Source organism: Podarcis gaigeae, assembly GCF_964106915.1.
Source record: "Podarcis gaigeae genome assembly, chromosome: 6".
NCBI classification, from domain to species: Eukaryota; Metazoa; Chordata; class Lepidosauria; order Squamata; family Lacertidae; genus Podarcis; species Podarcis gaigeae.
The window spans coordinates 29,281,117-29,339,227 of NC_139682.1; the positions used below are offsets into that span (position 1 = coordinate 29,281,117).

At 43.8% G+C, this 58,111-nt stretch overlaps 3 protein-coding genes across 7 annotated transcripts; 1 reads left to right on the plus strand and 2 right to left on the minus strand.

Annotated features, from left to right (window-relative positions):
• Positions 1 to 2,574: 2,574 nt before the first annotated feature.
• CHMP4B (charged multivesicular body protein 4B) lies at positions 2,575 to 13,652 on the minus strand. The gene is made up of 5 exons (XM_083746352.1): positions 12,956 to 13,652; positions 5,729 to 5,906; positions 5,012 to 5,126; positions 4,543 to 4,669; positions 2,575 to 3,383 (listed from the first exon to the last, which is right to left on the minus strand). The coding sequence occupies exons 1-5, from the start codon at positions 13,143 to 13,145 to the stop codon at positions 3,316 to 3,318; spliced, it is 678 nt and encodes a 225-aa protein (XP_083602478.1). The 5' UTR covers positions 13,146 to 13,652; the 3' UTR covers positions 2,575 to 3,315.
• Positions 13,653 to 15,443: 1,791 nt separating this feature from the next.
• Positions 15,444 to 42,815, minus strand: ZNF341 (zinc finger protein 341). Of its 3 annotated transcripts, XM_083746201.1 has the most exons (16): positions 42,663 to 42,815; positions 32,793 to 32,903; positions 30,841 to 31,028; positions 29,044 to 29,193; positions 28,012 to 28,248; positions 26,153 to 26,348; positions 25,011 to 25,095; positions 23,892 to 24,082; positions 22,112 to 22,305; positions 20,900 to 21,108; positions 19,730 to 19,826; positions 19,080 to 19,212; positions 18,161 to 18,272; positions 17,118 to 17,188; positions 16,939 to 17,006; positions 15,444 to 16,479 (listed from the first exon to the last, which is right to left on the minus strand). In XM_083746201.1, exons 1-16 carry the CDS (start codon positions 42,691 to 42,693, stop codon positions 16,474 to 16,476), a joined length of 2,079 nt encoding a protein of 692 aa, XP_083602327.1. In that variant the 5' UTR covers positions 42,694 to 42,815; the 3' UTR covers positions 15,444 to 16,473. The 3 variants fall into 3 exon arrangements, with proteins under 3 accessions (XP_083602327.1, XP_083602326.1, XP_083602328.1); XM_083746200.1 differs by lacking the exon at positions 16,939 to 17,006; XM_083746202.1 differs by lacking the exon at positions 16,939 to 17,006 and having other exon boundaries at positions 28,012 to 28,243; positions 42,663 to 42,739.
• Positions 42,816 to 44,397: 1,582 nt separating this feature from the next.
• PXMP4 (peroxisomal membrane protein 4) lies at positions 44,398 to 55,538 on the plus strand. 3 transcript variants are annotated; one of them, XR_014566086.1, is made up of 6 exons: positions 44,565 to 44,867; positions 46,533 to 46,595; positions 47,317 to 47,515; positions 48,305 to 48,495; positions 53,488 to 53,606; positions 55,336 to 55,538. XR_014566086.1 is itself a non-coding variant. In XM_083746354.1 (5 exons), exons 1-5 carry the CDS (start codon positions 44,755 to 44,757, stop codon positions 53,507 to 53,509), a joined length of 588 nt encoding a protein of 195 aa, XP_083602480.1. In that variant the 5' UTR covers positions 44,565 to 44,754; the 3' UTR covers positions 53,510 to 53,833. The 3 variants fall into 3 exon arrangements, 2 of the variants coding, with proteins under 2 accessions (XP_083602479.1, XP_083602480.1); XM_083746354.1 differs by lacking the exon at positions 55,336 to 55,538 and having other exon boundaries at positions 53,488 to 53,833; XM_083746353.1 differs by lacking the exons at positions 53,488 to 53,606; positions 55,336 to 55,538 and having other exon boundaries at positions 44,398 to 44,867; positions 48,305 to 51,281.
• Positions 55,539 to 58,111: the final 2,573 nt, after the last annotated feature.

Genomic DNA, 58,111 nt, shown 5'->3' on the forward strand with positions numbered 1-58,111 from the left:
TATCTAATTATTATTATTAATTAAATTTCTATACTGCCTTCATTCAAGGATCAAAGGGCGGTTTACAATATAAAACACAAAAATACATAACAAAGTAACAAACAAAAACAATAACCACCCCACACATTTTAAAAGGCCATAGATTGTTTAAATAGCCAAAGGCCTGGGAGAAGAGGAATGTTTTTGCCAGGCGCCTAAAGATATGTAACAAAGGCACCTTAAGATTAGACTACATGCACCTAAACTGTATGATTTGTTTCATACAGCTCTAGATGAAGCTGTTAACAGGATGGATCTATATTTGAGAAGTACAAAGTCACTGATGTTATAGAGATGTACATTCTAGAAATGTGAAGTTGATTTTATTAAACTGTCTTACATTTGTAATCCAGAGGGAAGAGGACATGGGACAATTTAATACATTGTGCCATTTGTTTTTACTGATGTTTCTCAGGAAAATCAATAAAGTTATAAATTCTAAAAAAATTGTTCATATCATGTACTAGGATGAGGAATATAATCATAATGGTTGCCCTTCTACAGTCAGACCTCGGTTGTCGAACACAATGTGTTCCAGAAGCCCGTTCGGATTTCGAAACACTTGACAACCAGGGCACAGCTTCCAATTGGCTGCAAGAGCTTCCTGCACTCAAGCGGAAGCTGCTTTGGACATTCAGCTTCCAAAAAACGTTTGAAAACCAGAACATTTACTTCCGGGTTTTTGGCATTCAGGAGACGAAACGTTCCAAAACGGAGCTGTTTGGGAACCGAGGTTTGACTGTAATAAGTTGTCTGCAAGATAATATATGAAGGGAGCTTGTAAACAAGACTTAATTTGAGAAGCCCTCCCAGCCTTTGATTGTACTTTTCCTCATAATTTTTATAATGAATTTTGTATTATTTGTAATTAAAGAGAGAATTCCAGGTGAATACAATAGTTTAAGCAGGAAAAAGGGGAAAGGAAAAGGTAGAACAACTGTGAAAGCCATATACAGATGTGACTCTGGGACTTAGTCCACGGAAGCAGAAATAAGGGGTTTAACATATTCATTATATTGATTAGACTTATTACAGCTCTCGGGTTCAGAAGAATCTCATTTAGGCACTCTGGCTAATTTTCTAAACCCTTGCAATCACAGTCCTCAATAGGATGATCAGCTTTAATAACAGAGTGGGGATTACTGCAAGTACAAATCTACAAAAGGGACCGGCAATGTAGCGTGTATCACTGTATTCCAGCCATCTTTGAAAGAGACAAAATTAGGCAATTTCCACTGGAAGCCACGTGACAGGGGTTCGAGATGACCAGACAAAATTGTAGCTACTTCAGAACTACATGGAAGGAATATATTTCACATTAAATCATACTGAGATAGACTAATTAAAATCAATGGACTTCAAAGCCCATTCATTTTAGTGGGGCTACTCTGATCATAACTAGCATTGGAGATCAGCCCTTGACTTTTGGGGGGTTTTTTGCACATCCCCTATGGTGCATGGGGGCAGAGGAATGCATGAGAACATTAATTACAATTGCATAATTTACCATTCTTGAGAAAATGAGCACACAATCCTGAGGAGAACATCCACGGATATAAGAAACACAAGGACACCATTAATAGGAAACAAGGGTATGCTGAAAGCAGCAGCAACCATAATGCATATCAGACTATAATCTTCAGCTATACCCCAGGGAAATTTTCAAATGAGATTTTTACCATATTATGGAGCAGAGAAACTGCCAAGACAGCTGCCTCAGCCAGCACTTGGACTAAGCCTTTCCAAAACCAATACTAAGATAGTTACTGTGGGATGTTGTGTATTTTCAGTAGCGGTTGTCTGTTTTCTTCCTTTTATACAAATACTTGGCGGCAGAGTTCCATATAGAATGCTGAAAGACGTATGATGTACTTATGCAGAATGAAGAGCAAAGGCCCTTCTATTATTAACCAAGGCAATGCTTCTGGCTCTGGCACAGAGTTGTTGTTTGTAGCAAATTAATGAACACCATGTGGCAAATGGATTCAACATCAGATGGGCTGACACAGCAGTAAGCTTTCAAAAATAGGCACGGCTTAGCACTATTCAAATTCTGTTCATTTGGAGGGAGGGGAGAATGTATTAGTATTTCTAGCAGATACTATTCTGAATACAGTGGCACCTCGCAAGACGAATGCCTCGCAAGACGAAAAACGTGCAAGACGAAAGTGTTTTTCGTTTTTTGAGTTGCTTCGCAAGACGATTTTCCCTATGGGCTTGCTTCGCAAGACGAAACGTCTTGCGAGTTTGTTTCCGTTTTCTTAAAACCGTTAATACCAGGGTGCATCCGTGCTTCGCAAGACGAAAAATCCGCAAGACGAAGAAACTCGCAGAATGAATTAATTTTGTCTTGCGAGGCACCACTGTATTCAACTTAAGAACCAAAGTGGCACATATGGCACTACTTGGATATCTACACTTCTGCCTCGAAGGAAGACCGAAGTACCAGAGAATGTACAAAATGGGGTGGGGGAAATCCCAACAAGGTTCTCCAAGTTTCTGTTACATACATGCATAGTGAAGACATCAGGCAGGTACGAAAATCAATCAAGGTATTTAATACAGTGCAAACCATAGATCCTTATTTAAAATAAATGTATGTTTGTGTCTGAATGGGAATTGGATATCACAGATAGCAATCAACATTCCAGGTGCTATGTAGAAAAATGTACAGCTAGTGTCAATTTCACCTATTTCCATCATAGAATTACTTCAACATTCCAAATCCACCTCACCAAATCCAACTGGGAACAGCGACCAAGTGAGTGTAATGCGGAGAGAGGAGTGTCAATGCCACCAATGGATATAAATAGAGACTTTAAAGAACTAAAAGCCTAAGTGATGCATTTGTACATCTAAACATAATAAGCCAATAACGGCTTATGACTTTTCCTTTTGAAATACTTTACAAGACTTCTAAAAGCGTTTCCATCAAATTAAGTTACAGGCTTCGTATCCCGAGTCAGATTTAGCATGGCCAGAACTCTGAAAGATGGTGATCCAGCAGTGGCATTAGCATAGTCCAGAAGCTGAATGTTGGAATTTTGCCAATAAGGTTTATTATTTAAAGTAAGTCAACACCCTAAACTGCAGGCAACTTTCTTTGGAAACTTTGTTTCCCTTGCTCAGACCATGCTATGCAGAATGCAATTCCCACAGCTGTGGGATTAAAGAAATAAAGGCGTTGCGCTTAATGATGTCTCCCACCCATACATGCACCTGTAGCAACAGGTGAGCAGAGTCTCAATTGTTTCTCCAGCTGGGCAGCTGGTGTAGCTATATGTTTTCAGCCCAGGCTTCTAGCTCTTTCATGTCATCATCCTCTTCTTCTTCTTTCTTCTTAGCTAGAAAAAGACACACCACCACAAGATTAAGCACTGTGTTGTGATTGTCTGCAGTTGCTCAATGTATTTATTTTAGTTTAGGTATTTTACCCATTCTTCATCTGGCCAATACAAGAGCAGTTCATGACATGTAAACATAATACAATAAAATAAAATAAAACAAAAACTATCATCATCAAATATTTAAAATCACAACAAAATTATGTCACACAAATACACCCCCCCAAGAAATTATTTTAGCAACCAACAAATACCTGAGTGAACAAGTGCTAAGCATGTTCTGAAAATTCAAGAGTTGCTTGCCTTATTTCAGAAAATAGGAAGCTCTACAAGGCAGGGGCCACCAAAAACCCTCTCCCAGATTGCTGCATAATGTACATCTGTGACAGTGGCACAACCAGTGACAGCCTCTTCCAATGATCTCAAGAAATGGAGAGGCCTAGATGGGAGCCTAAAAGGGATACTTTCAGGTATCCAAGCCCTAGTTCTCTAGGGATTATGTCAATAGAAGCTCCTTAAATATGGCTTAGTAGCCAAATGGCAGGCAGTGTTTTAAAGTGGTGCTTGCTTCCCTGGGGTGGTACGCCAGGTTATATGGAAAAATGGAGGGCATGTTTAAAAAGCTCCTTGCTGTGTTGTCCACACATGGGCAACATCTGCATGCTGCCATCAGAACTGTGCAATGCTACAACACTATGGGAAAGAGATTTTAACCAGAACCACATCCATTTATTCTCATACCCAAGACAGTGATTCTCAAACTAAAGGTATGGGGGAAGAATTTTGTCACCCAAGTTCCTTTTTTTCAAGAGACAATTGTTCTCATCCCTGGGGGAATAAAAGCAAATGAAATATTCCAACCTGGAAACCATTGATTAGTTGGAATAGGCGATCAGAAAACTGCTTATGGGGTCTAAGGTGTCAGAGATAGACCCTGAGGAAGCCCCCCCTCCCCAGCTTTGAGAACCATGACTTTAGATCTGTAGATAAAGATAACTAGGGAACTTAACTGGCTTTCCTTCTGTGAAACAGATTAGTATGTGTAAATTGTGCACAGTAGTTGAGAAATAAAATCACAAGATTGGCATATTACAATGCTTTTTTGACAAATGCACTTGTTATAAGATGCTCATGTCTTTAGCATTTGCAAGGCACTCACCTGGTTTTGAAGGTATAGATATTGAGGGCACATTGGGAAGTGGAACTGTTTCAGGACCACTGATCTCCAGCAAGTTTTTATCCAATTCTTCCTGTTCGAGTTCCTCTAGTTCAGCCATCAGTTCATCCTATTATTGAAGGAGAGAGACGCTGCAGTTACAGGTGCTAGCACCAGAAATCACTGTTGCCAATTTTGTAACATCATATAATTGTAAGAAACCTTCATGTCCAACTCAACACAACTGGGCATTCTAGGTGTCTCAAAACGTTTACATATCCAAATTATTCTGTTGTTCCTAAGAGCAAGCCAGAGTACTAAACTCACATTTCTGTTGTTATTTAAGATGGAAAATTCATGAGTTTGTTCTCATTACATAATATTTTGAGTCACAAGAAGTAAGTATGTTTCGATATCCTTAAGTTTGTATGTGTACAAATGTCATACTTGTCTTAAACTGTTTGGTACTTACCTCATCAAATTCTTCACCGATTCCCACAGGCTTGGAGATAGCTGTTGAAATTTCTTCTGCTAACTCCTGCTGTTCTGCAATGTCTTGCATTAGTTCATCTACTTTGTCAATATCCCTGTAGGAAAAGGATTTAAGTTATTTGAACCATTCACCTGTTTAGTCTTGCAGATCATTACACGTCTCAATAGCTTCAAGGAAATAATCAGCTAACCACCAGGGCAAACTGATTCAAATCATCAAGAAAACAATAATACTGATTTAAAACACACTTCTTCCATTGAAATCATTATTTCCTGAGCAAGAATTCAGACTAATTTAAATAAAAATTCTAACAGTAATAACTGGTTGCTCTAATAATTATAACGTGTTTGCATCTATTCAGTTGCATAATCTGGAAGTAAAATCCAAAGACTTTAACCATGAAAGCCACATGCTTTTCAAACTATATGCTGCTTACAGATAAAGCATGTCTACATGTAAAGATACTTGGCATGAGCAGTTACTTGAAAGCTTATACCATGTCTGTGCATACTTTTATAGAAACATGTCCCGCTGCACAATGCAGAATTTGAGTTACTGTGTACAGACTGGTTTATAATAACTGTCCAGAACTATCCAAAAAAGAGGGAATATGGGCAAAGATTGAATGTGTCCCTTTGTACTGCACTCAATGAAAAATTGGCCCATTCAATGAACCAATGATGAAGAGCATCTTACATGTTATCGTGAGCAGCTTTCATTGCTTTGGCAGCAAATCCCATATTCTTGAGCACTTCAGTGTTGGTGTTGGCATTTTCCAGGGCTTCCCTCTGGAATTCGATTGTTGATAATGTGCCATCGATTTGTGCAAGCTGCTTCTCATACCTCTTCTTTCGTTTTAGGGCTTGAAGTGCAGCTGGACAAAAACAAGACAAATGATGATTGATATACAATGTGCATCTAAAACTGTTTCTACAAGCATGATGTTCAGAACATAAAAAACCACTTAAAATTTATGCTACCAATTATGCCTCTCACATCTTTTGTGTTCCCAGTTTAATTAACTTTTGTTACCAATAGGTGTCTTTCTCTAAGCAAATCAATTTTGTTGTTGAGTTGTTTGTCTTCTCAGTATCAAATTGCAGGATCTACAGCCAACAGCCAAGTACTAGAAGCTTAGATGCTTAGCACACAAGGCATGACAGGCTTGTTGACAAATAAACCTTCATTCAATCTTTCTAATATGGTAGACTAGCAGGTAATGAGAGAGAAGGCTCAAAGAATTATTCAAACTACACAAGAATGTAAAGTAAAATGGACACAAGAAATGCATAAAATCTGGATGTTTTGTCTTAGTCACTATGTAAGAAATGGAAACATTTTATATGACCACCATCTAAGTTACTTTGGGGGCAGGAAAGAGAAGAGAACACTCTGAGTAAGCAAATACATTTGGTACAGGGCAGGCATAAGTAGCTGCAGGAGAACCACCCCTAGGGCACCTTCTCCTCAAGGAAAAAGTGAGGCAATGAGGATCTCCCATTTCTTGGTGTCAATTAAAACTCAGCTTGGCGGGGGCACTTCAATTTTTTTTGTCAGCATTGAAAATTTCACACACACCCCCTACATTCCTGCACTTCTTCAGAGGTTGCTATGAAAGCAGATAAGTGTGTTCAAGTACTGTATTTTCTGGCGTATAAGACTACTTTTTAACCCAGGAAAATCTTCTCAAAAGTCAGGGCTCGTCTTACACACCAGCTTCAGCAGCAGCTCCCCACCAAAGAACAAAACGACAGCAAATTAAATCGGAGGACACCAAGCTCTCTAGAAGAAGCAGAAATACACTTGGAAATTGGCCCCAGAAGCCTCCCCAATCACCAGCAACAGAACGACCCTAACCACTCCTGGTATTAGACCATGTGGACCAAAATGGCAGCCTTGCGTTGCCCCAGCAACTAGACATATGGCCGCTGCCTCACCCAAGCAGCCCCCGCAGTAAAAGAAAAGGAAATGCTCACAACAAAGGCAGGGAACCAACAACAGCATTAAGTGCAGCAGTGTGTGGCACAGCCGAAGGAGTAAGCAAAGGTAGAAAACGGCGGGGGGGGGGGGAGCCGATTATGATGCTGCGAGGGCAACAACGAAGGGAGCAGTTTGGGCAGGGGAAGCTAAGAGGGGCAGGTGGCTGGGAACAGAGAAACCCGGAAGCTTTTTTGCCACGAGGGCGGCAAAGTTGTAAAGCGAGAGCGGCAATTGAGGCAGCACTCCCCTCAAATGCCCTGCTCCCCACGCACAGCGATGGACTCACCCACTGCCAATTGATCGGGGCGTCCAACAAAGGCTTTTTCCCAGCCACCCTGGGTTGAAACAGCGCCTGTCAGCTGTTCCATGTCCCAAGCAAATTCCACGAGCACAGCTCAACAAAAGCAGTAAAAAATCTTCCAAAATGCTTCAGCGGGTCCAACAAAAGCAATAACCGAGCGAAGTTCAGCGACGTCCTAGCGACTGAGGAAGCGAGCCAAAGAGGAAGCCCTCCAGCTCGCTCCTCTGTTTAAATGGACCCGGCCACACCACACACACACACCCCGGGAAGTGGAGTGGATTTCCGAGCCAGACTGGGGACTGGTCTTTCTAATTTTTATTTGGTGTGCATTGGAAGAGGGATAGTCTTATATGGCGAGTATATCCCAAACTCTATATTTTAACTGGAAAAGTTGGGGTCGTCTTATATGCCCAGTCGTCTTATACGCCGGAAAATATGGTAATCAAGCAAGGCGTATGACTATGTTTTCTCTTTTTTGTTTTTATTTAGATTAGTTTCTTTTATTGTATTGTATTATGAAAAACCTTTAATAAAATCTTATATATAAAAAAGGAGGCAATCCTCTGCATAGGTGTAGATTTTCTAGTTCACTCTAGCATGTTATCATAGTGGAAAACTGGAAAATGCAAACAGGAATACTGAACAAGATACAAGAAACTAGGCTGCCTGGTACACATGGAAGCGGATCAGTTTGGGGCAGTTAGAACTGATGTAGTCATTGGTACTCAAGTAGAATTATAGCCAGTTACAAAACTAAAATGGCTATACAAAACTATTGACATTAAATAGTATGCAATCAGGTGTCCGTTTTTAATTTTAAGAGCTAAACATCTATAGCAAAGGAAATTTCATTATACCATTAAAATTAAGATGCAACAGTTACCATTATCCACTGCCCACTGAAAGTTCCTAATTAAATGAATTTATCGTTTAAAACCTTAAACAGGAATTATACTGAGCAGGAATACAGCTCCAGCCATCTGCAGTTTGTAAAACCTTTGCAAGAAGTAAACAAAGCCTACATTTAGAAGTTTCCCTCATCTGGCTGCCCTCTATGAATGCTGGAATTTGAGCTGCTTTCCACTGTAAAACATTCAAACTGTAGGTCAAGTGTTATGGTAGAGCCACTGCACTGTTTCTGCCAGGATGAGTTACATTATCTTCTAAAAACCATCTTTTCAAAGAATCCTATGATGCTATTCTACAAATAGCAGTCCAGTTTGTTGCCTAACCCTATGCAACTTTACCTATTTTCAGCAACAACACAAGTTAAATTAACGTATGACACAGGCCAACACTGAAATAGATCTGTTCATATACTGCCTGGGCAGAGTGTTGTTTCTGGGCATTTAAGTGTCAGGTGGCAGTAAGTCATTTTAACCATCTGAATCAGGTAATTGTGAGAATAACTATAGTGTTCTGTTACAATGAAGTTTTCAGGCACTGAATTTTTTTACAAGTCATTTCCAAAGCATGTACAGCTAAATTGTTCTTGTTATAAATTCCAACTGAGCTAAAAATTAATTGTATTTATTACCAGAGCATTACCTATCCAGAGGTAAAAAGATAACTTCTTCAAGAGATGATAATAAAATTTAGCATCTTCTTTGCAATATTATGAATCTGAACATTTCAGTAAGCAGGGAAAACAGAAGCCTCAACATCCCAGTCATATGAAGTTATGCTCCATTATTTACACTGTATGTTACACCAGAGATGACCCTAATCTATTATACCTCTTAAAAGAGACTTGCAAATTAAGGAATAGCAATTCTCCTTTATAGCAAAAAATTCCTTTTAGCACTCAATAAACTTGAATCACTAACTCACATCATCAGAAGCACTAAACTTCACTCATTAAGAACTGCATGCAGATTCTTGTGGAACTCTTAAGACTGAACTCAACGTAAACAGCAATCTGCAGTGGAAATTGGGATACTGACAACTTTAGTGCAATTTCATTCATTTTGATGGGACGTAGACAGGTTTCAAATGTGCTACGTTGCTGCTCAACAGATTCTTTCTTGCTATTGTCATTTCTGTGCAAAGGACTGAAATGCAGTTTTAAATGCACTTGTACCAAGATTTATAATCAACTGGTGACCATAACAGAAGATCAGCTTACAGTTTCAACCTATGTTTTTTGTATCATCCTCTCTAAAACTGCATCTTTATTGTATTTTAAGAATCTTCGGAATAGAGTTGTTGCTGGCATCCATCTGTCTCAAGAAACAATGGACTGCACCTCTGGGGGTGAAATCAAACCGAGCACCAAAGTAACCTCCCCAGGGAACAAGCCTGGGCCGTATGTATGGAGGTCCTGGGCTGCCCAGATGACAAAATCCTCCTCTCTGCCTTGCTGATGTGGTCCAAAGAAAAGCAGAGCAATACGTTTGGCATCAGCTTGGCTGCAGGAGCAGCTGACCGGAAGGAGGTGTACAAGGTGCCATCCCACCACCTTAGGGACTCCACTATGGATTTGTGTAGGGTTTGCTCCTTAGCCTTTTCTTCTCCGAAGATGTCCCACAAGGCAGTGGAGATTTAGGACCAGAGTTTTCCTTCTCTTAGATGGACTACCTTCCCAGGTTGATGAGCCCCATCTGCCCCTCACTTTCCTCTACAGCACGTGCAGTAACTGCCATCTTGACTGTGGGACACACTATTGGCTCAGTCTGCTGCAGCTTTCTTCACATGAAGGGAAAGTCCTTACTTATTGAGAGTTTGAGGGTTGTATACATCAGGGAATAGGTTTTTCAAATTTTAACCTCCTTGACCTCACTGTAAATGTCTTTTTGACTATTAGCAGATACAGTATAGTGGAGCTCTACTGCTCAACTTTCATAATGGTAGGCACTTGCAACACACAATGTAGCATTGTACATACACACCATTATTTCTGCTGAAACTGGCGAGTTTGGGGGGACAACCATAGGAATTGTTCTCTAATTCTATGCACACTAATCAGCATGAAGGGATGCAGTAACACTTTAATTTTAAGAAGAATGACAAGACATTGCTGAAATGTACATCTGTACCTGACATTTTCCTCCTGGAGCTTAGGGAATGATTTAGATCAGGGAAATAGCATGAGATTTTTGTTTGTTTGTTTGCTTGCTTGCTCATTTTAAACACCTTTCCTAGTGTTCCTTCCCCATAGCTGTTTTGAGGTTTACAAGCATATAGGAGATTCTGATCTCAGACCTTCAACATGCCCAAGCTGGCCCTCAGTCTAGTCTCAAGGTAGTATGAACTACTGCCAGAGGTAAGCAAGGAGCAAGTATCTTCTCCCACACTGACTAGTGTGGTACTTTAATGAAATATTACTATTCAGAAATTATTTTGTTGTGATCTTTACAACCATCCTGCAAAGCAGACCAGCATCATTCTACGGCCACCTAATGAACAGTAAGAGTCAAACAGGGGACATCTTGATTTGTAGCTCAATCTCTTTACCACAACACCACATCAGCTGTCAATAAATTGCATTACAACATAAAGTGCAGCATTCTTTTGTAACTATACAAGCAATCTAATTTACCATTGATAGAATGTAGCATTTGCCAGATCAGCAAACTAAGCTTTTTCAACTAGCCAGATGATGAATTAAAGAAGCCTATTGCTTTCTCCCTTTATTTTGGCTTTTTTTACAAGTCATGATTATAAAAGCTGACAACAGAAATGGTAAAGTATGTACATAAATTGTATACACAGAAACATTCTGCTGTGGAGATAAAAAGTTCCAGTATTACTGTAAGGAGACCCTGTTGCTTCTAAATACCATAAGCATGCACAGCACACTAAATCGCAAATCCATGATAAGAATGAGACAGTGTCAATTAAAGGAAAATAGTCCTGAGCAACATAACATGGAACATATACTGCAGCTTCATAAATGAGATAAGATAAACAGCCTCTTGTTTAATATCTTTTCAATGTGCCTCAGGTTCAACTAAGAAATAAGGAATACTGACCCTGACAAGAGATTAGCTTAGAACTTAGCCTCAGCAAGGAAGCCTCAATGAGGAAATACGAGGAAATACAATGTTGGTGCTAGTTTAAAAATTACAGATCACTCTGCACAAAGTGCAGGTTCCTACCTAGGTCTAGGCTTCAAATGGATGCAGCCAGGCCCATGCAAAGCTTGTCTGAGGCCTGAGGGAGAAGCCCTGTTCTTGACATGACAGCATAAGTCTGGCAGGCCCCTAGCACCCCCCTCCCCCAGCCAGGTTAGTCCTCTGAGGCCTGGGGCAAGTGTACCCTGCTGCCTCCCTGCCCTGCACAGGTCTGGATGCAGCCCCAAGGAAGCAACCCAAAACTGAGCAGGGACATAGAAAAGATGCTGTATCTAGAGGCTAACCCTAAGGTACTCCCTCGCAGAATCCCACTCAAACTAACCCAAGATCTGAATGCTACAGCAGAACTAGAAGAGCAAAATTCAAAGAGGGATGGGAAAAGAGTAAGACCAGGATAGATGTACAGCAAATTGCTGGCATCAAGAATTAAGTCCCAACTATAGAAACAAGGTATCCGCTACCTTACACTTTTATGTGTATATAGGCCCCAAACCAGGAGAGTTCAAGATGCAAATGCTATTAATGGCCTGAGAAAAATGAAAGAGACTTTTACTGTAGGACACGCACACTGAAGTCCCAAGACACTGATCTACTCACAGTATAAAAAACTGGCAGTGATCTACATTGTCATTGGAGGGTGGACCTAAGTTGTCCCAAGATCGAACAGGATAATAGTAATAATAATTTATTATTTGTACCCCGCCACTCTGGGCGGCTTCCATAGATATCTTACACTGGTTACAATCCCAGAGCTACATATTGCAGAATGACCTCAATGAAATTCCATGTAAAACTTCACGAACAATCTAGAGATAATGCTTTCTGCATTTCAACCAGGGCCACCCCACAATTGACCAGTAGATCGCAATTGACCAGTAGATCGCAATTGACCAGTAGATTTTGTGTTCTTAGTAGGCTGAACATTACCCTGGAGGCTTTTAAGGCAAAAATGCCACTAATACCACAATCTTAGGCACATTTAAGTGAAAGTAAAAATCTACAGATTGCAAGGTGTCTTATTTCTAAGTAAACATACACAACATTGTGAAGCAAGCTCTCTTCCTACCCATTAGGCTGTGTTTTTACTTTGCTCTAACCGACCCCAGCACCATCCTTTCCTTTAGAAAGGTCCAAGCACCTTTCTGTCTCTACATCCCTCTTGCCACAGGTAGATTTTAGGCTGCTGTGGCCCCTTGGAGTATGTTCAGCACTGGTCCCGTTGGTCAGCTTTATTTATTTAGGTCTGCAAGCTTTGATTTGTGCTTTGCTTGTTAAGCATCAAACGGAGTAACTATGATACTGACAGTCTTTTATTTACGGATTTATATCTACCTATCTTATTTTGCCTTACTTGAATGCACTTTAGATGTTCTGTAAAGTTGCTTCCCCTTCCCCGAAGATGTTACGTATTTTGACAGCGACTCCGCTAGCGGTTATTACGAGGCGCTTTGGGCGCAGTTCACTGTGTGGGTGGGAAATCAGCATATAAATAAAGGGAACTTTGAAAAGAAGTCCCACCCGAGGAGAGAAGCCACCTCTTCCTCCTCCCGCCCACCCGCCCCCGCTCACCGCGCTTGTTCTTGGTGCCGTGTTTGCGGGCCGCCCCCAGCTCCTGCTCGATCTTCTTCTCCAGGAACTCCTGCTTCTTGCTCAGCATCTCCTCCGTGTCGCGAAGCCGCTGGATGGCCTCCTGGGGGGAAGGCCCCTTGCCGCCGCCCTTCCCCCCCGTCCCGAACAGCTTGCCCAGCAGCCCCGACATGGCTGGGCCGCAGGCGGAGAAAGCGGCAGCGGAGAAACGGCGGCACCCCGCGACCTCCCGGTTACGATAGGAGCAACCGTGAGGGAGGGAAGCGGGGCCGGCCGAAGACCGCCGGTGCTGAGGCAAAACGCCAGGGAAGAGACACCACCTCCGCCTTCCTCCCGACCGGAGAGGCCCCTCCACCAGCACCAGCGGCGGCGGCGGCTGTAGGGCCTCTCACAGGCCCGAGCCCTCACGGTGACCACTCCCTGACTGACACACAGATGCCACACACGCAAAGCCCCCGCCGGCACGTCAGCCTCGGCTGCCCCTTGACTGACTCCCGGCCTCCCGGTAGGACCGCCCGAGATCTCTCTCACGTCACTCCGGGCGCCACGGCAACGGCGGCTCCGCCCACAGCCTTCTTCCCCAGCCCTGGCTACTCAACAGGCTGCGAGTATGTAAATAACACGCAAGGGCTGCCGGTTGCCGTAGTTTTTTCACTCAGAGGATTTCCTCGTTCTCTGAGGGGGGTGACGTCACTTGGCGACGCGCGAGGAGCGCTTTTTTGTTTTTAACTCTCTCTCTCTCTCTCTCTCTCTCTCTCTCTCTCTCTCTCTCTGTGTGTGTGTGTGTGTGTGTGTGTGTGTGTGTGTGTGTGTGTGTGTGTTTTTTTCATTTGAAAGCTGGGAGATGTAGTCCTGTCCTCCCCCAAAGCAGATGATGTCCCATACAGGGCGGGCCCTACCATGAGGGAGAGAGAAGCAGGTGCAGGGAAGGGAGAGTCATAGTTATGAGAGCCATGTGCTGGGGAAGACACCGTCCAGTTCACCAGTATTGTAGTAAGATTCAACCACCAGTTTGTGGCCTTGGGGAAAGGTGCTATCTCATCCTTCACCTCAGGCAGCTGATATCTTGAGCCACCCCTGAGCCCACAGGTTGAACCTTTTTTTATATATAAAGGAAATGTTTATATTCTGCCTTTCTGTCCAGAAATGTTAACGAGTGTTTCACCTCCAAACGAGGCAATAATTGGGTAAGAGGAGCCTCTAATAGTGACTTGCTTGAAAGCTGGGTTTGGATGTGGGCCGATATTAAGTGACCTTGAGCAAGTCAGTTTCTCTTGCTTTACCTACTTCATTCGGTTGTTGTGGGACTAAAATGCAACTCTCAGCTCTTTGGAGGATACACTGTATTGAAAAGTAATAAATGATAACAGCAGCAGAAATAAAACATCATTGTTAAAGATTGTACTTGAAATGCCAGGTGACTCCGGCTCAGGCATGAAGCTTTTCCAAATACAGTACATTTGTTTTTCTGAGGTTCGTGGTCTGAATTTAGATAGCCTGGCTATGGCAAAACTTGAAAATGTAAAAAAAAAATTCCATCCAGTAGCACCTTAAAGACCAACTAAGTCAGTTCTTGGTATGAGCTTTCGTGTGCATGCACACTTCTTCAGATACACACAGAGTGCTACTGGAAGGAATTTAAGGTGCTACTGGAAGGATTTTTTTTTGTTTTGACTATGGCAGACCAACACGGCTACCTATCTGTAACTTGAAAATGTAACATCAGTTCTATGGGTGGGTGAGGATGTTGTTTTAGTGAGGATGTTGTTAATTGACACGGGTGGCGCTGTGGGTTAAACCACAGAGCCTAGGACTTGCCAATCAGAAGGTCGGCGGTTTGAATCCCCACAACGGGGTGAGCTCCCATTGCTCGGTCCCTGCTCCTGCCAACCTAGCAGTTTGAAAGCACTTCAAAATGCAAGTAGATAAATAGGTACCGCTCCAGCGGGAAGGTAAACGGCGTTTCCGTGAACTGCTCTGGTTCGCCAGAAGCGGCTTAGTCATGCTGGCCACATGACCTGGAAGCTGTATGCCGGCTCCCTCGGACAATAAAGCGAGATGAGCGCCACAACCCCAGAGTCGGTCATGAATGGACCTAATGGTCAGGGGTCCCTTTACCTTTACTGTTAATTGATAAAACTGTTTAGTTCAACTTTCCCTGCTCTCGCCTCTGTCTCTTGCATTCCTTCTCCAATTCTTCATTAGGCATTGTCGATTACACAGAATTGAGCAAGAATTGCTCGTTATTTTTCTCTGCCCTTCTTCACAATTCAGTCACTAGCTGCCTGTACACTTGCAGCACACTTGCATTTCTAAATCATGCATTTAGGCATGTTTCCTTTTATATGAGGTTGCTGCTCATCATATGCTAATCCTAGTAAGTGCATGAGGGAAAGCTCAAATTTTAACTGGACCATGGTATTTGTGCAGAACTGCGTCCCTTTTCTACATACATCAGAGTCACAGGATGTTTCTGTTGAGAGCATTTATGAATGACATTCCCAATGGAGAATATAATGGACTTACTCCCAGTACGAAGGATTGTTTGCTTACAGCTGGAAAGACAAATTGTCCAGATACAGGGTATTGCAAATTTCAGAAAATAATTACAGATGGGATGCACTATAATTAAAAATAAATAAATCAGGTCTTGTATGTTATTTCAATGTTCTGTATTGTGTTTCTCACTGGATTCAGGAATCATCATAAATTATGTTAACCAATACGCATCTTTCTAAGAAAAGCATGCAACCATACCTTTCAGTGCTCCGCATGATTAATTCATCTGGATAAGGGAAGCTACTCTCAGTTTTATCAACGAAATTCTTTATGAATGCTGATCACTGCATCATGGCAGCTGAAACATACACGCACACATACAGTACACATACACATTTCATTCATTTCCAATCCCCTGCAGCAGCATATCTCCATCAAACAGCAGAGGAATTATTTCCCCTATTAAGTCACAGTACTATTCTGTTATTCAGTAGCCTGAATGTAAACAGGGACTGCTAGCATGGCGCATGGACTCTCTGAGCCAGGCTGCAACTCAGCCAGAGCAAGGTTGGATGGAATTCCACTGCATTGGGTAGGGTTGCCAAGATCAGAGTCTGTTGCTGACACGGCCGTTGATCTGCCAACCACAATGGACAGGACTGTGTCAGACACTGGAAACTGTTCTTTATTAGGACCACCTTTCTGAGGGTTTCCTCCATCTGTACTGTCTTTCAGTTCTGTCAAGGTCAACTGAGCTGAAACAGGAAGCCCCACTTTCCGCCCACGAGTCCCCCACTTCTTCTGGGATTTTCTGACTGGCAGCTCTTTGTCCTTGGCTGCACTCAGTCTACACTTGTGGTCCTTCATGTACTTCTGGCGTGTAAAGCCTTTGCTGCATGTAGGACAGCGGTATTTATAGTTTCCAGTGTGAGAGCGCTGGTGTTCCACCATGTGAGCTCGCCGGCTGAAGGCCTTGCTGCAGTATTGGCACTTGTGGATCTTCATCCCTAAATCAAGAAGAACACAACTTAGTTGCAAAAGGGCTCATGGTCTAGGAACACAAAGAGAGCCCTGCCAGGTCAGAACAAAGGCCCAGCTAGTCTAGGATCCTGTTTCCCACAATGGCTAATCAGATTCCAATAACCAGGACAAGAGTATGATGGCACCCTTCCACTGTAGTTTCCTAGTGACTGCTATATGGAGGAATGGTACCTCTTATCTTGAAAGTTGTACATAGCCATCATGATTAGTAGGCATTGATAGCCTTATCCTCCATGAATTTACCTAATCCCTTTCTAAAGCTATACAAGTTAGTGGCTATCACCAAATTCTGTGGATGCTACTATGTGTTCTGTGAAGTAGTTCTTTATGTCTGTCCTGAAGATCCCATCATTCAACTTTATCTATCTACTCTTTATACACCAAGCATAATTTTATACACCCTTTATTTCCGCTGCCTTATTCACCTCTTTTCTAAACTGAAGAGCCTCAGACATATTCTTGAGAGCTACACTGTCCCCACCCTTACCTGCAGCTGAGGAAAAAAAAAAGATAACTGTGGTTCAATAATTAGGTGAGTGAAGAAAATTAAATGAACCTGTTTATCTGCAGCATAGGGCAGAGCATGAGCCAGAATTTCATTTACCTGAATGGGAGAGAATATGAGCTTTCAATTTGTCCGGTCTGTTGAACTCTTTATTGCAGCCTGTATGATTTCTGTGACAAAAATTTAAAACAAATATTTAATCAGATGTTGAATGATACAGATAGGAGTCTCAGATGTAGTTCTGTTTCAGCAGTGTGCAAGTAATGCTGGGTGTTTCTTATGATTTAAAATAGCAGAACAATCATCAGAGCTTTCTGATCTCCTTGCCATGGTACAAAAAGAAGAAGAAAGCCTGCATAACATTGCAGATCAAATTGGCCTGACAACTGAAAAATGCTTTTTGCTGTTTTTGCCTTTTGCATAGCTTTTGGAAAACTAGACGACTGAAAAAGAAATGCAAGTATTGTGCCAATAAAGAGCTGCAAGTTTATCTCCTTTACTGAAGAGTTGGAAGGAACCAAAATGACCCATCAGATCTAACCCTCCATCATCCTGCCAATTCATACCAAATATAAATCAAATACAGTAAAGCTGCATTCTGTTAAGATGCCTGTGCATCCAATGACTCAAGCAAATAAGCCAAACGAGCGACAAAAGGAAGAGGCAAAACCAAGTAAAACCCTTTTTGCTGTAAGCAGAAGTATGGATTGCATGATAACAAAGTGGGCACTGGGGAGTTTGTGAATTCATTGAATTGAGTATAGGCCGGGGGGGGGGGGTAACCAAAAGTCTGTATCTAAGCACCCTATGCAATGTGTGATGATGCCATCCAGAAGCGCCCTTAGAATTGCAAGGCACCACCATTGTCTGCCTAGCTCTTCCATTTCTAAACTGTCTTCCAATGAACAATGAAAAGAGAGAATGTGGTTAATCAGAAGAGGTAACTACTGCACAGAGACACAAGATCCCAGAGCCAGTAAAATCAGAAGGCTTTTTTCCCCTCCAAAAAAGGTTATTTCCTTACTTCAAAAGGCCCTATGTTAGCCTATAAACAGAAACTAGTCCAAGATGAATTACACTTTCCATCTAATGGCTGCAAAGCCAGTGCCATTATTGGCTGCTGTTGAAAACGTGATACTTACGAGAAGGGGCATTTATATTTCTTGAAAGGCTCATGGATCAGCATATGCCGTTTGAGTTTATCTTTCCTGTTGAAGGCTGAGTCACACACAGAGCATTTAAAAGGCTTTTCACCTGTGTAGGACAGAGACATAAACTCAGCAAGGGAGTTGCAGGCTAAGCTTGGCTTACAGATATTCTAATATCCCTTGCTTTGGCTGAGCTACAGAAAACAGATGCAGCAGAACCAGTTCCCAAAGATCTCTCATCTAGTTCTCCCTGTTGGCCACAATCCTTGAGAGTCATATGCCTGGATGTTAACTACTGAGAACTGTGTAGGCACTTCGATGCATTTTAAACAGTTTCAATACCACATCTGGTGTTAACAGAGACGTCACATTTCTGCATAAAACTTGCCTGTTTGTTCATCCAGGTGATCAGTTGCATATACAGTGACTTCCTAACCCATGGGTAGGCAAACTAAGGTCTGGGGGCCAGATCCTGCCCAATCACCTTCTAAATCTGGCCCGCGGACGGTCTGGGAATCAGCATGTTTTTACATGAGTAGAATGTGTCCTTTTATTTAAAATGCACCTCTGGGTTATTTGTGGAGCATAGGAATTCATTGTTCTCCCCCCCCCCCAATATAGTCCAGCCCCCCATAAGGTCTGAGGGACAGTGGACCGGCCCCCTGCTGAAAAAGTTTGCTGGCCCCAGTCCTAACGAATAGTTGCTGGCTGCAGCTATTCAAACAGCTAAGTGAAATGCAAACAATAAAATAATGACTATAAGGGGAGGGGGGCAAGCCTGATCTGAATGACTTTAAAATAATGGGCTTACATTACGAAGCAGGTTGCTGATCATCACTAGAAATGGTAGCAGCAGACCCCAAAGAATGAATGGGTTCAACATGCAGGAAAGAAGTACTGTGCTATTGCCTACCTGAGTGAATGTGAGCGTGTAGTTTGAGGTAGTGTTCTCGGCGGAAGAATTTTTTGCAGATCTGACATTTGAATTTCCCTCCACCCCCATGTGTAGGTAGATGACGTCGTAAGTACCTCTCACAAGGGAACACCTGGAAAAAGAAGACAACACGTGACTAAGAGCACAGCCATCTGGAAGGGCAGCAGCCCTTACTCCTGGGCTAAGGGCACACGTTTTTCTAAATGACGCTCACCATAAAAACGTGCAGTGCAACTCTCATCCGGAGAGAACGATGACTTAACAGATCTCGGAGATGCTCTTTTACTTATAATTGCATGGTCAATTCCTGCAGGTCCAAATATGGGAGGAAGAGTCATAGGACAGAACACACCTTGTTAACCAGGGGCAATGTGGCCCATGCTTAGCTCCTGTGACAGTGCAAATATTGCACAGGTCAACTGGACATTAGCATGCATCCAATATGCAACCTCAACCTTTCAGTAGGCAGTCTTGGATAAATCTATTTTCTCAGCCTAGCAGATCTCACAAAGATAGGTTAGAAAAGAAGTCTGCACAAATAAATAAGAGGGCATAGGGAAAATAGCTAATAAAACCACCAATGGTCCAAAAGAGTAAATTGACTTCGTCAAGGCCATCAATCTACCTACCTTCTGACAGTGAGGACAGGGAAAGTTGTGTGTTGCTGTCTGTAAGTGATGCTCCAGGGCTTCTGGAGTAGAATATTTATTTACACACTTGACACACCTGAAGCAGGAGGAAGAAGAAAGAATGCATTGAGTTAGAGGGCTAGGGTCCAATTTTAGTATGCATTGATATTTATTATGAATATTATTAAAGAAGAAAATGAGACAATTTATAACCTTGAGTCCCCAGTGTGGTGTAGTGACTAAGAGTGCTTGGCTTAGGCACAGGAGATCTGGGTTAAAATCTCTGCTCAGCCAGACATCAGTCAGTAACTAATTCTCTGCCTAACCTAGTTTACAGAACTGGGAGGTTGATTGCAAGGCTAAAGGAATGGGGAAGGACCATGTGCTTTGCTTTGAAAAGTGCTGGGATTAAAACTATAATAAACAGGTAAATCACTTCCTCCTAATTTTTAGTTCAAAGCTGTCCCCCGCTCCTGCATTGCTTAACTGAGGTAATTTAATCTTTAAAACAATGGAGGCAGGTGGAGTGGATTGGGGGATGGAGAGCTTAAAGAAAACTTGTTCTTGTACCCCCAAGTTGAGCTCCCAAAAATATCTGAGTAAAGCCTAGTCACCTTTTATAATTATCTGAGAACCTTCAAGATCTGAGGGCCACATTTTATTCTCAAAATGTTCTCTAATCTGTGACCAGTGACAATGACTTAATTCACTGGCCTAAAAATCCTTTATTTCATGTGGACAGCGTGCAATTTCTGTTTCTGAAGTGGTTTTGCTTTGAGAATCTTTTCTAAATCACTTTGAGAGCCTCTTAGAGCAACAAAGTGAGGTGTAAGAATTTGTCAGTACAGAATTAGTTAAAGCTTCAAACAACAGAGATTAATAGCTTCTGCTTCTAGTTTTTAGAAAACCAGTGTTTTGCCATTTCATCTGAATTGCAACAAACTATAGTTTACTTACTCTCAAACCAGAATCCCAAACCACAGTTTCATCTGATATGTTTCATTTACCTACCTAAACCATTCAATCAAAAATAGTCTCTGTCATCACTTGACTGCCACATACATGTTAACTCTTTGCCCTGACAATAACAAAATTAAGCTTGAAATCAAAAGTTACAATTGCTCCCTCCAAACATAGACGGAAAAAGCACTTTCCCAACAACTACCGTACTTGTAAATGGCAATGTCTTTCTTGGGACTGTGTTGAGGGAGCAAGCTGTGGGAATACTGATGGACACCCAGTTCATAGAGGGAGGGGAAGTCCTTGCTGCAAAGGTGGCAACGGTAGCTCAGCTCCTCCTGATGGTTCTTGATGTGCTCCAAGAAGGAATCCAGCTTCTGGAATGTTTGAGCACAACTTTTCACAACACACTTGTAAACCTGCACATTAATGGTGATAGGAGAATGGTTAGACCGGTAACCCTGACCGCTTATCATCATGAAAACAAGCAAACCCTAGTGTACTGTGAGAAATAAAATAATAAATGTAATTAAAGATTATTGTACGCTCCTATAAAGGAGGTTGCCTGCTCCATCTCTGAATGATTTATTATTCTAACCTCTCTTTCCAAGCATGCTATACTGAAGGTGGTCAGTGGCTCGTTCAGTTAGAGAGAGCACAGAATGACCTACCCTTAGAGGGAGGCTACAGGTTGTATCTCTGTACGAGTTACTAGTCTTTATTTGCCTCCTTCAAGTCAGGGGACATAGAAAGATGCCTTCTTCCAAGTCAAACCAGACTGATCTAGATTACTGAGAGTAGTTCTTTGGAGGGTTCAGACAGGGGTCTTTCCCAGCAATACCTAGAGATGCCAGGGATTGAACCTGAGATCATCTGCATGCAAAGTATGCATGAGGACACATCCAAGACAGTGGCTCAGGCAGACATAAATGAGATGGACTTTTTTGCAGGCAGGTAATTCTTACACTAAAACAAACCTTTTTGGGGAGGGATATCAAAAGGTACCTAAGCTATAAGAAATTTAGTGAGCAATCGTTTAGCTTTGCTGTGCTTTTCCTACCCAGAAGCTTGGATAGGAATATAGTGTATTGTCTGCAGGAGGGCTGCAGATCAGTTGTACAAAAAAACATTTCTGTGTGCATAATGTCTCAGGTTCCATCTCTAGCATCTTTGGCTGAAGCATTTCTGAGCCTTTTGCCAGCCAGGCAAGATTTTACTAGACTAGACTGATCATTGGTCTGACTCAATAAATAAATCAAGAGTCTGTGCCAAATTAGCCTGCATTTTGCACAAAGGAAAACGGTTCTATCACCTATGTCCTTTATGCAAATTTTGTGTATCCATTTCTTACTTCTGTAAGTCAGAGATCAGTAAAGAGTTTAGCAGCGCGGGGGGAAGTCATCCTTTGACTTTGGCACCCACCTGTTCATGTTTGTGTTGGGTCATGTGCGATTTCAACTGGAAATATGTGCAGAATTTGTTGGGGCAGAACTGGCACTGGTAAGAACTGTCTATCAAGACCACTTGCTTAGCTTCCAGTTTGCAAGCCTCATGCTCTTCTGCAGGAGGCATGACCTGTGGCTGTGGGGGGCTGCTTCTGGGAACTGCGTTCAAACCTGGAGAAAATAGCCAAGACAAATATATATTAGAGGTTCAGCTTAGGGAGTTACTAGCGTTGTTGTTGTTGTTATTCTAATTATAAGAACATACAACCAAGGTCAGCCATGCATTTTCGTACAATACCCTATCACTCATCGCAAATCACAGCCAGCCAGCTCTCCCTTCCAAAATGCAAAGCTGGGAGCAGGGGAGGTCAGCTTCTCTTCGTCTTCCCTTCCCTGTGCTTTTCACTTAATATGCATTATCATTAAGGAGTGAGATCTCCGCTCTGGGTATTTTAGAGTTTAAATGACAGAGGAACTTACTGATCAAAGCTCTAGTTCTCGGCAAGGTTAATGTGGGCCTGGACCATACCGCTTCAAACTGCAGGTGAGAGCTCACAACTGAATGACCATCAATGCAACAAACCTGATGCCAGGAAGGATTATTGCCTAGCCTTAGCTCTGAAATACCCGTTTTCTATGTGACATATAGAAACTGTAGTTTGAAGTGGGTATAGCCTAGATACACATTTATTGCATCAGTGGTAACTAGGTCAAGATCTACCCTTGGTTGGCGAGAGGCCTTAGGCACTGTGTAGAGGAGATAGTACTGTGGGAAGCACCAAATGTCATTCTCTGCCAGCTAGTCAGATTAGGTTCACTGTAATTTGCAGCCAGTATTCATTCTGCACTTTCAGACTTGTTACACCTGTAGCTGATCCCTTCTGTTTTGGTATACCCATCTATAGCTGGGATGGGAATGCCCTTCCCACCCAACTAATTAGCTGACAAGGTGGGAAAGAGATTGTCTAGACAGGCTGACAAATTGCCATCCGATGTCTGGCTCAGGGCAAAGTAACTGAACCATCATGTACAAATGATTTGGAGTTCAAGGCTCAACTAATTCCTTAAGATCAACTATGGCTAGTAGCAGGGATATTTAGGATGTCAGCTATGCAATACATGAAGTCACTGGCTAAACAGGCTCTGTTCCATGGATAGTTCTCACGTGAATCAACTAAATCTTAGGAATAAACCATGTGCTTCACAAGTACAATATACTGACTAGCATCCCTTCACCTGCCCCATGTCTGGGGATTCATGATCACTATCTAAACACATCCAGTTACAGATAGGTAGCCGTGTTGGTCTGCCATAGTCAAACAAAAAAAATTCCTTCCAGTAGCACCTTAAAGACCAACTAAGTTAGTTCTTGGTATGAGCTTTTGTGTGCATGCACACTTCTTCAGATACACTGAAACAGAAGTTAATCCAAACAAGCTCAGAGACAAAGAATTATGGATTTGTCTCCTACTGCCAGATCCCACTACTGTGCAAAGCTTTCAAATTAGGAAGAGGGCTGGGGCAGGGGAGAGATAACATGGATGGAGAGTACAAAATAATGGATTGTGATGCAGTTGTAGCTTGAAAACCTGGCCCCTACATTCATGATCCAATAAATTTTGAAGTCGGTAGTATACATAAATCTACTCTCCAATCCTTCCGAGTCCTAGGGACCAAGACAAGTGGAAGCACAATTATTCAGAGGTTTGGGGAGCAGGTCACCAGTCAACTGGCCATCCCACCAGTAAGTAATGCACCTGCATTCTCCTCATCCTCCTGCTGGTTGGGGTTGAGTGCCATGACTTGCACAGTGACAGAGCTCCGAGAGATGGTACACCCAATTCCTGGTGGCCACACCTTATGCGTCTGCATATGCTTCTTCACGTTGGACTTTTGGGCAAAGGCACGACCACATACGATGCACTGGAATGGCTTCTCCCCTGTGTGACTGAAGGGAAAAAGGAGATTGCATAAGGGAGGGTAAGGCAGAATCTCTCCACAGGGGAATAGCCACACTGCTCCAGCTCCTTTTCGGCAAAGGTAACAGGTTTGATTTCCAAAATACAGTAAAGAGCTTTTTAAAAACAGTGTCAAAATGAAGTGGAATTCCTGCCACTAAGAAGTCTATTCAGGGAAGCAGGAAGTGGTACTGGGAAGCAGGAACTACTAAATGGCTACTGGCAAGAGGAGCAGAAACTTTGGCTTGGAAGCACAAAGCAAAAACTGGAGAATTCTTGTTATTGTTTAGTCGCTTTGTTCATAAAAATGACTCAACGCACTTACAGACACAATAAAAAATACTAAAATGAATTACAATAAACATAATAAAAACCTAACAAAGAAGCAAGTTGATACAAATAAAAAGGACAGGTCCAGCAAATCCTGCTCTACCAAATACGTAAAAACCCTTCAAACCAAGGATGAAAAGCCCAGGTAAAATAGAGCATGTGGACAGACTGTTTCTAAGTGTTGGAATGCAAAACGGGAGGTGAATGTGGCAGCCTAGAAGCTACTGTTCCCAGCAGGATCACTTATGACTAGTCAGGAGAGTGACTGGCAGGCCCAGTTTGGCAGGCTGGCAACAGGCTGTGGTGTAGCCCTGCAAGACCTGGTGGCTTTATCCGCTGAGAGCTGTGGCTGAATTTAGGTTTCACAAACTACACGCATTTACCCACTCAGGCCATTCTGAGGCCAATGTTGAACTTTTGGGGGACCACACTGACCTAGCAGCAAGATAGTATTGATTTTCAAAGTCTTATCCAGCATGGAAGAATGGCTCAAAGGGAAGTGGCCTGTTGCTCAGAGGTGTCCAGCCAATCCCTCATCCTATCCAATTAGCCATAATCTGTATGCCTCATTTAGAATGCCAACGTTACCTTCTGATATGCTGCTGCAGGTCAAAGTTCTTGGTGAATGCCTTATCGCAGTATGTGCATTTCAGTTTTGGTGACTTGGGTTTCCCTGAAATAAAGCAGTAGGAAATAATCATGAGCTCAAATTGGGGAGGCCACTGTCGTGGATTCTTACTCCCTCGCTCTCCATTGTGCTAGAACTGTATTTGGGGGCAATGTCTAACGTTGGGATGAAAGTGAAGCATGGAAACGGTTATGGTGGCCAATAATCTCAGCTAAGTAGTAGGATCCTTAGTGGGCAAAATAAGCTACTTAGGCCCAGTAATCGCATTGCCCCTTGTGCTTATGGAGCTGCTTCAACACTTCAAACTCTGCATTACTAGGGTGAGAAACCTCAAACCAGGAATTCCTACTCTGGATTTTCCCCATATGTGTTAATAATCTGGAAGCTAGGATAACACTGGCATGGGCTCCTCCTGTGTAGTCAGGGCTTCTCACATCATCTGGTGGCACAGGAAGGAACAGCACCGCAGCAACTCCTCTACCACCAGAGTAACAAAAATAACAAGCTTTAATGGACTATAACAAACATCATAATTTCCTGAAAATACTGATGAGGAAAACAGACATTCTGATTTTCTGTAGTGGGACGTATCAGCACTTGCTTAGGCAACGGCTCTGAGTTCCCACTGTGTAAATATGCACAAATCCCACCCATCACCTACCCCCGCAGGACAAGTAATAGCGACAGCAGACAATCCACAAGCAGACTGCAAGCTAATTCCAGCGAGGAAGGGCTTTCTGTGTAGGAATTTCGCAATGTGTGATGCACACCTGAAAAAACACTTAGCTGCAAAAACACTCATAGCAGTCTATTAAGCCCACACAAGAATTTTAATTCATTTGTCTGCATCATCTAAAATGTTGATTTGTATCTTCTATCCCCCTGCACTGTGGAGATATGAACAAGCTCCCAACATGGGAAAATTGCAGATGCATCACTTTAGAGGTAAAAACGTGAAAATTCTATTTCAAATGTTATATAGAGAAGTGTGGAAAAGGAAGCGTGAGGCATTTAACATCCATTTACAAATAGACAGATTCTCAGATTCTGATGCCCACCTGTGGAAAAGGTTACAGCAAGCACTGGTGGCAAGACGCCTTACCTTCTAGCAGGCTGCTGTCTGCCTTAAGACGACGGTTCTTGGCAGCTGAAGCCGGATCAAAATTGGTCACATTTCCTCCGCAGGCATTGTTCAAGGGAGCAACAGTGTTGGGGCTTTTAGACTTAAAACCTTGCTTCCCTGGACTGTATACTGGAGGGGAGGGGTACACTGGGGTTTCCACACATTGATTGGGCACCTAAAATAGAAATTGTTGATGGAAACATGCTGAAAATGTAGTAACAACATTGACAACTCTGAAAAGAAGTTTCCACTTCTAAACATTTAATATTCTGCTCAACATGCTAGATCCAGTATGGTGGATGGTTGGGTGTTAGACTAGGAGCTGGGAAACCAGGGTTCAAATCCTCACTCAACCACGAAACTCACAGGTGACCTTGGTTCCGTCACCATCTCTCAGACTGACCTACCTCACAGGGCTAAAATGGGGTAAAATGAGAAAGGGAAGAAAACTGTATGCTACTTTGAGCTTCTTGGGGGAAATGTGGGATATAAATGTAATAATTAAAAATAAATGAAGTGTAGTCTAATTTCAAACATGTGGTTATCCTCCTAAATGCAGTGTAGAAAGAGAAGTGAGTTGTCTTAGCTTCTGTTCACAGTGCTCTCAAAGGGCTGAGAAGTCAAAAGCAAGGCACAAGTGGAATTATCTAGTGAAGGTCATATGAATTATGACTTAACATTTAGTTGTATCAAATTACCATACTCCACCCTGCTTTACAGCTCTGTAGTGCAATGGATATTTACGTTTTCTCATGTGAAATGGAACTGAACAAATTCCAGAGAAATGCCAAGTATCCAGAGCAACTTCAGACACTCTTGAACCAGAACAGAGTCAAAGCATTTAACAACTGACTTCATGATTGCCTTATAGAACTTGAAGTTACTTTTTAGAACTTGAATGCAGAAAACAGTGGGACTTTCTTTCTCAGACAAACTGAGAGCTCTTTGATTCAAAAGGTGGGATATAAATCATATAAAGATCTATGATTAAGATTAGAGAATACATCAAATTTATTTTACATACGCAAAGTAAAACCAGTGTTATGGTATCAGATGCATACGTAATTTAGTGCAATGGGGTGACAGTGCTTTCTAGAGAGCCAGTCCTCTTCACTGTGGCCCCTGCTTTATCTGAGGGTATGAACTCAACAAAAACAAAATTAGGCAAAGGGTCTTACTACATTTCTTTTTTTCTGTGTAGCATCTGATTATGCTTTCTCTATCTGCAAGATTTTCATTTTACTCCGAAATTAACAGTTATGTCAAAAAGAAAATGTCTTGAAAAGAGCTTCAGCAGTGTGTGCTCTTCAAAGATGCAATTCAGTCTTGGACTATTGTCTTAATACTCAGGCTAGGTTACTTACTAGGCTTTCCTGGCTTTGTCCTGTTACTTCATGAACTCCATCTCTTAGTAGCTTTCTAAACAAACCCTCTGCCTCCTGGTTTAGTGTTGACATTCTTCTACTTGTTCCCTCTTAATCACATTGGGCCAGCGACACACGTTTCATTCTAGTGACCTCTCCACATCCATCGATTTCTGTTGCCCATAAATCGTTTTCCTTGTTCCCTCAACTCCCTGCAGCTGGCTGACATCTTTCTGATCACTATTTTGCTCACAGAGAAAATAATCACTGATTAGAAGACAAGCTTGTTCATCTTGCTGCACCTCTAATTTCTTTGATAAATAGTATTTTGAGGCTAAGTGAATCACAGTCTTTTTATCACAGTCTTCTTGTAGCCAGAGGCCATGCGCCCTTCGGGGGGAAAGGCAGTAAGCAACACTTGGAATCATACTGCACTATGTGGGTCAAAAAATAAATAAATAAAATAAGCTTTACCTCCATAGGTGGGTAGGGTTGCATTCCCAGATTCTGTATCTCTACTGTGCTATTCCCAGCCATGGGGGTTGATGCACTGTACACTTCCACCACTCCACTGCTGCCTGAGTTGGCCTGACCTGGTGCTCCAAGAGACTGAGGTGCGGGAGGAGGAGGCTGAGGTGGCGGTGGTGGGGGTGGAGGAGGCGGTGGTGGATGAGAAAGGTAGCCAGCTCCAGTATGCATATTCAGGCTGCTCTAAAAAGATAGGATGAGAAATTAGCAAGCTTTGGAAGAGAGCATCAGATTTCCCAGACTCAATGACTCCCATTCATAAACGAAGATTATTTTTTCTTCTTTATATGCTTTTTTAATTTATTCTGTAAACTTTGTTTTTTTTGTAAAATCTCAATAAATATTTCATAAACGAAGATCACTTTTGTGGGTAAAACTACCTGTAGCTACTCTTTCCACATTGAGTATGGTTGACATGTGATGGAAAAAAATGTTATCTGTGTTGGTATCTGCAAAGAGCCTGTTGCAATTGTAACATCAGAGTTAAAATGTTGTAATAAATTTGGATTTCCTTCTTCGTGCCTTAAATGTTGTGCTTGGTGATGTGGGCTCTGACACACAAAAGCTTGTACTGTCTCTATTCTCCAGCTTTATTTTATTTTATTTCTTAAACGGAATCACTAGAATCACACATACTTGTGCTATTTGCACACCATGGATTTCTACAATCATTATTTCTCATGCTTTTTACAATGCTTCATCATATTCTACTTGCCTTTTTTACCACTGACATACACGAAGTTTACTATGCAATGGCAATAACGTATCTTATCTGCTTCAACAGTTACCACTAATTTAGTACTCCACGCTATGTAGATTTTGCCGTCAGTGCAGAGATGTTCTGATAAGGATGAGTCTGAAGCCAAAATCTTACTTTTTGTGTGTCATTATCCCCACAAAATTATCTCTAACCTCTTATATACTTTAATTTGCTAGAGCATGTATGCATCTTAAAGGACATAAAAACATTCTGCTTACCTGCACAGAGGGTTGTACTGTGGACATTGGTTGGTCCAGGGTTGTAAAAGCAGACATAGCTGACATCAAGACCTCATCACTCACTAAGATATTCCCCTGGACTAATGTCTGGATCAATGGAGAGGGTGGGACGGTAATATAGGTAGAGATCTGTTAGGAGGAAGAGATTCTTTAAAATCCTTTATGTTGGATCTCAGCTCAGAAAGAATAGCTTAGTTCTTGTGAACTGCATTAAAACAGGCTAGGAAAAAATCCATTAATCAATGCAATCTTTCTCTCATTGCTAGATAGAGTGTAAGAAGAATGGTCTAAAAACCTTGTCATGGAAAGCAACACTTGACATTTATACTACAATATGAGCATACAAAGCACTTCACAAACATTGTACAGTGGTGCCCCGCAAGACGAACGCCTTGCAAGACGAAAAACCCGCTAGACGAAAGGGTTTTCCGTTTTGGAGGCGCTTCGCAAAACGAATTTCCCTATGGGGTTGCTTCGCAAGACGAAAAAAATCTTGCATCCCCCCGCGGGTTTTTTTCGCTTTTTCACCCTTTTCTTAAGCCGCTAAGCCCTTATCAGCTGTTCCGCTGATAAGCCACTTAACAGCTGATTGCTGGAAGCCGCTTGACAGCTGTAGCGCTAATCCGCTAAGCTGTCAATGGGCTTGCTTCGTAAGACGAAAAAACCGCTAGACGAAGAGAATCACGGAACGGATTCTTTTCGTCTAGCGAGGCACCACTGTATCATTAAACTCTTGTGACACCTCTGTCTCATAATGTGGATATTTTACTGTATTCAGATTATATGGCTCTACTGTGACATTCATACTCTGACTTGAAATGTCTCCAGGAGAAATTTAACAGAGAACAGACAAATTTAATTAATCCAAGCCCAAAGCCGTGATATTTGTAGTCAAACCAAAGTGATATGTCTGGATCCTCAACAGGCAACAGCTCATCTAGAACCCAAGTTTCCCTTCTCTGGGGTTGTTTTTGTTTGTCTGTTGGCTTTTTTTTCTTTTTTCGAGAGAGAAAGAAATGGAATAATCATCTGCTTTCAGTTAAATTAAAAGGCTTAATATATATATGTATTTAATTTTGCAAGAAATTAATTGAATTGTGCATTCTATCAAGTCCACATTTCAAGGAATATACAGAGAAGGTGCTGCCACAAAACACAAACAGGTAAGATATCTGGGGCTTACTCAAGTAGAGACAATTGGATAAAATACTGGAAGAAAGAGAGTTAAAACTAACTACAATGAATTCATAAATTCATTTTAAAACTTTCATGTAGGGATAGAATGCAGGTGTTTGATATTAATGCATTTCTATTGAGATCTGGAAGCTTGTCTCAAATTCACAAGATCACAGAAGCAGATGGAAAATTCTTCAAAGGTAATCTAGTCCAAGTCCACTGCTGATGCAGTTATTATCTGCCACTACTACAACATCCAAGGTGTGTTTCACCGTTTGAGGTGCAATAGGAAGTGCCACCCTGCCCTGCTGCCTCTGCCACAAGTGATTTCAGCTGAGATCTCAAGCCATTTTTGGGACGCTCCATCTGAGGCAGTGGCCTCACCTTGCCTAATGGCTGGGCCAGCCTTGATCCAAGGTAGGATACAAAAGTTTATGCCATTGCTACACAACTGGAAGTCAGAAATCCTTGCAAATCTCCCGGCAGTTCCAAATATACTTTGTACCCGCATCTCTTCTGGACAGCTAGTGCTGGTTTGGGGTTTTATCATGCAGTTCACTGTTAATGGCACAGAGATCTCAGAGAGTTCAACATCTATACCTGACGATTTGTGGTCTGAGCCTGCTGCACTGAGGTAATGGATGGTGTGTAGACGCTGTTAGTAGCCAGTGAAACTGTAGCCAACGAGGGTGTACTGCCTTGACACTGCTCTCTTTTGTGGGTCATGAATGCAGGCAGAGAGTTGAATTGCTTCTTACATTTCCCACAAAGAAACACATCTTCATCATCTGCAGTCAAAAAGAGAGAGAAGTTATTGATCCAACTCCAGAGTCATTTTCAATTGCAGCACTCAAATAATAAAACAGAGTTTCAACAAGAGGAAGTAAATTTGCCTTTTAGGCCAGAACAGAAGCTCTTAGTCAAAGGCAAGTGAACTGTCAAACAGTGGGATTTCTCTTCATGGTTAGCTTTCTAAAAGCGGTTTCTACCTCAAGAAAAGTCACCTGTTTATACAGCAAATCACATTTTTCTGCCTATACAAATGAAAGAGCTGCATATCGTCAAATACTAGGAAATATTGAGTGGACAAGCACTTGGAAAGCAGGGTTGGCATGCCCACTGCACATTTGGAAACAACTATTCCCATTTACACTTTGTGCACAGGAAGCAAAACACAAATGCTACATAAAGTGCTACCTGAGGCAGGTGAGCTTCCCAATTGTGCTATTACTCTGATGTAAGAGATGAAACGACGAAAGCACAGGAAAATGCTCAAAATGGCACTGTAAAGTTTATTCATATATAAATTGTTGATCAAATATTGCTGATTACGTGCTGTGTAGCACTTGCTGATGTAAATTTACTTGTTTAGTTACTGTTTCAATTTTTTTAAAAAGCCTCTAAGCCTTGATGCAATATCATACAAGAGCAGTAGGAAAGCCAGATCTCACGTTTCTAATTCTAATCTAATCTATTTTAATATTATTCTAATTCTAAATTCCACCTTTAGAAATTATGATGGAGCTGCAATGCAGATTTACTTGGAAGCAAGGGCCAATGATGTTTAGGACCAAATTGTACATCACCAATCTAGAGTGAGAGGAAGAAAGCAAATCAAATTCTATCACCATTTGTAGGAGAAATTTAAAGCAAGCAAACAAACCCTAATATAGTCCAAGGGCATCTATCACCACAGCCAACCCAATAAGCAGCAATATGCAAATCCAGACTTCATATCACACACTGCAGGTTAATCTCTGTAGTCCTGGCAATTGCAGGATTCGATCAATGGGATGAAACCACAAAGGGAGAGAAGGGAAACAGGGCTAGTCCATCAGCTCTGCTGATAGACCTTAGTTTATCTTCTCCCTCAACAATCACCTAGCAATGGCTGCATCATGCTGAACTGTTTCCATCCCAGCTGGTCATCTTAACATCAGTAACTTTAAAAATTGGTGCCTAAGTTTGCTTTTCCCCTCCTCCCTTTCCATCTCCCTTTCCGTTGGTGGTATGTCTTTTTCATTAAGGCACTATAAGAGCCCATTTCATTGAAGTGAGGAGTAAAAATTAGAATAAAAGAATAAAATAAAAAGAATAAGAAAAAAGAAAAGAATAAGAATAAAAAAATCTTAATTAAGTGCAGAACAGAAATAATGGGTTTACAAAATCCATTTAAAAGTCAGCACGAATGGAACAAGAATATGTACCCTAGGAGGGAGATATGGGGCTCCCACCCAAAAGTCCCAGTCTAGCACATAGGGTGGCCAATCAAAACTGGGAACATTACAGGCGCTCCCCACCCCCATGCCAGGGTTCATAGTAACAAAATCAAGACCCAAGAGCATGCAATTTGCAATTTTCCATGCTGGCTAGGGAGCAAGGGAAGTCAGCAAAGAAGCTGAGGAGGCAGCTGGGGCTGAGGAGGAGTTGCCCTTGTGCATGGGCACTGTCCAAGGCCAGAGATTCTTCATCCTTGCAATAAACCTATAGTGGGGGATTGGACCTCTGATTCTTTTATTTCCATCTCATTTGGTATGCAGCGAAGGGCTCACCCATGGACTGGATGGTGGTGGATGTGTTGACGGTTTGTCCTGATGGATCTGTTACTGCTCCCTGGCCATCTAGCAAAGACTGAACAGCCAGAACCGTCTGATTATCCATACCTGGAGAAACAGGAATGGTGGTTAGAGGGACTGTATTCAGAAACACTGGATTTGAATTATTTTAACTATCAAGCATATCATGCATTCTGCTGCAGGACCCCCATGTCCCAACCAGATTATAATATAACCTTTTCCCTTCTCCTCTACTTTTCTTTAACCTTTTGATTTACAGCCACCTATGATATCAATAAGGACACGGGTGACGCAGTGGTCTAACCACTGAGCCTCTTGGGCTTGCCAACCAGGTAGTTGGCAGTTCGAATCCCAGCAACAGGGTGAGCTCCCGTTGCTCGGTCCCAGCTCCTGCCAACCTAACAGTTCAAAAGCACACCAAAAAGTGCAAGAAGATAAACAGGTACCGCTCCGGAGGGAAGGTAAATGGCATTTCCATGCGCTTCCCTGGTTTCGGTGTTCTGTTGCACCAGAAGTGACTTAGTCATGCTGGCCACATGACCCGGAAAAACTGTCTGCGGACAAATGCCGGCTCCCTCGGCCTGTAAAGCAAGAAGAGCGCCACAACCCCAGAGTCGTCTGTGACTGGACTTAACTGTCAGGGGTCCTTTACCTTTTATGATATCTGTCAGGGTTTCAGGGACAGAGAGCGAGGGGGAGGGGTCCCAGGGCGACGAGGAAGAGGACGACGACGACCTGAGGTTGTCAGTGAGTCCGTCAAGTGAATCCGAGGATTCCCAAAAGGGAGCCCCCCTGGTCAGGCCAAGGGGCAGTAGAGAGGGAAGCAGTCAGAAGCAGGGGAACGAAGAGGGAATCCCCAGTGGGGGTTGGAGATCGGGACCGGCCTCTCCGTCGGAACGGAGTGAAGGGGGTGGAGTTGCCAGTGTGTCAGAAAGAGCGGAACAGGAAGCAGAGAGGGGAAGGAGTTCGGAGCAGAACGTCCTGCCGGAAGGGGAGGAGTGTAGTACCGAGAGTAGCGTAACGGTCGAAAGGAAGGTCAGAGGCAACGTACGCGCGCCAAGTTCAAATGTGGAGGCGCGCGGAAATGAGGAGAGCCCTGAGGAGGAGCCTGGTCCCAAAGCACGAAGGAGGGGGGAGCAGGCGTCAGAAGACTCAGCCTCAGGGGAGTCCCGGAGGGAGGGAGCACAGGGGGGCAGGAAGACCCTGCGGAAAAGGAAGGAGAAGAAAAGGTGGAGCAGTACAAGCCTCTTAAGCTGGTGCAGGGGCGGGACTGACTCAGAGGGGACTTCTAACATCTAAGGGTAACAGATGCGGAGCCACGGAGCTTGGATGTAATGACAACAATGTTCTTCAATAAAGCCTTTTGTATATAACTTGGACTGGACTTTGGTCTCTTGTGAGCTGGGACCTCGGGTGGCTCTGACAGTAAGTCCCCTCCCAAAGAACGCAAAATTTTTTTTTGCAAAGCTCACAAACGGTGACAGCCATGAGTGCGGAGGATCAGCTGACAGCACTGCGAACTACAGTTTCCGAACTCACCGCTGCAGTCCTTGCGTCTCAGAAGAAGCATGACGAAATGGAGAAGCGCTGCCAGGACCTGCAAACAAGGTGGGAGCGTGCAAACAGGGAAGGGTTCCCAGGGTCCAGATCAGAGGGAATTGGACTTGGAAGGCGGGGGGGCAGCCTAGTCACCCACTTCGATGGGAACCTGAAGCACTACCCCAGTTTCAGAGCAGACGTTTTGTATGCATTGCACTTGCTTCGTCATGACTTTAAAGATGAGGAGGAGAAAGTGGGGTTTATTGTTTCTCACTTGTATGGGGCGGCCAGAGACTGGTTGCGCAATTTGTGGCGTGAAGATGGCCCTGCCCGCCGCGATTCTGATGAATTCATTAAAGCGATGGATGCCTGCTTCCAGTCAACCGTAGATTTGGATCTTGCACGCAGGGAGATATTTGGACTGCGGCAAGGCAAAGCCACTGTGCGTCAGTACCATTCCAGATTTTTTGCTTTACTGACTGCGTTACGCTGGGAGAAAGACTGCACACCTGTGAGGGATTTGTTCTGGGAGGGTCTCAGCGGTCCCATAAAGGACGAACTTGCCAGGGGAGACAGACCTCAGACCCTGGAGGAGGTGGTGCAGAGGGCTCTGGGGATTGGGATACGTCACGAGGGACGTCCTTGGCACAATGAGGAAGAACGTCAGGTGCGTCCACCAGCGAGGACGTCTTCTTTCATCCCCAGGGAGTTCAGTCAGTCACATCCCTCGCCGCTGGGGAGGCAGGGGGAGGAGCCGATGGAATTTGGTGGTGCTAAGGCTCAAGCAACAGCCAGAGCCCCAGCTTCCGGTGCAGTAAAGGCGAAGCCTCCTAGAGGGACCAGGAAGTGTTACATTTGCGACAGTGCACTGCACATGGCGAAAGAGTGCCCCCAGAGGCTCCAGAAACACACTGCAGCTTTAGCAACGGTAGCAGCAGAAGTGATCCAGGAAGAGGAGCCTCAGGGAAACGAAAGTGCCTGGCTGTAAGCACGAATGCTGGGGCTCAGCCAGGCGGATCTATAGAACAGTCCCCAGCGTCTTTGCAACTCACAGACCCTTTACCACCCAAGCCAGCGGTGCAGCTCACCGCAACACTTCAGTTGCCAAATGGGACCACCCTAGAAGTGCCCATCACGATCGATTCTGGGAGCAACGCCGATTTCGTAGGGATGCAATTCGTCAAGCAGCATCGCATAGCGCTTCTGCCCGCCACAACGCCTCTGAACGTAGTCACGGTGGATGGCAGGAAATTGCTTGGAGGGCAAGTTGTGCAACAGACACCTCCCATGGTGATGCGGATAGGAGATCACCGAGAAGTCATTAGCTTCAATGTCACCCAACTGTCTGACACGCCTATAGTATTAGGCATGAGTTGGCTGGAGAGACACAGTCCTGCTGTAGCGTGGTACCAACGCCAGATCACCTTTTGCTCATCGTACTGTGCTCAAAATTGCATCCAGTCCTGCCAGGAGGAGGGGGCTGAGCACCAGCTGCGACTTGGCATGGTGCAGGCAGTACCTAGCAAGTACGAAGGGTTCCTGGAGGTTTTCTGCGAGAAGGAAGCTGACCAGTTGCCGCCCCACAGACCTTATGATTGTGCCATCGACCTGGTGCCGGGGGCGCAGTTGCCGACTGCAAAACTGTATTCCATGTCTGAGGACGAGATGCAAGAGCTCAGGGAGTTCATAGAGCACAATTTGAAGCGTGGATTCATCCGGGAATCGAAAGCAGTGGGGGGCAGTCCTGTGTTCTTTGTAAAGAAGAAGGACACGCCCCAAAAAAGACTCATTGTGGACTATAGGTTCATAAACAGTATGACCAAGCCCAAGGCCTTCCCCATGCCCAAGATAGATGATCTCCTAGCAACCGTGAGGAAGGGGAAGATCTTCACCAAATTGGATCTGCGTGGAGCGTATAACCTCATACGCATCCGGGAGGGCGATGAGTGGAAGACGGCCATGTTCACGCCTCTGGGCACGTATGAATACAGAGTTATGCCGTTTGGTCTCCAAAATGGATCTCACGTCTTCCAAGCCTTTATGCATCACGTGCTAGCGGGACTTCTCTACAAGAAATGTGTGTGTTTCCTCGACGACATCCTGATCTTTTCGGAAACGGAAGAGGCCCATGAGAAGGACGTAAAGGAAGTCCTGCAGAGACTACGGGAGAACAGGCTCTACGCCAAGTTAGAGAAGTGCCAGTTTGATGTGACGGAGGTGGATTTCCTAGGCTACAAGCTGTCCGACAAGGGGCTCGCCATGGACAGCGTCAAGGTCCGCGCGGTGTTGGACTGGAAGAGCCCACGCAATCGGAAGGAAGTCCAGAGATTCATCGGATTCGCCAACTTCTACCGCAAATTCATCAGAGGTTTTGCAAAGGAGACGGCAGCGATCACGGACACTCTGAGTTCCAAGAAGAAGAGGTTCGTGTGGACGGAACAGGCGGAGCGCTCTTTTCGGAAGCTTAAAAGCCTTTTCGCCTCCGAGGAGCAGCTGCTGCACGTGAATCCAGGCAGGCCCATGCGAGTGGAGACCGACGCGTCAGACAGAGCGGTTGGAGCCGTACTCCTGCAAGAAGATCCACATGGAAACTGGAGACCCGGTGCCTTTTACTCCCGAAAGCTCAGCAAGGCGGAGCAAAACTACACCATATGGGACAGGGAGCTGTTAGCCATTCACGCAGCTTTCAAAGCGTGGCGACACTTCCTCATAGGAGCCAAGCACACAGTACAGGTCCGCACGGATCACAAGAACCTAGAGTATTGGCGCACGGCGAAGCTCCAAAGCCAGAGACACATGCGCTGGGCGGAATTCTTCGCGGATTTCGACTTTCGGATAGAGTACATCCCAGGAGATTCCAACGTTATAGCCGATGCGCTATCCAGGAAACCGCAATATCTCGATGAAGCGGCGCCAGTAGCAGCCAAGCACATTTTCGCACCGCAGGCGTGGTCGTGCGCTGCCATCACAGTAGATCTGGACGCGGTGCGACGCGCGTTGCAAGTGGATCAGTTCGCACAGTCCAAAATGGAGGAGTTGCGCAGAGGTGTGCAGAGTGGAGAAGAGTTCCAACTGCGCGACGGACTGCTAACTCGCAAAGGTGCCCTCTACGTGCCAAGCGACGAGCTTCGCGCAAAGGTTCTGCAGCAGTTGCACGACGCCCCCAGTGCTGGCCACTTCGGTAAGGAGAAGACAATAGAACTGGTGGCAAGGGACTTTTGGTGGCCCCGGATGCGCGGAGAGGTAGCGGATTACGTCGCCAGGTGTGACACTTGTCAGAGGTTCAAGCCAGTACACCAGAAGCCAGCGGGGCTGTTGGAACCGCTGGAAACGCCACAGCAACCGTGGGAGAGGGTAGCCCTGGACTTCGTTACTGACCTGCCCAGCTCCAGAGGGAAGACGGCGGTACTGGTGGTTGTGGACCTGTTCACCAAGATGGCGCACTTCATTCTGTGCGCAAAGGTGGCGACGGCGGAACAGACTGCCAAACTCTTCATTGATCACGTGTTCAAGGTGCATGGGCTGCCGCAGTCCATCCTGTCCGACAGGGGGCGCCAGTTTGTTTCCAATTTTTGGCAGAAGCTTTTAGGTATCCTGAACGTCAAGATCAACCTTACGTCGGCGAGACACCCACAGACCAACGGCCAAGCTGAGAGGGTCAACGCGATCATGCAGCAGTACCTGAGATGTTACGCCAATCAGCGACCCGCAGCTTGGGTGGACTACCTGCCGATGGCAGAGTTTGCCTATAACAACACGAAGCACGCGTCCACGGGGGTGACGCCGTTCTTCGCGAACAACGGTCGGCATCCCAGAACCTTCCCGGGGTTCGGGGCACCGAGAGAGGGGGTGCCGCAAGAAGCCGACCAGTTTGCAGCGGAGCTGCAGGAGGTTCACGAAGAGTTGCGGAGACATTTGGAGCTGGCCAAGCAAGCATATAAGGTGCAGGCAGACAAAAACAGGAGAGCGGGGGAGGAGATCCAGGTGGGGGACTGGGTGTGGTTAGCGGCCCAAGCGATGCCAGCCAAGTCGTTGGCCAAGAAGAAGCTAGGGCACAGGCAGTTAGGGCCGTACCAGGTGGAGGCTAAGATCAACCCTGTAGCCTTTCGACTAGCCCTCCCCGAAGGTTCCAGAGTGCATCCGGTATTTCACAGGTCGGTGCTCACCCCCTACAAGGCACCGCACAGGTTTCAGGAGTCTGAAACAGTCCCGCAACTACACACTAAGTCACAGGAGAGGGAGAGGGCGCCTAGGGCCGAACCACTCAACGAGGTCACAGAGATCCTGGACTCGAGATGGGGGAAAGAGGGGGTAGAATACTTTCTAGCCACAGAGGGCACTCCAGCCAGTGCCAACGGTTGGGTGCCGGGCTACGCTTTAGACGAACCTCTTCTAAAAGACGAGTTCCATGCCCTTTTCCCGCATAGACCCATGCCAGCCGAGTACTTTGATGACTGGCTCTTTACGCCCACACTCTCAGACAGTACTTTCCGGGGTTTTTCTTCAGCCGAGGAGAGAACGCCAGAATCTAGCCCGCCCAGGGGATCGTGCTCAGGGGTGGACACAGAACCCTCTTATTGGTGGGACGAGCAACCAGAGGAGGACTGGCGCAGGAAATGGCTGACGGGACCTTGGCCGGCAGCACCAGACGAGGTACCAATGGAAGAGGGAGAAGAGAACACTTTGGGTCAAGAACCCGAATTCGAACACTCATACACCGAACTGCAAGCAGAGGATATGGAGGTACACAACCTGTATCCTGCATCCACCTCCGAAGAGCTGCAGCTCCTACAACCTGCACCCGATGGACGGGAGGGGGGAAGGGGGGGCTTCGAGGGGGGGATGGATGTCAGGGTTTCAGGGACAGAGAGCGAGGGGGAGGGGTCCCAGGGCGATGAGGAAGAGGACGACGACGACCCGAGGTTGTCAGTGAGTCCGTCAAGTGAATCCGAGGATTCCCAAAAGGGAGCCCCCCTGGTCAGGCCAAGGGGCAGTAGAGAGGGAAGCAGTCAGAAGCAGGGGAACGAAGAGGTAATCCCCAGTGGGGGTTGGAGATCGGGACCGGCCTCTCCGTCGGAACGGAGTGAAGGGGGTGGAGTTGCCAGTGTGTCAGAAAGAACGGAACAGGAAGCAGAGAGGGGAAGGAGTTCGGAGCAGAACGTCCTGCCGGAAGGGGAGGAGTGTAGTACCGAGAGTAGCGTAACGGTCGAAAGGAAGGTCAGAGGCAACGTACGCGCGCCAAGTTCAAATGTGGAGGCGCGCGGAAATGAGGAGAGCCCTGAGGAGGAGCCTGGTCCCAAAGCACGAAGGAGGGGGGAGCAGGCGTCAGAAGACTCAGCCTCAGGGGAGTCCCGGAGGGAGGGAGCACAGGGGGGCAGGAAGACCCTGCGGAAAAGGAAGGAGAGGAAAAGGTGGAGCAGTACAAGCCTCTTAAGCTGGTGCAGGGGCGGGACTGACTCAGAGGGGACTTCTAACATCTAAGGGTAACAGATGCGGAGCCACGGAGCTTGGATGTAACGACAACAATGTTCTTCAATAAAGCCTTTTGTATATAACTTGGACTGGACTTTGGTCTCTTGTGAGCTGGGACCTCGGGTGGCTCTGACAATATCAATACCCCACAATTTTTAAAACCTAACATGTTTTATTACTCTATTAAAGCAACAAGATTGACAATATTGCTAAGGCTTTCTTTCCAAGATTCTACCAGTAAAAGCAGAATGATTATTTCTAGTACACAAGTGTAGGAATAAGTGGGTTAAAAGGCTCGTCACTAAAAAGTACTAAAACGGGTGGGGAACTGGAGCAAGCCTGCTCACTTGACAATCATCTGACAACACCATACACAGTGCTTTGAGACCTCAACAAACCGCTGATCAACAGTGCATGAAAAAAGCCTGGTGTGGCACTTGACATCCCAATCATGTTGATTGTCAGGGCTACAAAATACCACAATCTGCTCTATGTAGCCACCAATCAGCTGCTTGTCAGGGCTTCAACAACCTGTGCATGGCTATATGCAAGACCCAGTGATTGGCTGATTGTTGGGACTTCAAAGCACTGTATATGGGTATTTGCAAGAGCCATTGATCAACTGTGTTTGCATCCCCCTTTTTAGCCCAGCTGCATCTTTATGACATCAGGTGTCAATCTCATGGGGGGGGTGTTACCAAAAAGAAATGTTAGAAATGCATCACCTATACTCTTGCACACATTTAGATTGCAAAGCTAAACACACTTACTAGGTAGTGAGCCCCACTTCTAAAGAAATACGCATATCAATCAAGGCCAGCTAAGTTTTCTGCAGGTTCATGGGAAGTATTTTACTGAATCTGAAACACGGATTAAATCTAGCAAATAAACTGTACTGGAGAAACTTCCAAAAAAATCACCATAACATCTATGTTATGGTCAACAACCACACTATTATATTCGAAAGGGAAGGATGGATTTTAGGGCTAACTAAACCAATACAGATTCTGTGTCCAGACAGGATAGGATACTGCACAGAGAAGGAAGGGATCACTGTTTTTAAATGGTTACCAATTAATCATCCAATTCAATTGATCAGGAAGAGAGTTTGGGCAGAAAAGCACTGATTTGCATAGTGCACAATTAATTTATAGAAATCAATGCCACAAGATGTGATGGCTACTTGTTCAGGAGGCTTAGAATTAGACAAATCCACTGAGAATAATGGCTACAAATCATGATCCTATATGCACTCTTCAGGTTCAGTGGCAGTTGGGGGGGGGGAGTACAGTAGTTAGAATTATTCCTTCAGGTCTTGGATGGGCAGCTGTCATGGACAGTTTGCAGAGGGTTGGGCTAGATGTCCTCAGGGTCCCTTCCAACTCTACAATTCTATGCAGTGTTTGAAACTCCCATTGTTCTAGGCATATTTTGCAACAGGGAATTGCATCAGTATGAGCAGCTTCTGAGCTCTGAGAGCAGTACTGCACCTAAGATTTCAGATTAAAACTGCAGAGTGGAAAGGATGAACCTTTTTCTGCCTCCCCACTTCCAGCTACTATCTGAAAACTGAAGAAGAGACCCTCTTAAGAATATTAGCGGGGTGGGCAAGGGAAGGACTAGACCATGTGAAAAATGAACATAATATTTTAGCTGCAGTTCATTCATTTTCAGCTTTGTATTCTTGTTATAAAAAAGTGAAGCTAACCTAGGCTTAAGGTGCCATTTAGCCCCTTGCTTTCATATCTCTGTTTCTAACACTGATTCTATGATTCTCCGTGAGATTTCCTGAAACATGTGGCCATGGTAGAAAACCAAGGTAATGGGTGAGTCGGATGGTGCATCTCAGTGTTCCCCAACCTTGGGCCTCCAGCTGTTTTTGGACTACAACTCCCATCATCCCTCGCTAACAAGACCAGTGATCAAGGATGATGGGAATTGTAGTCCAAAAACAGATGGAGGCCCAAGGTTGGGGAACACTGGTGTATCTGATCCAGCATGTTCTTACAGAAGACATTTTGGCCAAGATGAAGGTATGTGAATTAAGACCGTGGGAACGTGAAAAACCAATTTTAAGCACCATTTGTGTAGGAACAATCCCTAATTTACAACTGATTAACAAGCAGCCATCCACTCTGGGGGCAACCTTTCCAAAAACGCAAGAAGCTCAACTAAGTTTTGAAGTCGCAGATGTTGAAGAATTCAACGTCTCTGGGAATGGTGGCTGACATGTCCCCCAAACCACAATAAGCTCTGCATCCTGGAAGCAAAGGAGAAACCCTTAAAACTGGGTTTCCCAAACTTGGCCCTTCAGCTGTTTTTGGACTACAATCCCCATCATCTGTGACCACTAGTCCTGCCAGCTAGGGATGATGGAAGTTGTAGTCCAGCAACAGCTTGGAAAACCCTGCTTTGGAAGGAAGGGGAAACTGAGGTATCGTTGAGGGGTGTAGGAATGTCTTTTTGCTTAGATTCCCGCAGTACAAAATCCCACCCAGAAGGACATCCGTCGCCTCCCTGCGCCCCCCGAGTCCGGCAGCAGCGGGAAGAGCCGCGCCCGCAGGCTGGCGGCGTCTGCTGCAGCTGCTGCTCCTCAGCGGGAAAGAGGCGCAGCGGGACCGCCTGAGCGGCTGTTCCGTGAACCCTCCCTCGACCCCGCGCTGCCCGGAGGCGGCCCCGCGTCGTCCTCCTCTCAGCCCCTGCCCCGTCCGCAGCGGCGGGAGGGGAGGCGCCCGGCGTGGAACAGCCGCGTCTGTCCTTGCGGCGCCTCCCCAACCAGCGCTAGGCCTCAGCCCGACTACACGCACACACACCCCGATATCGAGATGTAGATACCTTCCAGCGCCTCGAATATCGCCTGCGCCATCTTGGAGCCGAGGCAGAGCAGCCTAAACGGGCATTGTGGGAAGGAAGAGGGAGGCTCGCTTTGCCGCCAGGGGGAGCAAGAGGGGGCGGGGAGGGGAGGCCGGCTGAGGGAAGAGCCGCTCCGCGCATGCTGAGGGCGCTGCTTTATGGATGCGGGTGGGGGGCAACGTCCAAGCGCGGGGGGGGGGGGAGGAAGAGCTGCGCCTACATGATGTAAATAAATGGAAATACTTAACTCAGAGTAGCCATAAAGCTTATTTGTTCCTTTTACTACAGTACTAACTAAAAGTAGAAAGATTTCGATAGATTTTTCTGAGTCAACAGAAAGTAATTCGAAACAACTCTGTTTTTTAATTGTTTGCTTGGGTTACAGAAGTATACGCATTGCCTCTATTTTCAGGTCCTTTCAGTCCTTTCTACAGATCGGTTGTATCCGATGGGAGACTTTAATAATGTTGAGATGTGTCATTCCAAATCTGCTAGACAGAGCCAGACACAGGGTGATGGCAGGTGGGTGTCCATACATAAATCCTGGCTACTATGCCCATGGTCGGAAGCAGCACCTGCTGCTTAAGAAAAATTTTGCACGACACACGGCAGGACAGAGTCTCAAACAGAGATGTGCTCTTCCAAGCCCACATTCCTAAGCATGTTCACACTCCTGTCTTATCAATGGCTGGCTTAGTCATTTTCACAGAATGGAAGATGCGGGATCCTTAAGGATGTGCTCTATATGGGAACCTGATTTCAGCCACTAGGCCTGTTGGCAGACCAACTCTGTATTACAAAGATGTCTGGAAATGTGACATGAAGGCTGGCAACATCCACCCTGCTGTGTGGGAATCCCTTGCAGACGACCACAGTGCCTGGAGAAACAAAGTCAGGTCATGCATCCATAGCAGGACCAGAGGCGGAATGACTGCTGGGAGGGGCGCAGAGAGAAGAAGTGCCATGGTTTAAGTGCAGCAGCATAACCAGACACCTTCATTTGCCTCAGCTGCAACAAAACATGTCTCTCTCCCATATTGGTCTCTACAGCCACCGAAGGCTCTGTAACCTTCCAACAGTTTGATTTCACCCCCAAAGGTGCACTCCTCCATTGTCTCCTGAGACAGACGGATACCAACGGGGGAGATTCATGAGGTTGGTCCTCCTGATGGCTGTGCTGGTGCAGGTCGATGCTTTTGTGTGCATGCACACTTCTTCAGATATGCACACGAAAGTTTATACCAAGAACAAACTTAGTTGGTCTCTAAGGAGCTACTGGACAATTATTTCATTTTTATTTTATATATTTTGACTGCGTCAGACCAACACAGCTACCTACCTGAATCTAGATGCATTGTAATGTGATTTTGCTCCACACCCTCTACATCTTTTTTTTTATTATTGCAGGAGCAAAATCAAGAGTTTATGCTCTTTCAAAAGCAGTAGTCTTATTGTGTGTGTAAGAAGGTAGCTATCGAAGTTTTTGAAAATGTGCTGCAAGTGAAAATATAGTTCAGAGTTATTCTATCACCAGATGTGGGGCAGATTAGGCTGGGAGTCACTTACGACAAGCTTGTACACAGAATCGTTTCCCACTAGCGCTGTGTAAAATAGAAGAAAAAAAAAAGAAACACAGTGGGGGCTGATGCCCATTTGGGATTGGTAAGGTAGAAGGCAGAGAAGACCCAACAGTAGGTGGAGCCAGAGGCGACGAGAAGCAAAGCCGTCCCCTGACAGGTTGTAAGCAAGAAGACAAACGAAGGTTGTTTGAGGGCAAAGTGAGGCTGGTGCGGCACCGCCCCGTTCGCCCTAATCGGACCAGTGACTGAACGGAGAGAAGCCCATAAAACTTTTTTCCCCCTAGCTGCTTGCGCCTGCTATCGTTTCTCGTTGCCCTTCCCTTGGTTGGGCGGAACTGTAGTGCGTGGGTTGAGTTTTCTACACCGACGCTCTTTGCTCACGCTCCATTTCCATGCATTCGGTGCTCTAAGCAAGTCGTCCCCTCGGGTTGCGAAAGTGCCGGGGTCGGTGTGCGAGCGCGCGAGAGAAGGAGAGCGCGAGAGATTCTTCGGCCATGGGGGGCGAGACGATGTTGCGGACCCTGCTCTACACCGTCAACTCCCTGCTGCAGCAGCGCAGATACCAGGCGGCGTTGGCCGTCGTCAAGGGCTTCCGTAACGGAGCAGTGTAAGCCCTGGCTGGAGAGGGACGGTCTCTCCTTTCCCCCACCCACCGCATCCTTAGTCCGGGAATGGAGGCTGAGGGGCTCCCGTGTCGGCCGGGGGCGGAGCCTTTGGGCGGGCGCCGCTCCAACGGGGAGCACTGAGGGAGGACTCGAGCCCCGGCCGGGCGGGAAAGCCTCCCGGGTAGTTTGCAAACCACCAGCTGGGGGCAAAGGACTCTCTCCAAAAAGCCCTTTCCACGGGGAATGCCGTCTCCGTCAGTTACAGATAGGTAGCCGTGTTGGTCTGCCATAGTCAAAACAAAAAAAATTCCTTCCAGTAGCACCTTAAAGACCAACTGAGTCAGTTCTTGGTATGAGCTTTCGTGTGCATGCACACTTCTTCAGATACATCTGAAGAAGTTTGCATGCACACGAGAGCTCATACCAAGAACTGACTTAGTTGGTCTTTAAGGTGCTACTGGAAGGATTTTTTTTTGTTTTGTCTCCGTCAGTGTTAAACAAACACGATTCGTGTGTGTGTGGTGGTGGGAATGAAGGCTCGCTTTCTTTCTGGCGCAGGGCCGCCTTTGAATCGCCGAGGGTTTGTGCTAAGCAAAATTAACTACAGTACCTCATAGTGGACGAGTCTTTCCCTGAGAGGATTGACAGCCACGTCTTTGACGAGGTGGCAGTAGACAACTTGAATTAAAAATATTGGGAAGAAGAGGCAAGCAAGCCCCGCCCCACATAATCGATTACAAGGGCGAGGCGCCCGCACACCGTTTGAATGGCATTGACCATCAACTTTGGGAGGCGGCCCTCTCAAATATTTCAAGCGGGGGTAAAAGGATCCCCTCGGTCCCTAGGAGATGGCTCCTATGGCAGTAGATATGACTGCCAGGTATTTGTTTATTTTATTACGGTTCCCATTAAATGTATACACCGCTTGATTGTAGGGAGGAACTTCGAAGTGGTTTATAAAAAAGTTAAAACAATAATAGGAAAAGTCCACAACAGTAGTAAATAAATAAGTTTACCGTCTCTTTAATTTTCTGCGTGCACTTCACTTCAGTTGAAGGCAAAACCTGGATTTATGGTTGTTTTTCCAGTGACCTGAAATCAAGGTTGAGTTATTAAATATTAAATTCATGATGCCTCCTGTTGTAGAAATCGTATGGATTAGTATGTGTAAACCACACCCTTGCTATGTTCTTTTTCTTAAATGTCAGGGTGTAGCTTAAACTTGCTAATCCAAAACTATTTCTACAAGAGGCAAACCCTATCAACATAAGCCATAGCCAATAAACTAATACGGTCAAAATATATTTAATACCTCAAAAGTGATTTGTTGCCAAATCATGTTGCTTTCTACTTTACACACATTTCTAAAATCAGGTTTACATGCAAAGTGGAGTTGCGTGTAAAGCGAGGGAGGGGGACTGGGCTCTTTGAGGTATTGTTGAACTCCAACTGCCATCAGCCTCAACCTGCATGGATGGCCAGGAATTACAAGATACAGTAACAAGAGAGTTTTAGGCCAGCAACTTCTGGAAGGCTAAAGGTTACCTATCCCCACTGTAAAGTGACATTTTTAAAGGAAAAAAGCACTGGACAAATTAATCCATAACTTGATTCAAAACAACATTTGTACATGTGTGAAGATTTATTATCTTCTTTCCTTTTGCCAGGTATGGAGCAAAAATACGTGCCCCCCATGCTTTAGTGATGACATTTCTCTTCAGGAGTGGAAGGTATATTTATCAGTCCCTTTCTTTTTCATATATATGTGTGTGTGATTATTTCTTTATAAGACTATGTGATTTGATAAGGTTCAGTACTGTACAGCTATTGTCCTCTGTGCATATTGAACCCAGTGAAACAGGGTCCTCCTTATTTATTTATAAGATTTATTCACCGTAAGGTCCCAGAATCAGTTATAACTGTACAATCTTACAATTATAAAAAACAACTAAAAATCATTCCAACAAAAAACAGAATATGCTTTCTCTCTCTGCATTTCTTTGGAATAGAGCAACTAGATTAGAATACAAGGAGACTTGTATTGTATGTCTTCTTGGTGTTAATGAATAGTCATTTTCTTTATTTTTAATTAAAGGCTACAAATGACATGTTTAGTGTTGTCCTATGAATATACACTCAGAAGGCAGGTTTAGAATGGCAGCCCAACAGCACAGCATGTTTACTGGGAAGAAAGTCCTGGTTGTGTCCATTGGGGCTTAGGCTGCCATTATGTCACATTTACTATGGGACCTATTCATGCCCATATTAATTTAATTAATAGATTGGCTAATCTGTCTTTAGATTTTATTGCTTTCTGAAACTGGGATAAATGATCACTGTGACTTTCTGAAGTAGATCATAGGTTGCAACTTAGTAGTTAATTTTTATTCACTTCTCTTTTAGTTGAAGAGTGTACTATCTGTAATAACAGGTTTTCATTTTTTCTCTTAGTTTAAGGGAGAAATTGAAAGCAATTGTTCGTGCCACTTACACTCATTCCAGAAACCTGGCATACTTTGTATTCACATACAAGGGCCTGTTGGCCCTACAGTCGCGAATGCAGGGAAAGAAGATCCCATTTCACTCTTTCCTCGCAGCCTGCATTGGAGGCTGGTTGGTGTTTGGAGAAAATAACAATATTAACAGCCAGGTAAATGATGGTGTTGTGTGCTTCTGGGTTTATACTGCTGCCAATTTGATGCAAAGTGAAAATCAAGTGATGTTAGTGATCCAGGTTGCTTCATATTTAACTGCCGTTCAAGTTAAAACTTGAGGACAATAAAATAACAGTGCCCCAACACTTCTGCATCTTTCACTCTCCAAGGTGCTCTATAGAATGGGGAAAAGGGTTGTTTTAGCTCAGAATTCTATTAATTCGGTCCCATCACCAGTTTCTGCTTCTCTCAGCTGCCTGTTTTGATCAGGTTTTTAATTAAATATAAGCATTGCTTTAACAGGTGCACCAGTGACCCATCTAGCTCAACATATTGCTTCTTCCTGGAGAAATGGTTTGTCTTTGAAAGCTGCAGTTAGTGATATTTTTTAATGTTTCACAGAGTTAGAAGGCTGCAGTGGGAAGAGGTTCTACAGAAAGCTGCAGTGGGAAGAGGGCTCCCCCCCCCCCAATTTGAAAAGACTAGGGTCTCTAGGTATATTTTTGTTTCTCCCTAGGTTTACTCTGCATCAGCTTTGAAAATAGTAATCTTTCAACTGAGCACACAAATTACTTTTTCAAGCAACTAAATTTTGCAATGCTCGATCATATGCTGTTGCTAAAAAAGACAAACAGCCCAGCTGAGAGACTACAAAAGCATTATGTTTTTAAAAAATGATTTGACATAAAACCAACTTGGTGGTTGCCTAAATTGAGGACTGTTGGAAATAATCACTTTCTAGATATGTTCCTTGCCTAATATTTGTTTACAATTTCCCCCTACAGATAAACATGTACCTATTGTCTCGTATCCTGTTTGGCTTGTCCCGACTGGCAGTGGAGAAAGGTTACATCCCAGAGCCAAAACAAGATCCCTTTCCACTCTTTGCTGCTCTGGTTTGGGGGATTGTTCTCTGGCTCTTTGAGTACCACCGACACACTCTACAGCCATCATTGCAATCATCCATGACTTACCTGTATGATGACAGTAATGTCTGGCATGATGTTTCTGACTTTCTTGTATATAACAAAAGACCTGCTACCAATCAGTCTTGAAAGATCTTTTAGTAATGCACATTCCAACAGTAGGGCTTTTATGCTTTTATTTGACCACACTTCACTGAAAATCGTTAACATTGGATGTTGATCTCTACATGGGTCTGGCCACGTTGTTCTGTGTAGGCTTCTGGTTTCTCTGGTTAGAGCTTGAAAAGGCCATATTTCAAGCAAACCATTTTGTAATCTTTTGTAAGGTGATCCTCTTGTCTGTAAGAGGCTGTTTCCTTTTCAGCTGTGGGTGGAAAAAATGCACTATAAATGCACTGATCTTAAAATTTGAGAAAATAGGGTGAAAATATTTTCTTTAATACTGAAATACCAGGTGCCATAGGTAACTTTCAGCCTACATATATGCAATACAACCTTCGCTGCTTCCTCAATTAGCCATAGAAGAAATAGGTTCATTCTCATCATAGTAAATACTACATAAAGCTCAAGTTTAGCATCTTTGTGTGCAGATGTGGTACTGGGAAACTTTACTTCCTATATGCATGTTTGTTAATTAACTACCTATAACAACATAAAACCAGTAAAAGTGCATTTAAAAAAAGAAGATGACTAAAAAGGGGGGGGGGGAGTTAAGCAACTAAGAGAGGCTTTACTGCAAGCACGGTATGTACTCTGCAGTGCAAAGGGCCTGTTTTAAAATTTCATCATCGACGACTTAGATAAATGCCGAGATTTATTCAAAGAGTTGAGGTTCATTCCTCTAGACTTACAGTCTAGAGAAAGCTATGAAACAAAAGAAAAAATGGAGTAGATGGATTGGTGAAAGGGTAGATACAGTGGCAAATGAGTGATTTGCTTCTATTTTGACATCTTCACTGTTAGGCGTATAGATACCTGAATAGTTTTCTTTGGCCCTAGCCTCTTCTAGTTGGAACAGAGGATGCAACTATACACTCTTACAACTGTGGTTGCAGTTGGCAAAATATGGTAACGCTATGTAAATAGACCTTTGATAAAAATGTATCTGATCAAGAACCTGCTGTCATAAAAGCAAAGATGCCAATGGATTGTTGAGGGTGTTGCTTTTATGACACTGCCTTATCAGAAAATGTTAAATATAAGGTAAGCACAATTATAGGAAAGTGACATAAAGTCTTGCAGCCTAATCCTCTGGGCTTGCAATGGCAGCTCTTTTTGTGCTAGTTTTGGACAGGATTGGGGGGGGGGGAAGCACTTGAGTTACGAATTAAATATACATAGGCAATGGGAAAATGCTGGGTAAAGAACACGGTTTTGTTTTGTTTTTTCACTTCTTGGTGTATTGTCATTGATTTTTTATTTTATCATTGTTTGGTAACTTGTGGTGGTTTATTATTTAGTCCTGTCAGTTGGAGAAGTTTTTTTTAAAGAAAAAACTTATAGGGCCACAACACTGGTGTATGCTTCTTGTTCTTTTGTCACATCTTTCAGTGGTTTGCTTGTTTGGTACCAATGTATCAGCTGTGTCTGTGAGCATCTGTCTTGATCTGGCGTGTGAGCTGCCGCCTTCTTTCTCCTGAATCTTTACTACCATATGTAAAATATCCTGCAAACACCCCCCTCAAATTCCCTGTCCCATCAAGCCAGATATATGAAAGAATAAACCTACCAAACACCTTCAGAACATTATTGATATTTTAAGCAGTAACTATGTTTTGAGCTTTTCTGGTCTCTCCCCAACATTTGGTTGCTTCCATGCAAAGGCACTATCTTCTACCCCCCCACCCCAAACAACAGACAGTACAGTAGCTGTTGCGAACTACAGTGTCAACATAATCGGAACAGTGCATGCAATATATTTCCTTAATTTACATATAACTTCTGCTGCCCTCCTGTCCCCAGAACGCTAATACTAAGCTCTTCTAGCAAACTGTCTGAGTCTCTTATCTGTCTGCAGTTCAGAGCACAAAACTGCCATAAAACACATCAAACTCTGGTCCCACCACAGCAGCACCCTTTACATATCTGTCCGTGGCAATTAACTGTGCTTTTTAAAGATTGCTCTCCTGCTGTGTAAGGATAGAATGCTATGCTACAAAGTCAGTCAATTTCCCAGGGAGGTAGCTGGAATAATTTTAAACAGCATTTAACATCCACCACTGTTCCTATAGCTCGATTGGTGAGGTCGAATCCCTTCTGCCACTAATGTGATTGAACAATGCCAGTGTGTGCTGGGGAAGTGAACTAGAAGTAATGGGTCTGTCTGAAGACTCTTGGATACATAGGTTCCATTCCTCACCCTTCCAGATCGTATTGTTCGGCAAGCTAAGTGTTCTGTTTGGTTTTCATGCTAATAAGAAAGAAACACAAACAGGAATAAGGAGACGGTTTGAAAATCCACCTCCCAAGCAGCCCGTCACATCAAAATTAAGCAAGTCCCAACCATCCCCACTCTGAAGATCAAAACAGACATGCATATGTGTTTACAACAGCTCAATTGTGGCTTCTCATTGAAGGCTCAGTTCTTTTGTGTTTTGTTCAAGAGGAGATCTTGGTTCCCAATGCTGGGGAAATGTCTATCCCTATCTGATTTGCCATAACTGTTGTGCTTGAATAACACTGCTTCCACAGCATAATGAAATAGTGCAAGGAACATCTACAAATGCTATGCAGACTACTTATTTCAAGGAGTGGGGGGGAAATTGAAATAAGTAGATAGCTGCACCATTCTAAAAGTTTAGGAAATATAATGTTGAGCTCAAATTACACACAATTTTTTTTTTAAACCCCATGTATTTATGGTCCTGTATTTATTCTTAATTCAAGTCCTCTAAAAACCTGGATCTTCAATAAGGTATTGTTTCTCCTCCATTAATAACACCATTGGCTTGTTTTATAAAAGTTATTTACAATAGGCTTCCTAACATATATTTGGAGGTCTTGATTTGTAGACATCTGCAACAGATATTTACAAGAACAACAAATAGAACCAGTGACCCCTTGACAATGTCAAGAGCCTGTTTTGTTGTTTACTTTGTTTGCTATTTTTAGTGCCTACTGCTCTAATTTCCTTAGGCAGGATTAGTGGGAAATAAGTGCCTTTTTGTGAAATACGTATACATACCTTCATGTGGGTGAATGTGCTTCCCTGCACCTTACTGCTTTTTTCCGAATCATTTAGATTTGTTGTTGTTTAGTCATTTAGTCGTGTCCGACTCTTCGTGACCCCATGGACCAGAGCACACCAGGCACTTCTGCCTCGCACAGTTTGGTCAAACTCATGCGTAAACAGCAAAAAGCCACTTCACACCTGCAGCTTTGTCTTTGTCAGAGGGAAATGTGTGCCAACATTTACTGTTGCATTTAGTTTGCCAGTTCGAATGACCCCTCTCTCTTCCCACACACTCCGTTCTGTGGTTTCTCCTGACACCCCCAGAACCAATTTCAGTGGGCATGTCAGGAGTGGGGAAACCGCATTGCACAAGCGAAATCATTGTGCAGGTTTCTATTGACAGGGCTCCTTAGGTGAATCCTGCCCTATGATCTCTTCCTCTACACTCATGTAGGTGTTGTGTTTGATAGGAAAGCTTGTGGTGCTGTGGTCTAAACCACCAAGCGTCTTGGGCTTTCTAATCGTAAGGTCAGCAGTTTAAATCTGTGCGACAGAGTGAGCTCCCATTGCTCTGTCCCAGCTCCTGCCAACCTAGCAGTTTGAAAGCATACCAGTGCGAGTAGATAAATCGGTACCATTGTAACGGGAAGGTAAATGGCGTTTCTTTGCACTCTGGCTTTTATCACAGTGTTTTGTTGCTCTAGAAGTGATTTAGTCATGCTGGCCACATGACCCACAAAGCTGTCTGTGGACAAATGCCAGCTCCCTCAGCCTGAAAGCAGAGATAAGCGCCACACCCCATAGTCAAATTTGACTGGACTTAACCGTCCAGGGGTCCTTTTACCTGTGTTTGATATGCTTTGTAAAAAGTAGATCTTTTGGCTACATAATTGCAGGCTTTGCTTTTCAAGAATGTGGTGGTGACTAATTGCACATTTCTACTTTTGCCTTGTAAAAATATTAATTGCTGTAACTACCTTTACCTGGCACAGACTATCTTCCTATTCGTGGTGCTACATATTTCAATAATTCTCTTCCTGCTTTCTGGTAAAGCAGCTTGATGCTGTTCTCTGTGTTAAGTTTTAAACAGCAAACGTAAGATCAGAAGACATCCAGAGATGATATATTCCAACTACACTTCATTCTATGAAGCCAAAACTGCTGAAAACCTTAGGAATCATTCCACATATAAGTGATTCTTCCTGGCGAGTTATGCCAGTAGTTCTCATACAAGCAACATATAAAAATGGGCATGGCATTCAGTTTGGCTTGCTGAGTTCATAAATTAATGAAGAAAGTCTTAAATCCTATTATTTGAAAATGTGTGGGTTCATACCAGGGCTTTTTATACAGCTGGAACTCACCAGAACTCAGTTCAGGCACCTCTCAGGTGGGTGCCACTGCCATTATAAGAGAACAAAGGAGGTGAGTTCATGGTGAGTTCCAGCACCTCTTTTTCTAGAAAAATAGCACTGACTCTGATTACACAAAGAGATCTGTTGAGTGTTTGGAGACTTAGGTGTGCAATACAGTATTTGGCAGCGACAATGCAGAATTTCCTAAGAGATAACAGAATGTACATTTGTAACAGACTGAAACGTTGATTTGAGTTTTTTCAGGCAATAGTGGATGCATTGAAACATACAGTAAAGTAGCAGATTGGTCAGACTGTTTCAAATAAACTGCTATGTACTTTAACAAAATGTAGTAGAAAATTAACTTGTTAATTAATAAGGTCTAGCTGCCAACACAGCTTTGCCACACCTGTGGTTTGATACTGAAGTATATGGAAACAAATTAAATGCAAAACATCTGCTTTAAGATGCACTTCTGTATAATGTGTTTCTTCTCATTTTAAACTTTTTTTTAGGGATCCGACACGCAGCTTGTGAGAACACCTTACATTCTGACTAGATGTTTCTGTTCCTTAAGAATGTAAAGCTAAGTTTGCAATTGTGATGGAGATCACTAAGATACAGGGCAGAAAAGGTGATTTTAAAAATAAGCCTACATGCATATATTTCTAGAATCCTTAGTCTGTAATATCAAAATATTACGAAGTTTACTTAAGCTTTTCACGCTAAAAGAAATAATAATTTCAGTATAAGGATCTTGTACAAGTGTAACATGCCTGTCAACTGTAATTTGGCATCTGCCAGCTTCATTAAAATGATATGCAAATTATGGGGAGCAATTAAATATGCATATTAGCTGCAGCTGTCCAAGTCATGGCTACGTTGGCAGTGTGGCCTTCACACTGACCAAGTTGTCTACCTCTGCTCTAAATGATTTATACTGTTAATTAAACTGCAGCTTAATTAAATTCATCTTCCTAACAACATGGAAATGATTAATTATAAACAAGTAATGTTGCTATTATCCAGTATCTCATATTATCACAGAAAATACAGTCATGGGTTAAACCATATAGATGTTGAAAGTATACTGGTGTCTGCCCTGGTATTTTTGACTACCTTGGTTCTAGGGGCAAGGGTGGCACTTAAAAGTATTGTGAATAGAAGTATTATTATTATTATTATTATTATTATTTTATTAAATTTTATTTTAAACACCATTAAATAATTCAGAATTTTGTCGTTCACAAAGCTGACCAGCTAATCCTAGCCAAACCAGTTGCTGAAACATATTGTCACAGCTATCACAAAAAGGCCACAATGGAATAAGATCTTGAGGGCTAATGACATGTTACACGTTGCCATTTTAAGGAGCTGTGCCACACTATGGAACCATGTTGGGTACTAATTAATACAGCATCTTCTTTCATCTTGTCTATATGTCAGAAACACATTAGGGGAATCCCTGACTTGCCACAGCTCCCCAGCACATGTTTTTTGCATTGTAGAAAAGACGAGAGAGACGTCAAATATGTACTTCAAACATTAACCTGTGGAGAGATCTCTTTGATCTCCAAAGAATTCTTTTAAGAGCTGTACTAAGCATTATATACAGATGTATGTAACATTCCCCTGTGTGCGTTTTCTTCCTATTGAAGTAAGAAGCAGCTTCAGGAGGCTGCAAACTTGAGTGTGCCTCTTTCCCATACTGTATTTCTCCTCTGCACACACACCGCAACCATGACAGAAAAGATTTTGACATCCATGTGGGGAAGGAGGGGAGGTGCCAGAAAAAGCAGCCAGCACACAGAAGGGTTAAACAGCCTCCCTACTCAACATTACATCATTCCTATACTATCTATCTCTCTATATATGATGGGAAGTTACCTGTATCTGTGTACATAACATCCAGTTTGTCCTTAATGGTTTCTAACCAGTTTGTTTCACTTCTGCTTGCAGAGAGACTGAGAAATAAAAATGAGATGGTGACAGACATTAGGTCATGCTGCTCTTGAATTGTTGATTTGGTAAAGAAAACAGAGAGGCCTTTCCCAATATCCATTTAGGAGATACAGAGTAATGCCCAGCCTGAACACACAGCACTAAATTGAAATTAGTTAACTGGTCATGACTCTGTAGCTGCAGATAGGAGCCCTCCATGCCTTGTGTAGGCTATTCAGAGTCATGACGACTGATTCGATTTTGTACAAGAAGTGCCAATAAGCACTGGGAACCCTGGCTTTCTGCAAGTTACTTCTCGAATGAGATGTCTTGGGGAAAGAAGTGTATATGTGAACTGGGGGAGTATCTCTGGTGGGTTGCTGTACTGAAGCTGAGTCTTGTCTTCTTTTTTTCTTTTTTAGAAGTACATTCTTGAACAGCACAAAAGTAAAGGCAGTTAGTTCTGAAGAAGCCCCTCTCCCCAGAAGTGCCTAGCAAGGATTGGCTTTGTTCATGTATATGTCACTTCTGCCGTTGTCCCCGTCTCCCCCCCCCCCCCTTTAACAGAAGGTACATCATCTTGCTATGTTAGATTGAAATACAGATTAATATTGAAAGTTGCAAATCCAGGCCTGAATGTTTTGGGTGTGCAGATATCCTTTCCAGTGTCTGCATAATTTGCACTGCACTCTTAAATTAAGGTTACCAGATTTTTTTCAATGAATCCGGGGACACTTTTCAACTACCTACTAAATAGATGGATTTTGTCAGGGGACTGATTTGTAAATCTGGGGATGTCTGGTAACCTTATCTTAAACACCATTTTTAACCACCTTTGAGGCAACAGAACTGTGTGATGTTAAAGAGGAACAACCTCCGTTCCCCTGAAGTGGACAGGCTGGTGGACGGTCTGGCTACCCTTAGGGATGGAGGTGGGGGGGTTAAGCGGATCTGTTCACCCTGAATAAACTTACTCCACGGATTTGAAATTAAACTTTTTAATTCCATTTGGCATTTCTGAGCTCCCTGCCAATGGGGATCATCGCCTTGCTAAAAAAAAAAAAATCTTTTGTGACAGTAGGAGGAACAGCTGGTGCAGCAGCTGTGTCCAAAAACTGCACACTAAGAGAGCTGCAGAGTCTCCATGGGGGAAGGGGGGAGCAGAACTACCACAAAACTCTGCCCTACTTTCTCACAGATTGGGGGTGGGGTGGGGTGGCGCGTGAATCAAACCACAGACTGCTTCCATCTGGTCTAACTGTTGCTCAGTTTGCAATGTTACAGTAACGTTAGGATTTGATTTGGCATTTGTAAAGTATAGCAACCTTCCACTAAAGGAAGGTAAATATCCATCTCAAACTATAGTTCCCCAGAACCATAAAACCCACCAAGCTTTTCTCTCTCTGCAATTTTAACATAGTATATATATTTTAGCACCAACAGTACGGGGATAGAATACAGAAACAAAAGGATCTCTGCCAGGTATTGGTAAGACTGAGCCTTTGACATCAGGACACAGTGGCACAGGAGTTTTTTCCCTGGCTGCATACATATTGTGCATATAAAGCACACAGCTTCCCCTCAAAGAATCCTGGGAGCTGTAGTTTACCTCTCACAGAGCCAATTCCCAGCACATTAACAAACTACAGTTCCCAGGATTCACTGGAGGAAGTCATGATTTAAGTGTATGGGGTGTACAAAGACTTTGTGATGTGACTCCATAGTGCTGTAGGCTATGTGAGAGTAACACATAGCCTACAGCCCCCTGTAAATTTGGGGGGTGGGGGGATTACACAGCCCCATCCATGCGCTGTCTCATTTGTACACACCTGAAAGCCATGCGGGATCGCACTACAATGATGCATCTCCTATGCTGCTGCAGCTAAGTGTGGATGAGGGTCTGGCACAGCAAATGCAAAGAGGGAGCAGATGATGCAACAGAGGAGTGAAAGGAACATGGTTGGGGGATGTAAATGTTTCCTTTACTAATACGGACAAGCAGTTTTATCTGAAAGCAGTTGCTTCTTGTTAAAAATGGATTGTTTACTCAATAGACCCCACGCAGTCACTACAGGGGAAAGAAATGCACAGTAGTTGCCCCAGAAGCTAACAGAGATGGTGCTTCATCTTCATGGAGCTGCCAGCACTTTCTGACTTCATGAAATTGCCCAAAGCTTACTCTGCGAATTGAAAGAGGGTTGTCAACACAGACACAGGGAAGTAGTTTTCAACATCATTTTGAGATAAGCTGCTTTACCCATATGGCAATGCAAAAACATCTGCCATGGTAAAGGTGGGAATCCTAAGTGGTATCCCCAAGACTGCAAAAAGAGGGTGGAATAACCAGGGTTAGCACTCATGACTGCGCCATGATTAACCCACTCTACCACCAGCATTACCTTTCAAATACTGTCCTCCTTACTGATCACAAAGCTTTAAGTGAGGATGGGGAAGACATTCAATTCAGTTCACACTTAAAGGGAAACCTACCTAATTAAAACTTTCCAAAACAAAACACAACCATCCTTAGAAATCGGCACTTTTCCCAATTTTGCAGTGCAGTTCTCCAGGCAAGTAATTATACAAAAATGCACATACAAGGGTAAAGTGCATAGTAATGCTTATATTCGTGAAAATTATATATAAAAATGCATTGTATTAGGAGAAATCGCTTTATAAAAATGTGTATTCGACAAAATCACGTACTAAAATGTGTATATTGGGAGAAATTTGTACTAAAATGCTAATTAATTTTCTTGAGGATATTGGGGGTTTTTAAAACAAAAACAGGTAGAAATTCCAACTGAAAATTGGAAGAATGAGAAACTGAAACTGACGTATTAACTCATCCCTAGCTTTAAAGCATTATATTTATCATAAAGCAAAAGTGCCCCGTGAAGTGCATTCACAAGCAAAGAGTTACTCAATACTTAGCACATTCTCTAACTATCTTTCCAAATGTATGAAAATTTTGATGTTGAACTCTTGCCTAAGGTTCCTCCTTTGGCTAAGGACTGAGAGTAATTATTCTCTTGCTATTCCCAGTCTGCAGGAGTAAAGGAATGGTTCTAACTTAGCTTCTTCTTGCTGGCAGTGACCCCAAGCAGTCTAGGCTTCCAACCACAGTTCCAACCTTTATGTGGCAACCATGAGGCTGTACTAGAGAAGCCGAAATACAGGTTTCATTTTAAACCTAAT

What these genes read in the sequence shown, in the direction of transcription:
- ZNF341 (XM_083746200.1), bottom strand. Translation starts at nt 42,693, where the DNA reads ATGGCGCAGGCGATATTCGAGGCGCTGGAAG. An exon ending in GATATTCGAGGCGCTGGAAG is followed by an intron (nt 32,904 to 42,662) that starts GTATCTACATCT and finishes CTGTTTCTCCAG; the next exon opens with GTATGGATAATCAGACGGTT. An exon ending in CCTGTCCTCACTGTCAGAAG is followed by an intron (nt 19,213 to 19,729) that starts GTAGGTAGATTG and finishes TTCTTTTTCCAG; the next exon opens with GTGTTCCCTTGTGAGAGGTA.
- PXMP4 (XM_083746353.1), top strand. Translation starts at nt 44,755, where the DNA reads ATGGGGGGCGAGACGATGTTGCGGACCCTGCTCTACACCGTCAACTCC. An exon ending in TTTCTCTTCAGGAGTGGAAG is followed by an intron (nt 46,596 to 47,316) that starts GTATATTTATCA and finishes TTTTTCTCTTAG; the next exon opens with TTTAAGGGAGAAATTGAAAG. An exon ending in ATAACAATATTAACAGCCAG is followed by an intron (nt 47,516 to 48,304) that starts GTAAATGATGGT and finishes TTCCCCCTACAG; the next exon opens with ATAAACATGTACCTATTGTC.
- CHMP4B (XM_083746352.1), bottom strand. Translation starts at nt 13,145, where the DNA reads ATGTCGGGGCTGCTGGGCAAGCTGTTCGGGACGGGGGGGAAGGGCGGC. An exon ending in TCGGTGAAGAATTTGATGAG is followed by an intron (nt 4,670 to 5,011) that starts GTAAGTACCAAA and finishes CTTCAATAATAG; the next exon opens with GATGAACTGATGGCTGAACT. An exon ending in ATCTATACCTTCAAAACCAG is followed by an intron (nt 3,384 to 4,542) that starts GTGAGTGCCTTG and finishes GTCTTTTTCTAG; the next exon opens with CTAAGAAGAAAGAAGAAGAA.